Here is a 67,118-nt window from a genome sequence, read left to right as displayed (position 1 = left end):
GATGCTTTCTTCACATGAGTATCAAGTTCCTTTAGCAGCAGTGTTTTGGAGACGATCTGGCCATATGCCCTCGTCAGCCTCTTGCTAGGTTGTTCTCTGGGGCTCCAGCCAGTAAATCCCCACGGGCTTTAAGCTCTAAATAGGCTACTGCTCCCCCTCCTAAGGATCACGCTGAGCTGAAGCAGTTCCTGCTGCAAAAGTGGGAAACAGGATGCCAGCTGGCAAAGAGGGCTGAAAAGGGAGAAGAAAAGAGATAAAATGATTCTTAAATTGAGAAACTGCCTTAGCAACATCCTCATTTGCCGGGTGGGAATAGATCATGGTTGCTTGGTTGGTCTTTCAAATGGCTGTGCTCCTAAATTACAATTATGGCTTTTCCATTGAAGAGATGGAGTTAACAGAGATGTACTGTTGAGACACACTGCAAATTAAACAGATGGATTGTGAAGCCCAAGCTCTGTATCCAGTAATTCCTCCCACTAAGGGGAAAATCTTTCAAAAGCTTCCCCTGGTGCTCAACAGGATCTTGGTGGCTTCATTGCACCGTGACAGTAGAAAGGCTTTGGTCAGTAGCTAACACAAGTGGGATATTTACTCCAGGTGGCATCTGCCCAGAGCTGGCTTGGCAGCAGCGCCCTTCCCACCACTGCCATGGCAGGGAGGGTTTTGTGGTTTAACCAGGATGAGAGGAGAGGGTGATCCTCTCTCGGCCAGGTCAGGGCTGGATCTGCTGAGCAGGTGCTGAGGGCAATGCTGTGGTAAGGGTCTTGGCACCCTGATTTCAGCATTTTTTCTGGTCATCTGGATTAGTCCTTCTCTCTTGCTCTGCTGGCTGCTGGGTGTCTGTGCAGCATTTGGCCCCCTACCTGTGGGAGATGGACAGGAGTGCAGGAGCTGAGAGACTTTTGGCTGCCGAAAGCGTGTGTTGGGGTGGAGGGATACAAGCTAAGTCAGAGCTGGGAGAGAAATTTGGTGAAATAGAATATGAGAGAGAAAGAGGAAAACACAAGTGAGCTGAAAATGACAGGGGGGAAGAAAAAACCTGGAAACTGTTCAGCAGGGTCCTCAGAGATCTGAAGTATGAGGGACATTGGCAGAAAAAATGCATTGCAGTGCATATCCATTTAATTGCAGGTAGCTTTGCGGCGATGGCAGCAGTGGGAGAGGCAGTGTAGGTGTTTTTCCTACGCTGAGCGTGCATTCACATGTTATTTCAAGCGCCGCTACCTAAAACCATTCAACATTTTAAAGGTTGCCTAGTTAAGGAGTATAATAAAATAATCCAATTTTATTTCTGGAAACCAAGAAATGAAAATAACATTGGAAAATCAGCAAACTCAGCACTTTTTGTCACTTCTTCATGATTATTTTTATAACCTTGGACACTCTATTAGGAAAAAAAAAAAATCCACATTGTAGCTGAGGTCCTGTTGTATGGTTTCTAGCATCATGGTGGTTCTACATCACTTCACACCTCAAAAGCCTGGCACTAAGGGACTTACACTAGCTAAATAAAATTGTTCAATTACCACTTTTTAATATGGCATTTTAAAGTTTCAACAGTATGAACTATTGGCATGTTTTATTCCAGTAGGATGTGACACCTTGGGCTGAGCTGAACAACTCTGTTAAGCAGAGGGGGACTATGACACTGCAGTCTATGCGTGGAATGACAATTTTCACAATGTAACACAAGCCACTAGAGCAGTTAATTATTATCAATGAATTTACTCCACACACACACATACACACACACAAAAAAAAAAAAAAAAAAAAAAAAAAAGTTTGGTTATAGCTGTGCTGTAGAAAGAAATTTAATTTTGCTAGACTTGAATAATGTAGGTAACACTAAGAGACTAAAAGAGCTGTGGAAGGGAAAGGACTACCCAAAGGCAGCAATTTTTTCACCTTCCAAACAAGATTTAAGTGTTGTTGACAGGGAAAGTATAGGACATCTTCCCAGAGCAGGTCTGTGCCATAAAACATGCTTGGGAAGGGCAAAGACGGGCTTTTCTTTAGAAGCACTATGTTGAAGCACTTCTGCACTCCACAGCTACTTGCTCATGCTCTAATACCGGAGGTGCAGGTGACCTGGAGAGGGACTGTCTCAACAGAACAAGCGAAGGAGGGAGCACCAAGCGCTGATTTTGTCAGTAGTTCTCTCTGTTGCCTTTGGTGGTAGAGGAGAACAGCTACTCTACCAGGAGGATGTTCTCTGTCACAGTGCAGCTGTTCGTTCTGGCGTGTTCCTGAAATGAACTCCTCACCTGCTGCACAGCCTGCTGCCATGGGACCCGGTCCCATCACACACACTCAGCATCGTGGCTTTCAGAGCAAGAGCAAGCCGTGGAATAAGGTGTACGGCTTGCATGTTTTGAGTTCAACAGCCAGCAGAAAAGATAAAGTAACAATGACCTGGCATTCAACTCCCCTTTAGGCCGTGACCTCAGTTTGGCTGCAGGGCTCCTCAGAGGAGGTGCTAAGGAAGGTCTTTACATGTGTCCCTGGAGGTGCCTGGGGCTGTGGAATCCAACCAGGACCGAAATCTGCCATGGCACTGCTGAGACCTAGCGAGTGTAGCCCCATGGCAGAGCAGTGCAAATGAAAACCACATTGTACTCAGCAAGACTGAGTAAAACAAACACTTTCTGGTGACCTGTCAGGGTGCAGGGTGATCTGGCCTTACTGGAAAACCTTAATTTATCAACAGATATGTAGAAATGTGATAAAATATAATGAATAGAAATACCTCCCCATAGATTGTGTCATTTATGTGATACCTATTGTTTTGTTTGCTTTTGTTTTACAGTCCAGTTCAGATTTATATCCTGCAGTCTTGTAGAGAATCCACCAAACGGCTGTATTTCGAGTGCATTGCAGCCTAACTGGCTGAAGTTTTAGTTCAACCCCACCACTTTTTGCATGGAAGGAAGGTAGTGGGATAGGAGCCATCAGCCATTACTCAATCACTTCATGTAATATGTTGCAGACGAGAAGTGTGCCCTTTAATGAGTTACTTCTTAAGTAAAAACATACTTCAAGCATTTACTTCTGTCACAACAGTAACTCCTTTCCTTCCACTCGGGGTGGGGGATATCACAGCACCACAATCTATCCAAAAAGAAGCCAAGGTACATAACCTGTAACTCCGTTCTGAGTTTTGGAGCTAACAAAGGACAACTTAATCCGAACTTGTAGCACTCGTATTCTGTTGTGCACTGCAAGTACGAAGCAGGCCATGAAGACTAAACGAGTGGGAGTGGGGGTGGCAGGAAATGGAATTTGTTTCAAAGTGGAGCCTAATTAGTTTCTGAAATGGATTAGATGATGTGGTTGCCGGAGGTAACAAAAACTAGACACAATGACCCAGGAGATCTTTTCCCGTCCAATGCAAAGGAAGAGAGTATAGCTTAGTAATGTGAGTCAAAATCTATGAAACACAAGGGCATGGGCTTTGTCTTGCTGGATGCTTGTACATGGCTAGACCAAAAGGGTTGCGCAGTTGAATCTTGGGCCTCCACTTCCTGCCACTGTTCACACCAAAGCAAAGGGTATGGACCAGAATCTCCTTAGTATGCTCCTCGGGACAGCGTCTACAAGCTTGCAAACTCAGAAACTAACTTTTACAGAAAAAGTAGGAATGAAGAAAATAATTAGAAAACCTGGGATAAACCCCTTCATAGGTTTGCCTAAATAAGCATGTCTTGTATATGCAGCAAGAATAAAAAAGCACATTTTTCTGTATGATTTGTAATAGAGAAAGCTAGCTCAACATGCCTAATGGAAGCAGTGCAAGGGGATTGTTTTTATACCAAAGCAGTAAAAGCCCCTGAAGGCTGCAAGTACTGTGAAATGTGCTCATACATCCTCTCGTAGTGGTGGCAACATTAACTTATGAATGCTTAGGTCTGTGGAGTTTGCCACCTCCGTAGATCTGCTCATCCGATTGGACAAGTGAGTGCTTCCCTCAAGCCTTTTCACTACAAATAAGCTTTAAACAGCTTTCTAAGAGGGCTCTTCGCACTCAGCTCCTTTTGACTTACAGCTAGGGAGTGATCACACAGCTGAGAGCTGCTGGAAGACCCAAAGTGGCAGTGAGCTTTGGTGGAGCTGAACCACTGGGGTGATTTCTGTAGCTAGGAAAAGGAAAAGACGTGTGGGACAGCTGAAAGAGGTTTCTCATGACTGGTATTTCATCTTGATCTTCAGTATAAGCACAAGGGAAGATTCTGAAAATCACAATAAAACAGGTAAGAGGTCTCATCACCCAACAGCAGCTGTCTAGAGGACAGTATAAGAGAAGTCCATGAATAAAGCACGTTTTTTTTAATCCCTTCCCAGCATCCAGTAAGGTGTAGCCTTGCATCATCCCAGCACAAGGGTTTAACTCCATATTTAACAGCCCTTGATAAAGTCTTGCCTCAGAGCTTTACTGAACCCAGAATTTGGTGAACTGTTACTTTATTTAAAATGAGGTTTAAAAATTGAGGACTAGTCAGAAACTAGTCTTTGGAAAGACTAGTTTGGAAACTAGAAAAAAAAGACTTTGGAAACTAGAGACTTTGGAAAGCAGCCCTATCAATCCTTTCCATTCTTCTTTTCCCTTCTTCTTCACAATGGTATTTCTTTGGGGTGGGTGTATACAGCATTCATGGGGATAGCAATTTTGTCTATTTTGGCCTTTCAAAAGGCTTTGCACGCAAAAGATCTCAGCGTAGTTTAGGAAGCCAGCCAGAGGCATTGGCACCAGTAGGCTGTTAAGTATTTTCTTTTCAAAAACCACATATTCTGTTTGCTTGCTTTCTTAGAACAAAATGATTCATGATTAAAAGGGAAAAATCCTTCTGTGACTATGTCATTGATAGAATCCATCCACAGAGAATCCTGATTACACACACACAGCTCAAGCCAAGCCAAGCCTTTCTTTACTCCTGGTCAAATGACTTCTGAGAAGCTCCTGCCCTGCTGAAATTAAGAGTTAAAATTGATGCTCATGTGCTCACCTACATGTATGAAGTCCAGACAATTCTTCTGCTACAACAGCTAGGTCTCCAAGAGAATACCCGAATACCAAAGCCATGGTCAATCATGGTTCATCACCTACCAAAGCTCCAATGCACATGCCTCTATCCACTAGCTCAGCAATTCCAGCTATGCAAGAATATACAAAGGGATGTGAGGCCTCAAACTTCATACTTTAAATGTAAACTTCAGGATTGGCTGAGACTTGCTCACAGGCTGCTGTTCAACATAGGATAAAGTCCATGAGAATCTTTTTTCCTTTGGAGTATCCTGACATAGCCATAGGATACAACACAGAAGGTTAGACAGGATAGATGGTTGATGAATTAACACACAAAGATGAAGACATTTTCTTTGCAGCGTGCATGTATCATTTATCAAATAGCATATTCCCCAGAAACTTATACTTTTAAGAAACTAGGACAACAGGATTCCGGATGTTTCCTTTTGCCAGACTGTATTTCGCAGTTCAGGCAATAAACTCGACCACTCTGTAATTCCTTCAGCCAAAATATTCAGACCAGCATGCCAAAAATTGTACTTATAAACCCAGATTTAAGCAGTCGAATCAGAGTCTTGCTTCCTGTCCAAAGACTTGGTCTCTGATTAACGCAACAATAGATTAAGATGATGATGATATTTGAAATATATTCATATAATGACTGAGAAGCTTCTGCAAATAGCAAAAGATGTAAGAACGAACAAATCCCTTGTATATTATAAAGGTATTTATCCTTTATAAAAGCTGCTACAGAAGTTTAAGTTGCTTTACTTTAAAGCTCCTTAGGCGTGTGTAGCTAGCCATTATACAAGACTACTATCAAATAAATATTTAGCAATAATTTTGATGAAAAATTATGCTAGTCAAAATTATTTAATCTCCTCTCAGTTTACCTGTATACACAGACATACTAAACTGTCACTTGCTTTATGGGGAAATAATTCTACAAGGACAAATGTCCTTGACAATGTCACCACTGCGTTAAGTGCAAGTAGTTTTTCTTTTAATAGAAAACAAAGAGGTCATTGCTTCATCCATATGTCAAATTTATACTGTAACAGTTCTGAAAGTATTTTTTTATTTTCTTTTTAGGAATGCTTGCAGTAAAATGACCACTTACCATTTTTCTCCAATCTTCAAAAGCATCTTCAACCAAACACACACTCTTTGTCTGAGGATGAGGCTCTTCTTCATCTTCTTCTGAAGATGAGCAAATAGGGAAACTAGCTTCTGAAATTAAGACTAATTGCTTGTATAACAACTCACAGTTGTGGAAGCTGGGAAAAGCTCATGAGAAACAGCACCACTAACAAGTGAAGAATTAATTCCCCCTGTGCAGGACTGTAAAGCAGCTGGTGTAACTGAAAGCGATGGCAGGATATTCTGGACGAGGAAGAATTAAGTCTGCAGCATCTTAGCTGCATTCTATCCAAGAGACTGGCATAACATCGTAATTGGGGAACAAAAAAAAGGTATGTAGTCTGATGACTGAGGATTTCAGTGCAATACAAATGTGCAAGAGAGGAGAGCGTTCCAGAGATTCTGACTAAACGTGCATTTTTGAAATGCAGTTGCATTACTTCCATGATCACGTGCTTTTTTGAGATATTTCTTAGGACTGCAAAATGTCACAGGAGTCAAAATAAGACTTAGAACAAAAAATCTCCAAGTTCCACTGAACTACCAGCTAAATGGGACTTCTGGCCAAGTACCAGCAACAGCCAGTCTCTTGAAATTTGGGAACAGTAAAGAGATTATTTGGCAGCAACTCTGTCCACAAGAGTGGATTCCTCTCTCTCAAGCCTTACTGCATAGCTCTTAGGGAACATTTTATCCAGGTCTCTCTACTTTCAACTTCACAAACCAGCTAAAACCCCTTAGAAATAGTTACAAGAAACAAAGGCAAGGAAAGTTCTCGTATATTTTGTCTAGTGGGAAATGGGTTCAATGTTTGTCTTGTCTGAAGTCTCTACAGATACTTCAGGAGACCAGAATTTCTGCTTCTGTCAGCAGAACCAGTTGGTTATAGAAACATCCACAGCAAGAACTCGGTTGAAAGAACAGCCCAGTCCTACACCCCCCTTCTGTCTTCTGTACTGAACCATGCATGGGAGACATTCCAAAGAGAAACAGACCTATGCACATAATCTGGGACAGAGTTTTCCCCCAGTGGATGCAACAGCTCTCCCATTCATTTTGTACCATACCACGCGTGAAAGGCATTGCCTGATGTTCCTGTGAACGTCCTGTCAACACTCTCTACTTCTCACTGTGTTAAAGCCGCGCTTGCTCTAAGCGCAACCCTCTCTGAACAGCTAAAAGAAGGCTCTAGCATATGAAAACCAGAGTGTTGAAGTATGGAAGTTTGTTTAAAAAAAAAAAAAAAAACAAAATACAATTACAACATGTTATTAAGAAAATTTATTTGAAAATTTATTTGGTCAGCAAAGAAGCCCAAACACAATAGTATATTTCTGACAGAACCCGCCACAGAACAAGAGTGAAGACGAATGCAGGACTGTAATTCATAACACTATTCCCTCTCCTGTCACACACAAGTTTTTCAGATCAATGACATCAGGAACAAGCCTCAGAGATCAGGACTTTAAATTTTCAGATCTCTTTACATCTAAAGTGAAGGAGGTAGAACTGAACTGAAAATGCTGATTGGAAAAAACATACTAACTACTAGTGGAAACAAAGAGATTCCCAACTACACCTCAGACTTGCTTTGGTGTAGCTGGCTGCTGCAGAGGGCACAGCAACTACTGCTGTGTATTACAATTATGCATGCTATAGAGAGACACCAGAAACAACCGGCATGAATTAATTGCAGCTGTGACTTTCTCCGTGACAAAGAAGGCTCATGAATGTTTGTCAGAATTAAAACAGCATACTGTCCTTTTGCCCTGGTATGGCAGCACTGCTCAATACAAACCACAGCTCTCCAGCACAATATGATTCATAGCAGCAGTGCTTCAGAGAAAGTCCTTGAAAGTGTTCAGGGTGCCATTGTCTAAGGGATCTCTAAGGGATCGCCAGTACTAAGGTGTCTGTCCAGCCCCTCTTGCACAGATGGGCTGCGTGCCTCAGCCTGGCAGGTCAGCTTTAGTGGGGCAACCACAACTGCACAAAAGGAGAGAGCGACAGAACTGGAGCCCGACAGCCTGTGCAGATGGGTGAGTACACACACAGAGGTAAATTTGCCTACGTTTATGCCTTGTGCATGTAACACAGGTGGGCACAGGAGTGTTGAACCCAAAATAAACATAGCTCTTGGGGCTAACACGGCTTCCAGACCTCCGCTCAGAGTACACAGATGTACCCTCGGTCTATCAGGCTGTTACTACATCTTCTTTCAACCTTCAAGCCAATTAGATGCTTTTTATTAGAATGGCAAAAATCATTGTTGGCTTGGTCCCAAGAGTGCTTTGTTCTCCTAAGGATCTCTTATGCTAAACAGATCTCTAACAGGCTGGGCCACACCAGGTTTCTCCCCCACTTCCCCCCACCCTCTTCATTAGAACATTTTCCTATCTAATTTTGCTTTAGAGTTGAACTCCTGCCAGACAAGTATCAGTGTGTAAGAAAAACTTCCTGCTTTATTATAAGTCTTCAAAAAAGAATTGAAACGGCTGGGCTACAGTAATCTGATATGTTGTGTCTTGGCCAGTGGGCTCCTGGTTCTCAAAAAAAAAAAAAAAAAAAAAAAAAAAAAAGTAAAAATCAAGGAGTATCAGACACAACACTGTTGTGCTGTGTTAAGCTGGATCCCAACGCTACTACATTTAATAAGACTAGACAGTGGGACTACTCAGTTTTGTAAATAGAAAGAGATGACAATTTTTATAGTCTTTTTGTCATTGCTTTTAAGTTTTCCCAGTTCACTAAGTATAGGTATTGTTACATTTCTCACAGTATGGTAAAGGTAGGCTGGAATCAAATGAGTGAAACTGAGTTTAGATAGGTATATTACTAGCCCTTCCTTTTACTAATCAGCAACAGCATGTAGGTAGAATGGACTGTGACCATCACTGACAGTGTAAAACGAGCATAGGGCAGAAGAACATTGTGCCCTAGTCAGCCTCTACCCCAAAGCCCATCCAAAACCAAAATTTGCAGTTTATTCTTTCAGCAGCACAGCCAGAGGCACCCATCCCTACAGCTCAGTGCCAGGTCAGAGCACAGCCCAGGTACTCACAGCTTGAGGGGAATAATAGGCCAGTATTTGGGCTGTTTTTTGTCACAATTCCTATCAAAGATAAGTTGCATGGCAGTCTCCATCGCGAGGATTTTGGCAGCTTCAGCACCATACAGTTTCTCCATTTCTACCATTCGTCTCTCCCCGGGTCTTTCTGTAGGCGGCTCCACAGAACGCCTCGTGCTTCTGTGAAGGTCTTGATCAGCCTCCACGTACATTTCATGTTGCTCAGCTTCCAACTGCTGCTGTCTCCCTAGACAAATAAACCACGAGAGATGTACATTACTGAGTTATCAACCAATCACGTTTTATTTTAACGTTTAAAATATTACACATTCACAACTGTGGTGGGTCTAAACAGCCCAGACCCACCCCTTCCAGGGTGCAGCCAACTCCTTGAATGGAAGAAGAGCCTGGATTTGAACATAAAAAATGTAGAAAACCTCTCTGTTAGTAAAAAGTGAAAATCAGCATTACTTCACTTCCTTCCTAACATATACATGCCCTGAAAAGAAAAAAAAAAAACACACTATAAGAGTTGGTTTCCAAAAGAAATTACTTAGCAGCTGAGATAATGAAACAATGCACAGGACAACGCAACTTTAGCTGAACCACAGCCAACAGAAAATGTAATCAGTTACTACTCCTTGAAAATGAGCAAACCCATCTCTCATGCAAGTGTCAGCCATCGAGTGTATCCAATGAAACGCAGCTGTAAGCAGTGTGTTTAGATAAACTGCCCAACCTCAGCCATTTCTCACGACTTGCAAAGTTCAGAACTGACAGCCTTACTGCCATTGCCTTAAAGACAACGCAAAGCAACAGCCGAGACAGATCCCTGCACCACATATTTTAAAGAGGATTAAAACACTTCAGAGAGGTGAAACACTTGGACCACCGTGTGTTCAAAAATCCTCTCTGCTAAACCCCAGTCCAGGAGGAAGAACTTGCTTTTGCACACCCGAAGATACCTCCGCTTTGTGGGAGCTACTCTGATGGAGCAAATATTGCTGTAGGCAGTTACGACAGCAAAGGGTACACAAGGCTCCCCTCTTATGGGGAACACTTCTACAAGATGAAGATCACCTGGCGAGCACTGAACTCCTTCACCTACCAATAACAAACGATGGTTCTCTAAATTGCATAATGGAAACAGTACATTAGTAATGCGAGCACTCATTCATTTATTTTTCTTAGAAAAACAGCATCAACAAAAACCAAGAGAGTCACCTGGTCAGGATGCGTTAGTCACATGCAGGACGTGCTTCCCCGTGTTTGGTGCTGCCAGCTCTGCCTCTAAGAGCGAGATTTAGCTTCTACCAAACACATGACATCTGCAAACCCTAACCCAAGCTAAGCACCCTGACATATCTGTGTCAAACATCTGCAGTTCATTCTTACCCTGCAAAGCGCTGCATGGAGCAGCCAGCTGACTGCCTGTCAGCCTTACTAAATGAATTATCCCCTGTACCTCCTGCACAGAAAATAGGTACTTTCAACAGCATGATCAGAAACCTCAGTTCTGGCATCTGTTTGTCGCAGAGGAACTGGGAACGCTTTTGTCCTGCCACTTCAAACCCCAGCCACAGCTTTGTGTCGGTAGGGGAAGGGCAGGAGTGCTTGAGGGGCCGTGAGCAACCTACTCCTGAGGGATGTTTCCCTTTCAGTGATTTTGCTTTAAGGGCACACCCCCAAAGCGTGCTGCACTGCCAGAGCTCAGGAGGAAACATACATTAGAGGTCCACATGTGTTTTTGGAAGGGCCGGATTTATTTGGTGTCAGGCCATTTTAAGCAGAAGGTCTGAATTAAAAGTGCTAACGCTGCCTGCAGAGGGCCCAGCAGCAGGAGGACAGCTCAGGCTGCCCAGGTCACCTGCATCCCAAACTTACTGGGACACCAGGCTGCCCACAACCAGGTAACATGCTTAAGGGACAAACTCAGTGCAATTTATGTAACTTACACTCAATATTCTTTGACAAAACCCCAGAATCTACACTGGAAAAACGTCTCCTGTTGCAGGTTACATAGCAAAACTCCGTCAGGGCAATGAAACAAACCTGTATTTGTTGACTCTCTTGAGCCACAAAAATAATTCCTTCTCTACCTCTGCATCACCCATGGAAATGTGTTACTCATTGGTAGCTGCGTGCTAGAGCCAGCTGCTTCCCCGCCTGCCTGTGAGCGCTCTCTGATAGCTCACTGCACACAGTAACACTGAAGAAAAAATTAATTTCTCTGGAGATACGTAATGAATTTTTCTGTTTGGAAATTAAATGGGATTCTAGCAGAGGCTTTATGATGGATGAGTGGATTGCAGTTCAGCATGCATCCATCTCCGTTTGAAGCACGGAGCAGTTCGCTCCGGGTAGATAGCATGCTCGCTATCTACCTTTGGTGGGACAGGGGCTCGAAGTCAAACCACTCTAATTTCCAGCCAGCCTGAGCTCTTCCCTTTACCTCAATTTACTTGAACAACAGTACAACCTGTGCTACATGTGCAATTACCTTTTCATCAAAAAGATGACAAGTCCCTGACAATGGAAACAACAATAAAACAACCATAAGCTGTTTAAAGCTGTTAATAACCTGCAGCGGCAGCAGGCATTTCTTTGAAGCAAGCGCCAAACATTCACCTATGAATTAGGCAGCGGGGCTTTTATCAGAAAAATAGTTCTCAGCCCGCAGCAACGGAGTCCCCAGCTCATTTTCCAATCGGAGCTCCACACTCCACATTTGTCATTGTGCTGCCAAGCAATAAACGTGAAACAATTTTTACACAATGCTGAGTAGTTCCTCCTTCCACTTCACACAGACTAAAATAAACGTGCTTTCCTTTACAGCGTTCAGCTTCACCTACTGGCAAGCCTCCCCCAGCTGTGGAGCAGCACTTTGTGAACGTTCACAAGGCAGGCGAGGCGGCGCTGGCGGCGTTTGGTTACCGCACAAAGGATAAGCATCGCTGGCCAGCTCCTCTTGTCCCTGTGAGTCTCCTCTCTCTTGAAGCTGTTTTCAGAATTAACTTGTTCCTCCTCAGTCCCTTTCAGCTGGGAAGCCATCGCGACCTGGCCAGAACCAGGTGAGACCTCCTTCCCAAAGTTGCAGTAAGTCATCGTTTTCTTTGTCTTTCAGGACTGCCAAGACCTCTGCCCAACTCATGCCTTCTGGAAGAAGTTTTTTCTTCTGCTCACTTTTTCCTGCCTGCTCTGGATACCAACATTTAATTTCAGGTATATTAGGTGAAAAGAAAGGTGAATGAATAGACAACCACATCCATCCTCAGGGATTGACAAAAGCAGGATAAATGGTAACTAACTTCTTAGCTGTTCACTGCTTTTGTGGCTTCACGTGCACACAAGCATCATCTTGCATGCTTCCTGCAAAACCGTGACCTAAGCCCTTCAAGCTGTAAGCAATTTTCCCTATAGGCTCCTCAGAAACTCAGAGGTCTCGTTTCTCCTATTTTCCAAAAAGGAGAACGTCACATACTTTAAGTTTGAACTCCTTCGCTCTTCTTTGTTTGTCATATCCTTTGAGGAGCTTAAGAAGCAATCAAAATATTTCCTCTCTGGAATTCATCCTTTTCTTATTAAAAGAAAAAATAAAATAAATAAAAGAAACCTGTAAACCAAAACCAAGTAAATTCCCTTACTTGGAGACAAGTCTTTATAGAGGGCAGCCCTCTCCCCAGTTCTCTGGGGGCAATTCCCACAGCCCACCCTGCCCCACGTCAGGACAATTTTGGCATGAGACCCGGGTCTTGCCTGCCCCGAGCGTCACACAGCCTTGCTGACTTGCAGCTTCTTGCTTAGCTAGCACGTTATTCTTCAAGGAATTAGCTCACTTTCCCCGGCCTTGATCTGCTTTGTCTTTTCCATGATTTCAGACTGACCCATACTCCCTTCACATATTTGCCTGCTTATTTCACGCGATGGATGATTTTGTTACTGCTGTGCGCGCTTTCTGAGCTCTCTCATCTCGTCTTAAATGCTACCTGAGCTGATCTCGAGCAGCCCACGCCAAGAGTTAAACACGCCACCCGTTTCTACTGATTAAAGCCTCCCAGTTCCCTGTCTTTGAATGCCGCTTCCCACAGGCCTATCTGCTGTGTTAAATTCTGCCCACGCAGGCTTCTCAGAGCAAGATGCCGGCTTCTCCACCTCCCCCAAAAAGCCAACTACCTTTTCCATAAACTTACATGAGCTTGCCTGAAGTGATAACATCAGACCATTTTCTTACGCCTGTACTTACCATGCATACCATGGGGGAAAGCCCAAATCTTTACCTGAAGGAATCCCAACAAAACAAGGATTTAAATTTAAGGATTTGTGGAGAGGATATTCCAGGAGGTTAATTTCTACAGAGCTCTGCATTTCCAGAAAGCTGACGTTGCAGTCATTACTCTTTATCGAGTGCAAGGCTTCGCAGGACAGGAGTTGCCATCGGTGGGAGCCTGAGACGCGCAAATGATTGCAACTTACCCCTGAGCCTGTAAAGATAACATATTCTGGGCTCCTGAAAACAGCAGGGTCTTGATTGCTGGAGGGTTACTTTTTAAACACTGGAGCAGCTTACGGAAATTGTGAAAATGCACTGAAAGAAGAGAGCGATGATTTTATAGGAGAATGAACAGCATTGCTTTAGCTGTGGGCTGGCTTAGGGAAAACACTTATGTTTAAACTTCTCACCAAATTTAAAACTTCCTGCTTGCAAAAAGTGTAACAAAAGGATCACACGTGACACGAGGTAACTTCTCCCTTATCATTTTTAACAGGAGAAGCCTGATGTTCAAAGAAGTGGAGACAACTAGGCATTATCTTACAACAGCAGCCCTCTAACTGATGCAGTAAAATCAAGTAACTGGCTTGAAAATACTATTCTGGAATAAAGGTGACTTTTTGGGGGAGCAAGGCCTCCAGTGATAAGCTCTCAGTCACCAGAACGACAACTGCTGTGGAACAGAACCACCAAAAACGCTGAAGGCATTAAAAACCCAAGCATCTATGCTGACATTTTCCATCTGCTAGCTGAGGAGGGAACGAGTTAAAGAAATTGAGTATTTCACCACATATATCTACAAGCAATGCAATATTCTCCAGAAAAAAAAATAAAATGTTCTGTTACAGGCTTTGAAGTAAGAGCAGATGTGATTCCTTGGCAGGCTTGTGGCAGGCTGAAACCATGGCTCCATGGACATTTTTCTCTTCTCAGCAACAAAACTAGCTTGTGCAGCCTCTGCTCCCCTCCTCTCTTAGCTGCATGCTCCAGTTCCCAAGCCCCTCAAGGACGCCGGTACAACTGCCTAAGGGGGCATATAATGCAGCCTACAAAAAAGAGTTGTATTTAATCTCAGTACAGTTCAGTGTCTTGGCACCACACGCTGAACTGAAGTGGCAGCAGGAGTGAATGGGCTGGGAGGAAAAAAGACCTAACCTGGCTTGGGCACTGAGAAACGTTCACTGGAACTGAAAAGCTTACCGGGAAAAGCAGGAAGTAGGCTAAGGAAAGACGGTGTGCTCTCCTAGGAAGCTGCAGTGGCAACAGGCTGTCGGAGTGGACAGCAAGCAGATTTTGCAAATCTAAAGTACTCCGCTTGACACTGTCCCTTTTACAGTAACAGACTTTTTCTACACATTTTGAAGAGCAAAGATCTGTAGAAAGAGGGCAAAATAGTCAGCAAGTCACTAGATGTTTTCTTTGAAATCCAAATGAACAGAAAGCCAGCAATAAGTTACCACCAAGGTGTTCTACTTCCAGGTTTGCTGCTGAGTGCTGTGCATCGCTCTTGTTAATCATCCACACCATGCCTCGGTGTAATTCATCTGTAAAAGCAGCCTGATACTTTTCTATCTGATGGTTGAGAAGAATTATTTATCTCACAGCATTTGGAAATCTGCGGGGTAAGCAGCTGGCAGAAAGTTACACAGTTAACCAGAAATTAAGGAGACTGATTTCTGTTTCACAAATGGGATTAGAAACCCAGAGGGTTGTTCTGTGGTCTCCAAAACAAACCTCCAAGCTCCCAGACAGAAACAATACGGCCTTCACCTTCGTGTTTACCCTAGCAGTGGGCCACAGAGGTTACTGTCCAGCTAAATGACCAGTAACTTGTTTTATTTTCTCCTGTCACCTTTTGCAATGAGGCACTTAAGAGGGAACATTCTTATCCCAACCAGAAAATGAACTGCATCAGAGGCAGCGGGGCCGTACCCGTGTGCCACCCCACAGCATTAAAAAGCCAGGAAGCTGCTGCCCACCGCGCAGAAATGAGCACAGGATCAGGCACTGGCAGCTGCCTCTAGTGAGGATCAAGTACAGCAAGAAGATTAAACGCAGACCAGCTGACTCTGCACTCCCATCCCCCTGAGCAGCCCCAATCTGTCGCTGATGGCAACAACGCTGACGCCAGACAAAGACACCAGCGCGAGAGTAAACAGAAGGATTACTGAAGTCTATATATAACTGCATCCGCGCATACACGCGCATATAGGGCGCAGCCAGAGGAGATGGAACAAAGAAACGCTCAAAATTAAAAGTGGCTTTGTTAAAAGCCAACCAGAACAACGAGGAAACATGTTTCACTGCCAGCTTTTACATGTGCCCTGAATAGAAAGCGGGCACACGCACTGGGAAGAAAGTGTTCTGAGATGTACCGAGTGCTAGACGGCTACAGGACACCGCCAGTTTGGTGCTCGCATGGGAAAAAAAACTAAATCGTAGCCTGAGTCTTCTAAATCAAACTCATGCATTAGAGCTTTAAGTTTCCTTCTTGACTCCAGCCACAGACTACTTGGCTGAATTTAAGTTTGTTTTATGTTATGCTATGGCATAACAATAACATACGCGGGAATAATACGAGGGAAATCTTCGATGTTAACAAAAACATTTGAAACACAAAGATTTTTGAAGGCATCCTGTGATCATGTCACCAATTTTTTTTGAGAGAAAGCATCAGTGGGCTACGAACTGACCTTTCAGTTACCCAGCAGGTTCACAAGTTAGCGTTGCTGCAGCCATGCAGAATTAGCAATCACTGATCCAGATAAAATTAATCTCAGCAAGTAAACGCATTTTTTCCATGCTGTTAGGGGGGGAAAAAAAAAAAGACAAGACAAAAAGCCTACAGTGGGCTGCCTGACCAATCATTTTGTAAGAGACATCTGGAAAGAGGGTCAAACTAAAGGAATCTGCAAAGTGTATACATATATAAAACAAAACTTGTAAAAGAAAGGGCTGAGGGGTAACTTTGCAAACTCACTTTTCTTCTAACCTTCTGAGTTTCTTGCTGCTTCTATGCTAAAAAAGTAACAAATTAGGACTTTAAAGCCATTACAATAGTTTAAGAGCAATACCAAGATGCATAAAAAAAACAAAAACAGAAACTAAAGGCTTGGTTCTGCTTCTTATCCTGCCTTTCACCTAGCATGATTTCATCATTTGAGCACATTAAATTAGATTTACTTAAATATACAAGGTTAAATCGCTATGGATTGTATTAAAACTACAACAAAAACATTAGGAAAACATGCCAGAGAAAACCTGCAGCTGCGTGCCTTCTGCAGAAGGGGGATGTTTGACACTAGGAACAAATGGAGAGTCCCTTGCTGAAGCCCCCGCACTGCCTCCTTTCCAAAAGGCACCGTGGCTTTCAGGAGGTTCCCATTAACACTTGGCAAGTGGGAGCTCCGCGTCTCCCCCCTGTGACTTCAGTGGGCAAGCTGAATGTGAAAGAAGCATTGAAGTGACTTGACAAAGAGAAGATTTCACTGAGGAGAGCCGTGAGACTCTCATGGCTAAGGAGAGCCCATCGAGCCCAAGAGCCTGCCCTCAACAGAGGCCAGCAGCTGGTGCCAAGGGAGGAACACCAAACAGGGAGTGTAGTTAATGACAGATCACCAGATTTTACCTCCTGAGAAATGGGAAGACCAAGAAAAAGCAGATACTTCTCCCTGCACTCCACCAAAGCCAGACAGATGCCCTGCTGATGGCCACCTCAACACCTCTGCCACCAATGCATCACCTGTGATGCCACCTCATGATCCAGACTCTTCTGCAATTTCTCGGGCTCTTTCTCACCATACCAGTGGCCAAAAATCCCAAAGCAACAACAACTGATGAAGCTGAAGGCAAGTCTTCCACAGCCCTGCTACTCTCTCAGCACTCTCATCAGAAATTGCAGAGCTCCTAGAAATAATGCAGGTGTTCGGCAAGGTTTGTGCAGAACGAGACCACAACAGTTTTGGCTCTGTTTTAATTGAATAGCCATACTAAAGTCAAGGTCCAACATGCTCTCTGGAGACCTGCATTCCTCGGCGAAGTTTCCAATTTCTGTGCGAGTTGATTTTTTAGAGCAACAACCACCACTTCAGCAACTACAAGTGAAATTAAACCCAAGAGATTCTTATCCAGCTAAATGCGAACAATAGCAATCATCAGTACAGCACCCATGTTATTTATTTCAGTACAAATATCCAATTAAGATTTATTCTTCATTTTACACTGCTCCCATGATTTCAGCATAGAGCAGAGCAGTGTTTTGACAGCTTGAGACGTACGTCCTTGAAATTATCAGGGGAAAGCTCTGATACCTGGATAAACAGGTTTATGTACTTTGGAGGCAAGTAATTGTAACACCGATGAACAGCTGGATCAATCCATGCTGAGCACTTCACATGGCTGCAGCAAAACTCTTTCAGGGTGTGTTGACGTACAAACCTTCCATGTATAACAAGCCTAAATCTGAAAAATGGGCTCTGGACACGAATTCCTGGAGCAGAAGGCGATTCAGATTCCTTGGAACGGGCTTCACAGAAGACCACAGGGCAAGCTGTCAGAGCTGCTCAACCTGCCGCTGGGTAGAGCAACAAAGTCCCTTCCACATGGGGGCTTAGGGTACCTCGCCCTTCAGATATGAAATTTTTTCTTGAAGGCATGGTTGGAAAAGAAAGATTATTTTGGATACGATTCTAAATTCCATCCATTTTGAAAGCTTTCGTGGATCCAGTCCCAAATGACAGGCCTGAGGTCATGATGGAAGCCTGTAAAGGCCACCGAAGTCTGAGACTGGTAGCCTAACAGCCTCTGTCTGTCTCTCTCACTCGATTTTGAGCACACAAAGAGGTGAGTTTTGAAAAGAGCCAGGCAGAAGGAAGTCTCTGAACTCCCGGTTTCTGTCCATGCAGCACCCACAGTCCCCTCCTGATGATGAACAAGAATTTCATTTGGATGTTTCTGCTAAAACCGAGGAAAAGTGAGAGATGTTGAAAAAGCAACTGGTGCCTCTGAAGTTTTGGCATGAACACCACCACATTAACACTGGCAGGACTAAGTCATGACTAAGCAAATCTGCCCAAGAGGTTTGCTTTGTAGCGTAGAGACCGAAAATGTTGAGTGCTTGAGATGTACTGCTGCCATGCTCTGCTGTAGACTGAGCAGATTTTGTGGATAAAGAGCACAGAAAACACACACCATGGTTACATTCATTTCCACCTCGGTCCGTGACAGCGCTTTTCACATTCACTCCAGTGCTGTACACCCCGAAACTTTAAAAGCTCACGCTACAGCAGCAGCTCCCCAGGCAGACAGATAAAAGGCTGTGTTAGAAAATGTTGAATTCATAGCCTGCGCCATCGCTGCCCTCTTACAGGGCTGCGAGCATCGTGCTGAAGGTTCATTCATTTCAGATGCAATTCAGATTCATTAACACAGAACAGAGTCAGAGCTCTCGCCTAAGTAAAACCATTCAGAGATCCAGAAACGCTGCAGGTGGCACCTTGACAGGACCAGTTATCTGAGCATTTCAGGGGCAACAGAGAAGTGCACGAACTGTGGTGACAGACTGCCTGAGAGCGCCGATTAGCACAGAGCGCCTTTTATACCGCTTCTCCCTAGAGCTGTCGGCGTGGTCTCACCTGCTCTTTTCCACAGCAGCTGCAGCTCCTTTCACAGGCCTCCTGCAGGGCCAAAAAGACAAGGCCAAGGGAGCCAGGCAGCGCAGCTGTGGATGCTAAGGGGACAAGCTGGCAGGCAGAGCTGCCTGCAGAAGATTGCCAGCACCAGCTCCCAAACGAGGCAGCCTCCTACGAAAGCAACCACGTATGAGACAGCAAGCCACGGACCTGATTGCACTGTATCCTTCTGAGACCACCAACTATCAAGGGTTATCAACAGCAGAACCAGCACACGGATGGCAAGGGGCTGGGCAGCTGAGGGGAGCCACGGTCTCTGTCCTGCAGGCCTTCCTCCCCTACCCTCAAGACCCAATTCCAGCCACAAGGAATTTTACCAGCGCACTGACTTACTCAAAGAAGCAACAACGCCAAGTTACCGGACCCCTCCTCAATGACTCCTGAATAACTTACAGATAAAAGCTCTCTGGGAGAAAGGGAAATGCAAATCCTGTTCTTGTTCCGTAAAGATGATGTCAGAAGGATGCTTTTTGGTCACAGGGGTGACGTCTAACTTAAGTACTAAACAAAAGGCCTGGGACGAACAACTCTTCTCACATCTTACCATTTGTTCTTCTGCCACCTATGGCTTCCACTTACTTCCTCCTGAGGTACAACTCCCTCATAAAGATGAACAAACTGAACCTCTCAACAAGCCACCTGAGGTACGTACCATCTTTGCATATTAATGGAAACACGTTAGACAAATAAAGATAGAGATTTTAAAACACAGGTTTCCAAAGTTTAATACGTATTTTCATATTAAGACTACTGAAGCATTCATTTCTATCAAATGCAAGAGGAAAAGGAGATGGCTGACACCTCCACCTTCCTCTTAAAACGATGCTACCCTGCAACTACACTGAACCAGGTGAGCTGCTTCTCCCATGCTGTTATTTGTAAATCTGCTGCAGCCCCAGCAACCCACGGCCTGCTTGGCAGAACCAAGCCCTGTACAGCCACCTGCCGACAGGGCTGGAGAGCTCCAGCCCCAGCCCCACGTGGGGGGGCACAGACGTGGTCTGCAGCATCCAAGGTCCAAGGCACAAATGGAGAGCTTTCCACATTTCTCCTTCAACTGAGGGAAGAACATGCCTCAAAAGCATCTCACAAGCACCACGCCTGTTGCAGAGAGCACTCTTATTTCACAGTTTTCTTGGAAACCTCAGCAATGCAGATGATGAAGATAGGTGTAAAAGTTTGTGTGATGACCAAGCCAAGGAAGTGGAGCAGACATTTACGGGGTCACCATCCACGCTGCTTTGGCTGTCTCGGGTAGGGGAGAAGCAGGAAAAAAGATGTTGGTCAACAAGAGTAAAAACTAGAGTCCGATGGAGCAAAAGGCAGATGAAGAACGGGGAGAAGCATTTACCAAAAGCGAAAGCAAAAATGCACGGTGACAAACAACCTGCATGAAAGTCCATATTTTCCAAAGAAGTACAAAGGCTTTACACAAAACCACAAACTTAATGGTTCTGGTATTATTCAGACAAGTTGAAAAACACGGAAAATTCCATTACTCCCTCTTCACAGGAGAGGCAGTGGCAACTGTCATCTTTCAGAGGAAAAGAAACCCAAGGGGGAAAAAAAATAATATCTACCAATCGCAGATTTGAAACAAACATACTCATTCACCATTTCCTTTCAGTTTTTAAAAAAGGTTTTCCCCTGGCATGAAAATTTTAAGTTGAGACAACATTATTTTGGGAACAGCTGGAGGCAATACAAACAGAGGCTTTAATGGAAAAAAAAAGTCATCGCATTAACAATTGACAGACCATTATGCTGCAGTAATGAATTGACATGACAGTACTTTCCTTTGCTTTGCTTTGTCTTTAAATAAAGGGCACTGTCTTACTGCCTGTTGACTGCTACAGAATGGTTCCCAATGTACTTGTAATGCTGGATTTGGTCAATTAGAGCAGTCATCTTCTCTTGTATGTAAAAAGGGAACAAAGGAAAACTGCATAAAGACAAACTATGCTTCAAAGGCTAAATTTGGAAGCGCAATAAATAAAGTACATGCAATTAGACAACTTACTGAATTGGTTGGCTTGTGAACCTTCCTTTCTTGGTTTTTGTCCTTTTAGGTCTTGCAAATATGAAAAGACAACTTACTGTATTCAGTCCTTTGTATCTTTAATATCTTTAATGCTTGGACAATTAAGTACACTGTCTAGGTCTGACAGGCGCTGTAACTCAGTGAAATGACTTCATGATTTTCAGCAGCCTTAGTGAAGACCTAAATGCTACCAAAAACATCCCCCAGAAGCACGGAGTACTAGGATTATCAGTTAGATGAAGAACCAGAACAGACTACCCTGACAACACAACCCCCTAAAAAGTAGATACACCAGGTGATGGTGATGGCATATGAAGGTAAACAACTAAAGTGGAAAGAAATTAAAACTGCCTGGAAGGAGCTTTAACCAAACATACAGCACATCTAGAATACAGGATAAATTTGGAGAGCATTAAAAAGTCTGAGCTCATACAGCCTCAGCAAAACTCTGATCACAATAAATTTGGGGCTTTCCAGGAACACATAACTTGATTGCACCACATTATATAAAAGCCATGAAGATTTGATATGATTTTCAAGGCAAAAAAAAAAAAAAAAAGAGGTTGTTTGTGAATAACCATACCCATAAGTTGTTAAATCATGCAGCAAGACTCAAGAGTCTGCCAGTTTCGAAGGCTCTACTGTGCAAGTCAGCCAGCCAATGACTGCAAATGCCCACTTGTGAAAACAACAAAAAAACCTGCTAAATATGCACACTCCTAAATTATCCAAGTTTGCAGTAGGTCCTGAAAAATGAAATAAACCTGAAGTTCTCCTTCTTGGCTAGTCTGACGTGATGGCTTTCTTCTCTTTGAAACTTTTCTTTTTGCCATTAGTGTTAAGGCTTGGATTTCACCATTCAGACAAATATAACTCCCCGCCTACGCCTCAGGCCTTCTTAAGTCTTCTAAACAAAGTTTGCAAGATACTGTCCTCTGATGTCTGTGACCACTCTGTTACCTCCAGCAGACTCTAGAAGTGAGCAGGCACTGGAAGTGAGCATCTGACATCAGCTAGGATTCATTTTAACCCATTCGATTACTCTTCTACACACTGCTGAGATATGGACCGTGTGTGAGAACCAGCTGCATCTAACTTGGTACATCAAAGCTCTCGTCACACATAAGAGAAAATTTCCTAATTTTGCAGGGCTTGCAAAACATCAGACCAGTGGCAGTCATCCTTCACAAAGCCAAATCAATCTTCCACCCTTTGTACCAGTATCCTCTTCCTTATGTGCCCAAACTCCCTTTCTGTTTGTCCCATTGCTCTTGTTTTCATGTCTCACACTTCAGTGAGCTGCCCATATGCATATATTGAACTCACTCACGGCACTCATTTCACAAGAAGAGCAAGCCAGGTGTCTGCTCCCAAATGTATGTAAAGGTGCAGGGGTCAAAGGCTATGAACTCCACCTGGAGCCCCTTATTTACATTGGGGAAAGAGAACTTGAGACACGGCCTTCCCCTAATGCTCCCTAACAGCTGCCTTACACTCCACCTGATCAGCAGGGTCACTCCTGGTATTCTCCTTTGACGTGCCCAGTAAAACTCTCACCTCCTTACTGATGGCTCTCCAGGAGATGGACACCTGCATTTCAGGTATTACTGAGCTTCATAGTACTCAAGTTTCCCTGCAGATCTGCTCCTAAAGTGTTGGGACTGCCCAAGACATACAGATCGGGAATAAAATGAAAAGCTATCAGAGGGGAATTAAGTAACTGTGGGTTTCTCTCGTGTATTTGCATTATCTCAATTGTCTTGAGCATCAATACAGAACTATAATGGTTCTTCAGCACAGTACAAAAGATAGAACATGATAGTGTCATTATGGATTGCAGCTTAATGAATCCCTAAATTTGATTTTGTTCAGAGAAGGCATCCAAGAAAATGAGAAACGCTACCTCATAGAGTGATGGAGTGATGCTGCCTTGAACAGTCTCTGTACCAGCTCATTTCCATACCATGAGGGAAATGATGATTTCCCCCTCTGCCTGCTGCTTACATTATTTGAGAAACTTCAACAGAATTAAAAATGCATTTTATTTTCATTTTTCCTTCTCCCCCACCATTCAAGAAAAAATTAGTTCTGAACAAGCTCATGCTGTACTTTTAATTACTCATGAAATTAGCATTTGGATAGCACCAGTCACCCAAGAGTTCCGTAGCACTTCTGTATTTCCATTAAATGCAGTACTTGTTTACTTTTTCAGGCTTTGAAGAATTAGACAGTCATTGTCCTCACTTTATCATACCATAAAGAAACTTCAAATTATAAAGAAACTGAGGCATGCAGCAGGTAAAGGCCAGATCCCGCTCAACTTTGGACAAAGATCTGGAATAGTGTCACTGAAGAGAATGAAGGCACACTTACTCAGAACTAGGCTACTATAAGGAACAGAGCAGAAACCTCATTATCCCAAAAGGCTCCACGTGTCTCTGGCAGATGAACAAAAGCAAAATCTGTACTCAGAGTCACAAATCACAAACCTCTTCCTGATTCACTCACTCATCATAAAGGACCAAATCATATTTTTAGCAGGAGCAGCAAGTGAGGGGTCAGGAAGGGATTAAATAGCTCTGCCAAGGTCATACAGGATATTTGGGACAAAGAGCATGTGAGCCCAGATTTCCCAATTTCCAGGACACCTCTTCAATCACTCACATACCTTCAAACACCGTTACCATAATAATAAAATAAATTCAAAGAAATTGCACTGCATCTCTAGCATTAGTTGAGCATCTTCAGTTATCCCGTGCCTCACGAACGGAACATTGCAGCAGTGGCACGGGGTTCTCTGTTGTAAAGCACGATGCGAAAGGTTTGGCATGTCACACACTGCCACTGAGCTCCTGAGCTCACATTCCTCTGCTGAATGGAGAAATGGTGCATCACACTGATAGCAAGCAGGAAGCGAAAGCTGAGGTGTCTCAGCTCACTGGATACTCTCTGATCAAAGACCTTAGATTAACACGTTTTTCCCCTCTCCCACCCAATCATTGCCTTTCTTACTCATATTTTTAGAACTTTTATTTCTTTTGCTGCACAAAGAAAGGTCTATTAAACATTCATTTGGGCTATTTTCTATTTCAACATAGTACTTTTTTAAAACAGATCATAAATTTGATCTGTGGCCTGCTACATTTATTATGCAGTAAGCTACCAATAAATATATTCCTTTATATTTTTAAAGGGATTTCACAGGTAGGGAAAGAAAAAAAAAAAAAAAAAAAAAAAGATGATCAATACCTCTGAGGATCATGACCTGAGAAATATATTAAGTCTTTGGCTTATATTCCTTGCTTAACAACTTGGCTCCAGATCAAGATGAAAATAGACACTTGTGGTATAGTACAGAATGAAGAGTACCTTAGGGATGCAGGGGGAGAAGAGAAAAGTCTTGAAATTTTACTGTTGAGTTAGCCAAAAAAAGAACAAACAAAATGGCTGCTCCATATTATAAACTAGATTGAGGTTCACCCTAGGGCTTAGTGATGTAATGAAGCACTTCCTCTGGGTTCCCCTCTCAGACGCACAGCACATTAACTAGATTTAACCTTAAAAATTCTGGAGGTTTTCCTTCGGAACTGAAGACGAGTATTGTCTTCTAGACAAACATATTATGACTGCAAAGAGGAGAATTATGTTCTCTTTTACAGATAAAACTGTCAAATATTTTCTTAGACTTATTTCTAATGAATAGCACTTAGCTGCACCATCAGTCTTGCCTGTTTTATTCTGTTTGGCTTGTTCACTTGCGGTGCCTGTTTCCATGCATTGTTACAAACCCCAGGAACTCTGAAACCACACAGCACTCAACATTATGGCCACCAAACACCAGAGAAGACACACAACAAGCACAGACTTACGCAGCTCTTCCCGATGTCTCTCTGTCTGGGCAAAAAACTGGCGAAGCTCCTCCGTGATCTCCATGTTACTCAGGTCATACTCTATCTCCCCTTCAGACTCAGAGTCCTCCTCCATTTCAGAGTCCCTGTCAGCATCCTCCATTTCTGGGTGGGCATCTGCGTACTGCTGAGCTCTGCCATGGTGCTGAGCTCTGCTATGAGGCTTATCGCTGGAAAAATAGTCGTGGGTACGTGGGGAGTCGTTCCCATCCCAATCTGAGTAGCGGCTGCTTGGAGAAGCTGGAGAAGGAGGCCATGGTAGGTAGTAGAAGGACTCCATGGCTTTCCTGTAGGCTTTCTGATGCCTACGCATCCAGCGCATGGCTAAGTCGTAGTGCTTCCAGTACCTGGCGTACACTTGCTGGTAATACCATGGCTCCTTTTCCTCCTGCATCCACACAGGAAGGGAGACACACAGACATAAAAAAGGAAAACAGCAATGGAGAGAAGAGAAACTGCAAAAGCAAGCCTTAAGCTTGCATTTTAATCATCAGTCATTTTTTTAATACAAAAAAAAAAAACAAAACACATATATATAGCTAATAGAAAAGGAGAAGTATTACCACAGTACTAGTGCAATACACTTTCTTATTTTTATAAGAGATTTTTTTTTAAATCATCACATCTACCAATGAAAAATCAGCAACAGAGAAGCTGTACCATGCAGGAGGTTCCCCCCTCCCAAAGTGTTTGTACCGCTGTGGTGGAAGCGGGTTCTTTTTAGGGAAAATGCTGTGTAGGTATATTCCACATCTCCTTTCACCCTTCCCTGAGTTGTAAGAACCGAATCATTCCAAGGTGTATGTATTACAACCTACACCTGATTCCCAAATCCGCAGACAGAAAACACAAGAGATTAAAATTCCTCCATATTAAACAAAGGCATTCATTTTATCCAGTAACATATTTCCTCCATCTGCCTGCCAAAATAAGTTTCTCAGAAAAGGTCAGATGGCAATTCAGCCAAGTTCATATATCCATCGTGGCCTTGATCAAAAACAAGACTGCATTTAGCCAACTGCCAGCTGCCAGTAAATCTCCCTTTTGTATTCATCAGCAACCAACATATGAAAAGGGGTAACAAAGTACCACTGATAAAGTGCCTGGAAAAAAATAGTTCTATAGAGTGAAACATATTGCAACACACCTTCTCCTGTCTTCCAGCTAATCTGAGTTTTCCTGAAAAAACATGGTTTTACTCTGTTCATATTTCATCAGCAGCTAAAAAGCCCCACAGTCCTTCTAGCCTTAAGCTCCCTTCATACAGGCCATTTCACCCCCCTCGTCATCCTACTGTCAAAATGAGGAGATAACAGAGGCTATTAAAAGAAGACTATATAATAACCCAGCATCTAGAACAAGTAAAACAAACTACATTCTCCCCCACCCCCAACTGAATTTCCACAGAAAATCTTTTTTTCTTTGCAAAACTGAATGCCTGTTAAATCAGGAGAATTTTAATTAAACCATGTCTTGGCAAATGCTCAACCTATGGCAAGATTAGCAGAGGTTTTCAGAAATGAATGTGACATTTACAGCCCTTTATTAATGGTTTTTTTTTTTTTTTTTTTTTTTTTAAAAAAAAAAGACATACAAGAAAGAAAATTTTCTTTAAATCTCTTTTCTTGATCTGCACTGACACAATTCCACAGCCTTAAAAGAATTACCTTCTGGGAAAAAAACATCCCCAACAAAACAGAAACAAACAAACAAACAAAACCCCAAAGAACTACTTTGCATTTAATGCTAACAATACAAAGCAAGGTTAATTTCATTTATTTACACTTGTTTTCATTTTCTGGTTCTCAGGCGATAATGTAAATGCTAGTCAACTTGGAGAAATAATTATTAGTACAAGAAAAACCCCACCAAAATGACCAATAACCTGCTATGTTTCCCTTCTTTCTTCCCTCTCCTTCAAAATCAAGCTCATTACTCCACTAGAGGTCCATCAATGCTACCTTTTTAGGTCATTGGTAAGTGCTTTCATGAACAAAAGATCCCCTGCTAAGAGAGTCCATAAAGAAAAAAAAAATAAACTTGCATTCCTTAGTAACTTCTTGTCAAAAATTGCACCCTATTTGTGAAGGGATAGAGGGTCCAGCTATCTGATTGAAAAGCCCAGACAAATGATCTTCTTGGAAAGCAACAATTCATGGACGTGAAACTTCATAGCTCTGATTCTCCTCTTGGTCTAACATTGCTCTGCTGCAAGCCTTCATTTCAGAAGATTTATTCCTAAAACGAGTGGGTGCAACAGAAGCATCTGCCTTCCATATGGAATTTCTTCACTCTTAATCATCCAATGACCTAAAAGCTAGATATACAATTTAAAAAAATATGTATTTATCATTCTTATTTTGCTTAAGAATGTCACACTGACTCCTCATCCTTCAGCAGCCAGATGAGAACATTCTGTTGTCCAGTCTGACAGATTCACAGGTTACTTTCGGAACATTTTATTTTGTACACTACTTTAAAAAAAAAACAAAACCAGTTTTTAAACATTGTAGATCTGTCAAGCTGCATATTCTATATAATTCCAAAGATGACAATATATTCTTTTAAAGCTCAAAAATTATCTCCAGTTCTTAAATGTTTCTAAAAAGGCCCTTGGTGACTTTACTGAGAGCTCTGGAATCCAGCTGGCTGACTAGCTCCAGTTGTTAATTTAGGGGAAAGGAAGACAAAAAGCCAGTTCATGTAGACAGAACTGTGATGTTGATGCCTGTCCAAATACTTTTTGTGGCTTTTTTTTTTGTTGAAAGTGACCCTTAAAAAAAACCCTTTTACATTTGAATTTTAAAAATCCATCTGTTAAAAAAGAAACTACAGAAATGTTTTACCGTGGGGTGGAAAAGGGAAAGGAACACTTCAAAGTCCAACTTAGGTCTATGTCTGTGCTTTTTCAGCTGCAGAATAAATGGAAATAAGAGATTTCCTCAAGCAAACAAAAGCTATAAATCTAAGGCAAATGATCAGAGTCTTCTGTTATTTTCCTGTTACGTCTCTGGAGTCTTTCTTACAAGGAGTAGACAAATCGCTCGCTGTTGTAATCTGAATTCTATTTCAAAGCAATTTAGGTACTTTCATATCTAATTTTTACATGTCTGTATTGACAGTTCAATAGAAGTGTTTATATGCATTTTATATATAAAACACGACTAAGCTACCATACAGACACCCATAGACTGCTTACCATCTCTCGTGGAGTTTGTTCTGGTGCTCAAAGTGAACTAGAAAATAAAATAGCAGTTTTTTAATTCACAGAAGCATGCAAGGTCACAAGTACTGAATATATTTTTGTTAAACTTGAGTCTGGCCTATAGCTATTAAATATCTCTTCTCTGTTGTGGCTAGCCAAAGTCTCTTATTCATAGTTTTTTATTAGCCAGTTAAAAAAAACAACAACATTCCTTAGAAAGCCCAACCCAGAATAGGGGAGCCTTCTACCACAACACAGCCTAAATGCTGGGACTGAATGCTTTTATTTTTTTATTAAACCTTTATTTTCTAAATTAAATGCAAAACAAACAAACAAGCAAACAAAAGCTTAAATGAAACACAGCGTTCTTGCTTTTTAGCAGCATTTGCACGGGGACATCTGTAGAAATAGCAGTTACCACAAAACGCTTAAACCCATCTTAACTCTACTTAAGTACTACATTTTCTGGTAACTTATGGTGCACTTATAACTGCATATAATCCTTTCTTTCACTTTCTTTTTCTTCAGACACCTGATGATGCCTCACAGAAAGGAAACAAACCAAGTCAGGTTGCAATCACATTTTCAAATGTGAGGAAAAAGTGAAAGGAATAGGGCCAATTGGCAGAAGAAAGAAAAGCGAGGGTAAGGGGAGGATGGGAAAGATCAAGGGCATGACCAAGATTTCTGTAACCAGTCGGCAGGATTTGTAATAATCATCATTTTCAATGTGATTTGCCAGCATGAATCACTGAGAAATATTCCAAATTACCTCGCTACCTGAGAATTGTTTTATTACATTAGCTGCTTCATCCACATTTCTCCCAGTACTGTTACCCACAACTCGAAATTGATGTTATGTGAGTGCCTGTGAAAGGTAATGGACCCAGCAGACTAAACCATCACTGCCACTCCTAAGACATGGTCAAGACAGTGCTTACTTACAACTGTTGCAGATTTATACCTGCATAAAACTAGAATTTTTCAAAATGCATGTGAATACAGGACATAGACCACTTGTGCTGTCTCACATTTAATGCTCCTGTTGAAACAGCAACTTTTTGCTTCTTAAGACAAGTTATACTGAATGAAAGGAAAATGAGGATGAGCTACATTGAAAAAAAAATTTAAATCATGAAGCTACCACAAAGACAAATTATTGTCCTTTGCACAGTACACACCAAGCTCAAACCCATAAACCCACGGTTACACCGACAAGAAACCCTACATACATGAGCAGTCTCATTGCGATCAATGGAACGACTGATACAAGAAAAGGATTGAGGCATTAGGCAACCAAGATGTGTAAATTAATTGTATTCCCTCCTGCCTGCTTGGAAGAGGAAGAATAGGACTCAGAGCTGAGATCGCTGTAAAACACTGCAGTGACTTGTAACTCAAAACCTGCACCTACATATAAGCTTTGTGGGCTGTCCCTCTTTGTTCATCTCAAACACCTCATTTCCCATGCTACCTAACTCTCTTCAAAACTTTTAGCTCCACTCTCATGACTTACATGTGTACCTTCTGTCCCTTTTCCATACACATCTGGACATTGTCAAGGTCACCATAAATGTCTTTTCCTCACGCTTAACATCTGAAACCCGTGATAGCCAATTCTTCCATTTTCTACTTCAGAAAAAATAGGTATGCATTCATGATCACTCTATTTCCTCCTATATTGCAAAAAGATTCTTTGAACTAGCTTCAGAATAAATAAAAATCAGGTTCAGAGGTTAACGTAAATACACTTTTTAAAGCAGTAAGTGGTGAAGTGTGATACATTACTTTTAATACATATCTTGTACATACACTCTCTGAAGGGGAAGGTGGAAAGAGGGAAAAACCTTGGTGAAATTATTTGACTCTGTTAGTTTACCAAATACGAAAAGCCTGCTTTGCCAAACACAGAAACTTTACTTTTTTTCATAAATTATTTATGAAGCATGACTAGAAATATAAAACAGTGTAACAGTGCTGCAAGCTGCAACTCTAAATTAAAGAATGAGTTTGTTTCCAGCTGAATTAGTCTTTGAAAACAAACTACATAAGATATGAAATATGACAAGCAGAAACTAAATGTGATAGCTCTACTTCTGTAATTCATACGTTTAAAAATAAAATATGAAAGCAACTACACATATGAAACGTGTCAGCAAATGTATAGTTTAAAATGATGAAGATATCTGTTTGTCTATACTGATTATTAATGATGAAAAAGTTTTTTGATAAGTTTTATTACTTCCTTTTCTCAGTTTTGGAATATTTCCCCGCTGATAATTAAATACAGATATATTGTCTTTAATCAAAACATGCCCGTCCTCTTCAGGGAAGTATGCATTAATGGAAGTAAATATATCTGATCAAAGCAATATCAGCATTAAATTTGATTGGAGTTAACAGAAGTTGTGAGAGTCGTATTGTGAGACTTGGTAATACAACACATACGATGGGAGCAAAGCCATCTTCTGGTGTGTTGGATATAGTGCTGCCACATGGCTGCCATATTGCTAGCTACAGGTACAGCTCAAAAAGACCTATGAATGCGGGATTGAAGAGGTTTTGACTTTACGCAGAACACCAATGAGCAGAAAATTAATTAAACTGTTCCATGGTATTGAAATAAGAATATAAGATATTATTAAAGAAAGGTGAGCTTTTGATAAACACAACATGAAGACTTCAAAAAAATATATATGAAGCTTTCCTCAAAAAGAAAACTTTGTTTACATCAGAAGCGCCCAAAACAACAGACACACAGCAGATCACATCTCGTGCCCCCTGCTGCTCGTGTCTCTGTTCCTTCAGACTGTGAGAAATGCCTTCTTCAATCAGACCAGAGATCTCCCTAACTCAGTAGCTAGTTTCTGGCAACAGGTAGTAAGAGATACTCAGAAGAACAGAGAATGCGCACAGGAAGTACTTTTCCAGCTACATTTATCCATTTAGCTTGATTTCTGAAAGTAGTGGTTCAGATACTTTTTAAGCTTCCAAATGGTTTTGGTATTTAAAGCCAAGATGTCACTTCTCTGAACTCAGGTTTCCATGACATCCCGTGGCTGTAATTTTCATAATTTAATGTGTTAAACATCAATCTGTGCATCAAACTCACCGACTTCAAACTCTTGGAAAATATTCCATGAGTTCAGTAAGAAAAGCAAGCCATCTAGCAATACCAGTAGTGTGCATCTTTCCACAAACACCTAATTCATTTTTTATTTCTAATGGTTACTCCTAGTACAGAATTACCACCAGGAAGGGAACTGTCTGAACAGTGTTTTGGTGCTGTGCTTCAGATTAATACTGTGCATCGCTGGTGTATGATGTTAACTTCAATACCAAAGTGCCCTAGTTACAGTCATAAAAACGTAAGCCTGTGATTGGTAAGACAGTTGGCTGTACAAATATTTCCCTCGAAACCAGTAAAAATTCCCAACAGCTTCCACTGAATTCTTGTTTGTGAATGGCCGTAAACACAAGATCGGTCTGGCACTCAGGATTCAATCATAGCTCAGGCAGGAAAGGCAGCTGAGCTGTGAAGACCTACCTATCACTAGGATGCCTTCACACCAATATCCTTACACCAGCAGTGATATTTCCTGCAAACAGAAGGGAAACAAACTACACGTAAGGCAAAATTATGTTCACTGCAAGGGCTATTGCTGTTTAAACACTACACCTGTAATTGAGGCATGCTGATCAAACTTTAGGGTATATATAATGACACTTTTTACCCAAGAGAGTAATCCTATGCTGTTTCCTAAAAGATGGTAAATATTCTTAGAGACCCAAGACACAAACCCTGAAGCTGTTTGGGCAGAGTAAGAGGTCAAGTGAAGCGCTAAAGGCCGTGCAAAAGCCACTAGTGCCAGTTGGCTTTTGTTTCACATGACTTTGCCAGCTTAGTGGGTGAAACCTTATAGCTTTTAATCGCAAACCCCATGTCCTGCTCTCACACACGAGGGGCCCAAGCTCACTCTTTCAGCGTTACCCCCTCCCCAAAGCCCGGCCGAGAGCAGCCTCGACCCTGCCACACGAGGGGGCCGGGGGGCTGCCAGGGCGCGGCGCCCACCCCGCCGGCCTTAGGCCGACATTTTGCGGAGGCAAGGAGGGGAAAAGCCCCAACCCCGCACGGCCATCCGGGTGCAATAAACACCCTTCGCCCGCCCCCCACGAGGCACCAAGCTCTGAAAGCAAACCTAATTCCCTCCCGACCTGCTCGCTCCCCCCCTAACGCCACCGCTCTCCCCCAGCCCGTCCCTCCTGCGGCAGCCCCGGCGCGGGGGCGAGGCTTCGGCCGCAGCCTGCGCAGCAGCACCGCCATCCCCGCACCCACCCGGGCACCCCGGGGGTCCGGCGGCGAGGGGAGCCCAAGGGAGCCGCCTCCGGTGTCTCCTCGCTCCCTTCTGGGGCGATGGAAGCCAAGGGCGGCGCGGCGCGGCCAGCAGAGCTTCCTCCGGAGGCTTCCGCTCGGCCCCTCGCCGGGGCCGCGGCGCCATCTTGTGGGGCCGCCGAGAGACGGCGGCCATGGCCCCCCGGCAGGCTCGCTGCGGGATGGGGTCGTCCCAGTGCAGCCTCCTGCCCTCGTCCTTTTAAAAAATGTGGCTTTTTACATTAACAGATAGTGATAGGACATGGTGGAACGGTTTTTAACTAAAAGAGGGAGATTTAGATTAAATATTCAGAAGAAATTCTTCACTCAGAGGGTGGTGAGGCACTGGCACAGGCTGCCCAGAGAAGCTGTGGGTGCCCCATCCCTGGAGGTGCTCAAGGCCAGGCTGGATGGGGCTTTGGGCAACCTGGGCTGGTGGGAAGTGTCCCTGCCCATGGCAGGGGGCTTGGAACAGGATGATCTTTAAGGTCCCTTCCAACCCTAACCATTCTGTGATGCTGTGATTTTCATAGGATGGCATGTCAGCAGCCTGCTCACAGCCTGTTGTGTCAGGGGGTGCATGTTTTCGCACATGGCAAACTGATGGGTGAAAGTTGCAGACTGCAGAACATTGAGGTTAACTTGGAGAGTCAACTAGGTAAAAAAAGATATTGGGGAAGTCATATATGGGATATCTATTCGTCATAAAGGTACACTTCCAGCTTAGGAATTCCCTTAGCGAATTACTGGATGCTCAGTGGGTGCAGTAAAAATCACAGGATCACACAAGCACAGGATGGCTGAGGCTGGTAGAAACCTCTGCAGGCCACCTGGTCCAACCCCCTGCTCAAGCAGGGACATCCAGAACAGGATGCCCAGGTGGCTTTTGACAATCTTCAAGGAGGGAGACCCTGCAGCCTCTTTAGGTGACCCCATGCCAGCGCTCAGTCACTCTCACAATAAATAAGTACTTCCTGATGATCATATGGAGCCTCTCGTGTTCCAGTTTGAACCTGTTGCCTCTTGTCCTGGCACTGGGCAATATTGAAAAAAGAGTCTGCCTCCTTCTCCTTTGCACCCTCCCTTCAGGTATTTATAGACCTTGATAAGCTCCCCCCTGAGTCTCCTCCAAGCTGAGCAATCTGAGGCCTTCTTAGCATTTCCTCATAGAATGCCTTGGGTTGGAAGGGACCTTAAGGCTCATCTAACTTCAACACCCTTCCATTGACAGGGATGCCACCCACTAGATCAGGCTGGCCAAGGCCCCATCCAGCCTGGCCTTGAACACCTCCAGGGATAGCGCATCCCTGCTTCTCTGTGCAATCTGCTCCAGTGCCTCACTGCCCTTACACTGAAGAAAGGAGGTACCAGGAGAAGAGGTACTACAGGTACCTTGACCATCTTGGTGGTCCTCACTTGGAATCCTTCCAGTAGGCCCAAGTCTTTCTTGTAATGGAGAGCTCAGAAGTGGAGCTCAGAAGTTCCAGGTGCCACCTCATCAACACTGAGGAGAGGGGAAGGATCACCTCTCTTGACCTACTGGTGATCTTTTGCCTAATAGAGCCCATAATACCATTAGCCTACTTAGTGTCAAGGGCACATTGTTGGCTCATGTTCAACTTTGTGTCTACCAGGACTCTCGACAAACTAGACTTTGCACCACTGCCACTGGCCATCTTGTTACATACCAGCTGTACTTGACTCTGCCATCTTGTTACATACATTTAAGCAAAAGCATGTATTACTGCTGAATTTTTGTATGTTGTGTGGAAGAAAGGCATCATCAGGGCAAATTTCACGAAGATATGGCATCTGTGCTGTTTTTATTCAGGTTGTCAAGCTCAACCAGAGACTTCAAGTAACATATTACGAATGCTGCTGTGTACATTTAAAAAAAAAAGTGATTGTATTGCTTCTTTTAGTTTTGTAATATTTCAGTTTAGAAGTCCATTTATTTATTTATTTATTTATTTATTTATGTTGGGGGGGAGATAGTATTACTTGTTACAAGACATATTTTCTCTTAATTTCACCACTTCTTACTTACTCCATCTACCTACCTTACTTAAGTATCTTTACAACTGCACAGTTATTCTGTGTGGAAGCACTTTAAAAGTTATCTGTCTTATGGGACCTACATGGATATCATATTAAATAAACCTCTAATTACATACGTTTTGTGAGCAGTGGGAGATCTGCCTGCTGAAGACTGATTTCTTTCTTCTTGCTTCACCTCATTGTCAATGGATCGCTTCTGAGTCTGTCACTTCACAAAATATCTGCTGTTTTAAGAGCTGTTTACTTTGGAAGCCTGTGTATATTTTTCATTGATTTAAAGTTTGCCTTTTATCAGAGAAGGAAGCCTTTAGCAGAAAGGTTTGCTTAAAAAGGCAACCCCCTTACACAGTCCCTCACACAACACAACAGAATTGAAGATCTTGTGTTAATTCTTCATTCTTGGTTCTTAAATCTTTTTATTTTACACCCATGAAACATGAAAGATGTAAACTTTCATGTAAACTGGGTCTAGAATGAAGTGCACACCCCTGCAGTTTCTTTCCCAAAGCTAGCACAGGTGAAGAAAGGGTGGCTTCTGTTGACTCCAGCATGACCTCTTCCCTCCCAGGTCTGGGACCAGAGACATTACAGGGTAGGTTTGCTCATACTTAACAGTTTTATCAGTGGTGTTGCACAACACAGCAGGACCCTCTTGAGCTTTCTTCCATGGCTATGTTCCTTTCAGTTTTCAGTGTCGCCCCAATGGTTGAGCATTAGCTGGGAACTGGACTGAAAATTAGGATTGCCTGACAGGAAAATGAAATGCCAGAGTAGAACAGCTATGAGAGCAGGGCAATTACCTCATAAGGAGCAGCATTTGCAATTTGCATGTTTAAGCATCTTAGAGAACATTTGCCAGATACTCCGATTCATTAACTGACCAATTAATTAATTAATTCTTTTAGAAAAAAAGGGGTACAGCGACTTGGGATTTGTTAAAAATGTAAATAGCTTAAATCTGCAACATACTTAACCACTTATAAAAGACTATAAGAGTACTGTAGTCATCAAATCTGAAAGGGTGGTAGTCTCCAGCACAGGGGGGCGATGATAAGAAGTTGGAAGCTAGGTGCTGACCTCTTTTTCTTGCACAACTGTTCAAGGAGTATACATCTGTAACACCCAAATATGTGGTTGGGTTAAACTGCTGCAAATCCATATGCGGACCATTACTTTGCAAAAACTGTTGCTTTAGTGTTGCTCTACTAAGTTAGGGGTAACCCAAAATAAGTCACCCCTAAAGCTCTTGACTAATCATTAACCAGTTAAAGCACTTACATTATTGTCTGTTTGTCCTTTGATAAGACAAAATCATATTTAACATTGCTTTATTTGCAGCAGATTTTCAACTATAATGCAAATTCTATTTCTGGATTAAAACAAAACTTACTTGGGTCTAGCTCTTGTGTAATCTCAATATGAAATTCTTAACATTTCTAGGAAAATTTGATGCCCCTTTCTGGTGTGTGTCTGTGTGAAGGAAACTACATGTGAGATTTCTTTTACTTAGCTCAAACTTTCTGAGAAGGGAAAGGAACAGGCTATATAGGCAGGACAGGGGAGAGAGGCAGAAGCATCATTGAGACAGTCTAACTGCCAAATAAAATAAAAATATTTTCACATCTATATTCATATAATATGAATTAAAATTTGGCAGCACCTCTGAAGACTTTCCCCACTGGATTATGGGCTACTATTCCCTTTGCTGTCTTTCTACATGTACAGCATGACAGTGATGTCTACACCTGAGCTGGTCACTCTTGAGATCCCATTATGGACATTGGTAGAACACTCTAATGCTTTTTGGGTACTGTTTATATCTGATGTCTGTTGGATATCTACTTTGGGAATGAAACACACCCCAGAAATCTTTATTTCTTCCAGTGACTTTCAAGGAAACCTGAAGCAATTCTCATGGGGTACTGTTATCACAGCTGTGTATGTTTAGCCACATAAAAACCATTGAGAAAGCATTTAAAAATGCAAAAAGTTATTAACTCTGTGTATAAAACATAACCCCCCACCTAAGCCAATAGATGGCAGCATTGTAAAATAGTAATGCGCAAACCTCTGCTTCAAACAGCAGTGCTGGGGTCTGAACTGGTTGCTCAGGAGAAGCAAAAATTCTGCCAAATAGGCCTGACAAGTAGCTCTGTCTCGCTAAAATATTCTGTCTTCTCTTAGCTCTCAGATGGCACGAAGTCCCTCTTTTTCTTGAAGGCTAACAAAGGGACCTTGTGCCATCTAGATTTTCAGAGCCTGAAAAATGAAAAAAAAAACACCCTAAGGGTTGAGCGCTCAATTAATTTCTATTTCCAGAGGCTTAACAGTGGAACATTTGGCATAGCAGCTTATGATGATTTAGATAAGGATTTTATGTGTTAATTTTATGCAGTATACACACACAATAAAACATTATAATGATACATTGTCTTCTTGTCTTTTAATTTTATCCTGTTGGTCTTTAGTCACTGAACCTATTTTATATCTTTGTTAATTTTGCCATTATTATACAAGAGCAGCATCTAAAGTTTTTAATTAGGAAGTACAAGGACAACGTGCTGTTTCTGTTATATAGAAAAAAAAAAGAAATGGGAATTATTTCACATTTGTTATCACTTATTTTTCACCCAGAAAACTCTCAAATAATGTCAGACATGCTTCAGCACAGGAGGTTCGGGCTGAACATGAGGGGGCATTTCTTTACTGTGAGGGTGACAGGGCACAGGGACAGGTTGCCCAGAGAGGTTGTGGAGTCTCCTTCTCTGGAGATATTCAAAACCTGCCTGGATGTCATCCTGCACGATGTGCTCTGGGTGATCCTGCTCAGCAGGGTGGTCGGGCTAGGTGATCTTCAGAGGGCCCTTCCAACCTTGGCCATTCTGTGATTCTGTGTAAATGCCTGCAGTCAGCAGGCAACACGTGAAGAGGCCACAGTAAGGATGGAGACAGTGAAACCATCAGAAGATGTGGGCCAGGTTTTGGTTCATTTATCTAAGGAGAGACTCAGTGCCTTGACCAGAGCAGGGCAGAGTTGTATAGCCAAAAGGCTGCGACCACAGTGGTGAGAGAAGGCACCAAGTCTGTTTTATGCTGTAAACTGAAAGGGGGAAGATTTAGATTGGATATAAGGAACAAATTCTTCCCTCAGAGGGTGGTGAGGCCCTGTCCCAGGCTGCCCAGAGAAGCTGTGGCTGCCCCATCCCTGGAGGTGCTCAAGGCCAGGCTGGATGGGGCTTTGGGCAGCCTGGTCCAGTGGGAGGTGTCGCTGCCCAGGGCAGCAGGGGTGGAACCTGATGGGCTTTAAGGTCCCTTCCAGCCCAAACCATTCTGTGATTTCATGGTACTGCGTTCTGTGCAGGCAGAGTGGCTCCCACCCCACCAGCAGTTCTCCTGGCTGACAAAGTGTGTATTTGATACAAACTACTAATGCCTGAATGTGGCCCTGAGAAGGAGTGTTGAGTCAAACTGCATGTAGGACAAGCCAGCACTATACCTGGCTTCATGATTACCCTTCACCTTCTACTTTTATAACATTACTAAGCCCCAAATGATTCCCAAATGCATATGGAACACTCACATAAGAATACTGAAGTAAACCCCATAATTATCAGCATGTAGCCCACAAAACTCATGATGTCAAGTTAATGTCCCAACCTAATACTTTATCTACTCAGTAATATGTGGTATAATACTTTCTAAATGATTTTTGACCAATGATGTTTAAACAACATTCATCATTTTAATAGTATTTTTTCCCCTCTTTTGACAAACATTGCGTATGAGGGATACAGATGACTTCCCAAAACAAACTTTTTTTTGTGTGTGTGTATGTGTGTGCGCTTTTATTTGTATACCGAATTCCTTCATCGATCTCTGAAATATCATGAATTGCCTAAGAGGTATGGATATAAAAATTCCACCTGATAGACATTTTGTATAGAAAGAGTGCAAATCCTGTGACTTGGGATCAGGTTTGTTCACTATTTTGTTTGTGTTAATTTCTGCATAAGCTTAAAAATCATCTTTCAAATAGAAGGTCAACTTTGATTGACTACAGGTTAAACCATGTCCCACTTAACCATGTCCCTAAGCACCACGTTCAGCCTTTCCTTAAACACTCCCAGGGACAGTGATGCCACCACCTCCCTGGGCAACCCATTCCAGTGCCTGACTGCTCTTTCTGAGAAGAAATGTCTCCTCATTTCCAACCTGAGCCTCAGTTAAAATCACTCAGTTACATACTTGTCAGTCCTTTTAACTGCTTCATTTATTAGCATTGCCCTCCATCATTTTTTTAATTTATTTTTTTTAATATTTCTCTTATTTTTTGTACCTACCTGTTATGCCCACAACTCTTAAAGCTGTCTCTTTGTAAGCCGTAGCTCTCTTTCAATTGTTACTGCAGATGCCTCACTGATGCTGTTTCTATGACCTTTTGAATTTCCACAAATGCAAATGTCTGTGCCCAGTGCAGTAGGTGAAAATAATCATATCCATAGCCACACCTGCATCCTGAGACAGACCACAGCTTGCTGACCGATCTTTCTGCTAAAAGAGGGCTTAGAGGAAGCAAAAGGCTTTCTCTGTGTTGTCTCTGTCATCTGTTATAAAAGCTTTAGTTGCAGTTGCTTTGAACTGAGACGAGAAGTGCACTGAAGAGCCATGCAGAATATAGATTAGGTGTGTGCTGATGGTGACCTGTCCCAAATAGGGGGAGGCTGCCTGATCCTGCAAGTGTATTGCTTAATCTCCACATAGCTGAGAGTGATGAGTTGCCTATTGCACTGCTCAGAGAGCTGCAGAAAGTTCTGGATACAAAGGCAGGAGATGGCAATGGCTCGATCCTGGGTCAGAGCTGAGCTTGGTGCACAGGTGGATTGACCCAGCCACCCTGAGAAGTCAGTCTCAGCTGCTTCTTTCAGCAGCCAAGGATTTAGATGACCACCAGCTGTGGAGCCAGTACAAACTTACTGAGCGGCATGGCTCTGATGGCAGAAACACATCTGAACTGTTCACAAGTCTCTTCTGGTCCAGGAACTACGCATGGCTTTTTAGTTCTTTAGGGTCAAATTAAGTCTGTGAAACTTAAAACTGACTCAGGACTAGATTAACACTGAGAAGAATTAAAAAAAAAGGTAGTAGAAAAGTACATAAGTGCATGACTTCAAGATGCTTAATTCACAAGACAGGATCCGAAGCTGAAAGCCATGTCTGAGGTTTTCTGTTCAACCCAGGGGGAGAGCTGGGTGCTCCAGAAGAGTTATCTGAAAAATATTTGTGCTGGGACCTGGGTTCGTTCTACCAACTTTATGCTTCCAGATGAAGAGCCCATGCTCCCTTTATGCTCAGGGAAGAGCACAGATCTCTGAGCTAAGATCTCTGGAATGGCTGCTCCCATTGACCTTAGAGTTCAGAAATAAGCTTAGGTATTTCTGCTGGGTATTCAAGGGTAGGCAAGAAGGTGGGGAAACCACGATGTGAAGACATCTTTACCTGCAGCTATTCTCTCAGAAAATGATGTCTCACTCTTTTTTTTAGGTGGCAATGAGAAGTCATGATGAATGTGCGCCCTCTGATTATAGAAGGGCCCGCTGAGCACATCACTTTCTTAGAAAATGAAAGATGTGTGTTTAATTCCTTTCAAAACCTCCAAGGCTTAATAGTCACCCCCAGGAGAACAAACAAACCGTTTACCTCTTGCTGACCATGAAAGCCTGACCCCAGTTTATAGACCAACATCAGCATTTCATTTTTCATTCCAGTGCTTGTATGATTCCACAGACGTTACTTGGCGAGTCTTTTGGTTAGCTTTGCCAGTGGTATTGCAATGCTCCAGACACAAATATTTTGGCCAACTTAAATTTATAAAAAAAGAAAAAAAAAAAAAGAAAGAAAAAAAAAAAAACAACAGACAAGCAAACTGACTGGAAATTTAGGGAAACAAATAACGTGTTTGTTTCAGTAGGAGTGAGTAATTATGAGAAAAGTGTTAGGGGGGTTCATAAACTTTGAATATTTTGAGCATCAACAGCTTGTTTATTTTGTCTGATCATCAGTTGGACCCAGTTTCTCTGTGTAATTACCTCCATCATGTTAGTTCAGTAAGAATGCTCTTGTTGATTGAAGTTTTCATGGAAATATTTGTTAATGTTCTCAGTGTAGCTTGTTCCCTATGGGGGCATAAGAAGGGAAGCAACTTTCCTCAATAAAATTTGCGAGAAGACTGAGGGAGGTGTCATGTAGGCCTCTCCTCCAATTTATTCTCAGTTCTCACCCATAAGATCTGACTGTTGGTGATATATAGGAAGCTGATTTCTGCTTTTGGGCTGGAGCAATGTAATTTTAATCTTGGAAATATCAGACAGAATTATGTGCTTATACATCGTATGTTAAATATGAAGCAAGATCTCTGTTATTGAGAATGGTAGGATCCACTGTTTATGGGGATTTGCTTATATATAGAAAAAAACAAGACACATTGGACATATGAGGTTTGTTCTACATCAAATATATTATTTTTTCCAGCAGCCCTGTCTGGTTCTGGATCTTGCTGAGCAGGTATGGCTGTGTTGGGTTATGCACATGGTACAAAACCTCTGGAACTTCCTCCCACACGCCGGTCCAGAAATCCCAGAAAAGTGGACATATTCTGGAGATTTTCTCCATGGAAAATTCCCGAGTCAGAAAAATGTGCTTCTTCAGGAGAACCCAGCTGCATGCAAACCCAGATAAATGGCTTACATGCAGCATGTAGTTACTGCTGGTTTGGGAGACACGAATCTCTCTCTACAGGGCATCTCATTCTGAAGGCTTCACTTCATTTTCTCTTCTCAGTTCTGCCTGGGTTCAAACTTAATATGAGTTGACTGATAACTTTAGGGTATGGCAAACATTGATAGAGACTAGTTTTGGAAATTCAAGATGTTTTTGGAAAATTTAAATAAAATACGGAAGTAAATTTAAATTAATCAATCTTTGTACAGGAACTGGCTTTTTAACATTGCAGGCAAACATTTTTTCTTTTGATTGTTCCACGAGTGTTGCTTCTGGGTCACGTTACAGCTAGGTTACATTTGACTGAGATACTCTGGCTGGAAGTCCCAGACAAATTCTGAGAATCCTGAAGGGTGCAAAGATCTTAACTGTGAAGCAAGGGTTTTAAAGAAGCTGGGTACATGTCCCGCTGCTGGGTTGGCTCCTTTTGATCCTGCATGCTTTTAAGCTTTCTGCCACCTGAATAATTTTGCTATTGTTTCCTTGCTGTCTTTGATAAACTTCATAAGCAGAGACTGGACCTCTTTCTCAGAAAGGAACTTCTGGGTACTTCTGGTACAAATTCTGTGCATCTATCATTCTGGTACAACCCTGGGAACCCCCTACATGCCAATTGCTTATTCCTTCTCAGAGCTCTGATTGTGAGGGGATGGTGGCTTTATAAGAAATATGTGAAAGATGAAGCAAGCAGATGCAGTCTTGGTAAGCATTTCAAAAAAAATGATGACTGTTCCCAGTACCTTGCACAAGAAATCAGAACCAGAGCGAATTCACATCTACCTCTACTCCAGTTTTCTCCTTGCTCTGGAACTGTCCTTGGGCCCCTTCCTCCTGCAGCAATGATATGTCCTCTCCCAGCAATGTCTCTATCCTGGCATGCTATACTGGTCCTATCCTTGCTGCCTTATCTCCTGGACTCACCTGTGCTCTCTCCTTAGACCAAAGTACTTCATGTCAATTAAACCTTTTACCAGTCTTCACATGCCATCCAAGGTCCGACTAGATGATCCCCCACTCAGTTACTTCTCTTGTGAAGTTTAGGTTTAGGAAAGAAGCTGGCCAGTGTCATAACGAGCTCTTCGTCCCTTGAGATTTCCATGTGGTGGATGACAAGAATTTAATGACTAGAAGAGTTCAGCCTGTCTGTGGAGTTCATCTTGACTGCATCTTTCCTGGGGTAGCCTGGAGATAGCAAGAGAGCCTAAAGTGAGCTGGACTAATTGCTCTGGGATATCACAGCCTGTTCCCTGCTGTTCTCTTTCCTAAAGACTCAGCTGTTTTTTTTTTTTTTTTTTTTTTTTTTTTTTTTCTATCACAGGGCTACAGTTGAAATGTATTTATTCCAGCTGACATGCTCAGGGTCTTCTTGCTGTGGTTGGCAATGTACGTGTTAAGTCACTTAGGAGGCCTGGTATGCAGGCACAGTCCCACCACATGGCCAGAGGTGATATGCACAGAGTGACCCCAGGAGAGGGGGGACCTTGCTGTGCTCCTGAGACACTGCATGTGTGATTTTATGAGTGAGAAAGATAGTGATGAATAGTCTCTGTTACAGGTTATGTGACACATGCTGGCAGAAAGATGGCATCGCTGCATAGTTGCTAGCCCTGAATCGCCATCGTTGGGAATATTAGTCCAACAATAAAGTAAAATAAAATAAAATCAGAAGATAACACAAACAACAGATAGAGTAGACAAACTCTGTATATGAAGTGAAATTGCAGTCTTCACAAACACAAATTCATAGTATCAATCTGTTTTTAAACTGTGCACAGAGAGACTCCACAAAGCATTTTATAACAATTTGCAGCCAGTCAGACTGAGTTCCTAGGCACAAGCTTTGAAACTCCTGCTTCCTTTTTAAGAGAATGAGCATTTAATTTATTACTGATGTCATCCTTTGCACAATTTTTAGCAGAGAGGTCAGAGAAGGACTAACTACCTGACCATATCAGTCATACTGGAACAAACTGGACCAGTGTTCAGTAATTGCCCTGTAAAGACAGTAAAAGGCATATAAGTGCATGTAGCGCCTTTGCAAATACGTGATGATAAATTGAGGTGGCATTCATTCCCAAATCATTAATTATGAATTGTTCATCCGTTCTCTGTTAATTTAAATGTTCTTTGTGGTTTTTATCTTCCCAGTTTGGTATCCTATGATTTACAGCTGAAGCATCTCTCTGTTCAAGGAGAGATTGCGATTTCCAGGGAGACTTCTATAGAATGAATAATGAAGCACTTTTTATTAAATGACTGAGAAAAGCAAAATCTCACTACCAGTATTTCCTGGAGGGTTTATCTTACAGGGAGGTGCACATAGCGTTGACTCAGTGTAGCATGAAATCTTCAGGAGTAGAGATGATAATCTGCCTCTACAAAATGAGAGAAATTCTGGTGTGATAAATAATGCTCACTTCCAAAAGCAAATTCAATGTTTACTTGTTGAATATCCCAGGCATGTGCATACACACAATATTGCCAGACAAACCAGAGATTACTTCACTTTTGTTATTTTGTATTATACTTACTGTATGTTTTACCCAGAAACACAGGACAAGCTGTGATATTCACTAGACATGCACCAGATATACAAATCAAAAATTTGCTAGCATAGAAATGAATATGAATACAATCCTATTGTGGGAAAGGAGATGGAGATTGTTGTTTGTGTTGCAAGTAGCTGGAAGGTATTCAAATGCTGTTGTAATGGATGCAATACTACTTAAGTGGATAGATTCAGAGGTGGTTCCAGAGATTTATTCTTGACAAAATAATTCCATTCTTACACATCACCATTCTGTGGCACACTTAACCAAAGGAAAAACAAAACAAAACAAAAAGCTCATATAATGCCATTGTTATTTTGGAGGTTTATGAGGTCACCATAAAACTCCTTAGTCAAGATCTTTTTTGTCCTTTTTGGAATACTATTCCTAGGAAGCAACAATTAATTTATGAGAGTACACACACTGAAAATCCTTCTCAGAGTCCTTCTGGCTGGCTAAGCTTGTACAGATTTACCAAGGCTTATTATATTGCTATTGGTTTAATGGTGTTAGGTTTTCAGAGGAGATTTTCATGAACTATTGCAACCCCCTTGCTAGCTTTTAATCCTTTCTTCACAATGGCTATGACCTGTCATTACTGTGAACAATAAGGAAGCTGTCCTCAGCTAAGACTGTGGTAGTTTCTGTAGCATCTTTGTCTCCACTGCATTTGTCTCTGGCTAAGATAGTCACTTTGCAGACAGTTAGTCTGAATTTAGACCATTTCCTGCAGTAGAAACACTTTCACTGACTTCAGAAAGTATACATTCAAGCTAACAAAGAGAATCAGGTAGGAGGCAGCAAGAGGAGAGGCATGTTTATTTGTAAGTGTAAGCATTAGAGGAGAAAGCAGTGGTATGACAGCGATGTTTGTAGGCCAGCAGTAGGAGATGGCTATGCTCGGTGCATGTGGCACCAAGACCTCAACTATGTGCCATGGTCTGAGTTATTTGAGTATGGGGATAATCCTCATACCAGTTCATTTTACCACATGCAGTTGCTGGCTTGGACAGAAATAATTTTTGATGCATCACTCTGGTGCCAGCCCTGTGGGGTGCTAATAGAACATTGTCTGCTCTACATACCGTCATTAACTTCGTATCAAACAGTTTCAGGAGTTGTGTATCCTCAGGGTACCTCTAGTCGCTTTGCTGCTGAGAGGAAAGACTGCTGTTTGATGCAGTTTCATGCCGTAATCAGGGGCAGGTACAACTGCAGTGAAGGTGGGGCTTGTGACTGTCATAGGTTGAACTCCATGAACCAGGCAGCACAGTGATAATGTGTAGGGCACGTTCATGCCTCCAGGCACAGCCCCCCTGACATTCAGTCCAGCCTGGGGGTGGGCCACCTCGCCTTTTTCCAAGCAGGCTTTGCTGCTTTTAGAGGGACCCCCACCGTTGTTTCTGGAAGTGCTGGGATGTGAAGGTAGTGTAAGGAAACTCGTGTCTCGTCATTGTGTGAGATTGCTCCCAGTGAGACAGCTCTTCTGCTGGAGCATCTCTTGCAGCTGGGAGCTGGCGTCCCCTGGGGGGAGTTTCAAAGGCACAAAGCTTCTGGGGTGCTGCCCTGACTGCCCTGTAGGCACGTTCTTTATTCCTTCCCAGTCTTTACTGGGGCATACCTTTCTAGATGAAAAAGTGCTGTACAGTGCACATAACATCTTCACAGAATCACTTAAACCCCAGACAATAGGATTCGGGAATTCAGAGAAAGTAAACTATCAAAGTAGTCATGGTGAAGGAGCAAAACCAGGAGAAATAGCAAATATGCAAGCCCCAGAAAAATGCTGGTAAGAACAGAAAAACTGCAGGCAAAGCTTTGTATTATAAAGATCTAAGAGCTGAATTCCTTCCCCTTTCATTCCTCCCCTCTCATTTGTCTTATTACCATTCTTATTGCTCAAGAATTTACAGAAATCTGTAATTGGATATTTTTCATTTTGAAGTAAAGCTCTGTGCCTTTTCTTGGCATCAAAATGCTATTCAAAATTCATTGTGTTAGATTGTCTGGGCATTGCTTGTAGGTTGTTACATTTTTCAAACTTTCAAGACACGTAGCTTTCAAATTTTTTAGTTTAGATTAATTTTGGCTCATTTTATCTTCCTAGAATAGATTTAACTGAGATCTCAATGTCTTCATTATCTTGTAATGGTTATAGAAGTCTTTCCATAGCACATTTGTACAAGTTATAGTCTTTGACACATTTATGAGGGTTGTCAACTAATGAGATGCAGATTTCACATGTGTACAACTGGGGCACATTCCTCAACTTTCATTAAAGAAGAAAATCAGGAGGAGCACGATACTATTTGGGCTTTACTGGTGCGCAGTCAGAATTTTCGGTCTTCATATTTTCCCTCTCCACCACTTGAGGAAATTTGATGACACTATTTGGGAGGTAATAATATAAAGTATTTTAAGTCATAAAACATTTAAAAATCATGGTGAATGCAGCTTTTATTTAGAAAGAAAATAAAACAATCTTTTCAAAAATAGTTATTGCACTGCCATAGATCAGCATGAAGCTGTGTGGGATAACACTGTATGCTCAGTCAAAAGACCCAGCCTACCCATTTTGGAAATGCTGGGGTGGGATGATGTGCAGAATGTCTATTCATTGTGTAAAAAGCATTGGTAAGATGTGTTCTTTGCCTCTTCTTCTTGAAATTTCTCTCTTTCAAATGCTGGGGTAACCCCTCTTTGGTAGCCATGTGGAGAACGTCATCTTTACTTTGAGCTAGCACACTGTGTGGCTTGGGGTGGGAATTGGGCAGCGTCAGGGCTGTGGGGTGGGATGGGGAATGCTCCATGTTGTAGTGAGCCCCTGGCTACCACTTTGACTTTTGCAGCACAACACATATGTAGACATATGTAGACTTATATACACGTATATAGTACTTTCATCGCTGGGCACTAACCACAAAAGTAACTCTGTGCCCTGATTCCTTACCTCTTCAGCCCAGGCTCTGAAAGGTTCAAGGGAGGTGGTAGCAGACACTCCAGCAGCACAAGGGCAAGGCAGGGGCTGGGCCAGGAGGACCAGGGGTGCAGTGCAGCTGGGGGGTGGCGCTGGCAGCGGTGCCCAGTTCTGCTGGGCATGGCTGGAGGCACCAGAACTGGTGGGGATGACCCACTCAGCCAGACCTGGGAAGGAGTAGTTTTGCTTATGGCCGGGGTAGATGGGCAGAGAGCGCTGGCTAACAGGTAGGAAGATGTTGTGGTTTGGTGAGGTGAGGTGCCAGGAAGCCCCGAGGGAGGTCAAGGTTGTTACATTCAGGAGGGCTGGGACAGACCCTGCAACTTGGAGGGGCAGGGGTGCCAGGCTGAGTGAAAGTAATCATGTTTATAAAGGTCGTGGGAACAGGAGGGTAGACAAGCTATTACAAGAATAGATGCATGTGACTCTGATTTAAAACGTTACACAACTTTGAAAGTATAGTTGCCAGCTACTTAATGCCATTGCTATGGTTATGGAAATAATAGCTTTCTAGTTTTCATCAAATATTTTCTTGTTACACATTTTGACAAAATCTAAACTTATGCAGTGGTTTCATCTCTTTAAACGGATTATCTCGCAACTGTACCCTTTGTACTTTTCCAATTGTGACAAAAATGTCCAGTCCTTTTTGCAGCTCCTGCATGCTTTATGTAGGCTATTATAGGCAGAAGCCAAAACATCTGACAACTCATAATGACAAGAGAAGATTTTCAGCTATGATGGTAATTCACACAAATTATTGTATGACCCTGAAGTAGGAATGGTCGTAAAATATGCCGGCTGTTCACAGAGCTTTCACATGAACAACAGTTTCCATTACCATGTTCCACAACACGATAAATGAGCTGAACTGGAACTACAAGGAATCAGAGGACAGCTGGAGAAAATCCTTTCTTTTCCAAAGCCTAATAACATTTAACTTTCTATTCAAGCTCTTGAAAGCAGTGGGATGTATAGGTAACATTCCAGTACCCTTCACCTGAGCCTTTTTTAAGAAGTACACCAGTGTGCCTTCCTATGTCGAATTCAGAAACTCTCACAAACAGACAGAAAGAAAGAAAGAAACAAAAAACCACCGCCAACAAAAACAAGGTGATTCTGCACCTAACTGGTTGGTGGGAAAGTTTCATAAAATGTCTCTGGGAGCAGCTTTCAGTCTGGGTAATGGGAAAAATACGTTTATGCAATCATCCTTTGATTCCCTCTGTATTATGCCTTCCAGTTTCTAAAGAGTTTGTCTGCAGCAGGGATATTACTGAGGCAGGATCGATAAAGTCTGTCTGTTTCAAAACAAACACTGGGAATTTCTCCCATAGAACTATTTTTTTCAGTAATGACATTCAGACTGAAATGGTGTGATTCCTTTTTGTGGATAAAAAAACATAGCAATTGGAATTTTGTAGATGATTATGTTTGCTAGCAAGGAATTTTTATTTTTATTTTTATTTTATTTTATTTCAGTCTTTCAGTCAGGTATAATTAGGCATTGCAGCAAACACTTGCAAGATAATTTGCTCTAGAGCAGTAAGATGAAGCAGAAATCCCCCTATTGGAATATCGTGCAACACAACCTGTTTTACTGGTGTTACCCATAATTTTGGCAACAGCTCATTTAAAAGTGTACGCTGGAAGCTGAGCGACATTAGGTATCAACTGGCCATGTTAAATCTCATCCTGTTGGCCTCTGCCCATCGACCCATCCTGTCCAGGTCCCTCTGCAGGGCCTTCCTACCCTTCCAGATCCACACTTCCCCCCAGCTTGTTGTCATCTACAAACATACTGATGGTGCACTCAATTCTCTTGTCCAAGTCATCAGTAAAGATATTAAAGAGGATGGGCCCCAACACCAACCCCTGGGGAACACCACTGGAGACTGCTCTCCAGATGGATTTAACTCCAAATAATGTGTGATTATGTAAAGAAAATTCTCCATTTTCTCCAGGTAAGCGCATCACAGCTTCTGAAAAGCTACAGTTTTCCACCCAAGGAAGCAATTTCCTTTGTAAATATTTGATTTACTTTGGCAAACATTTAAATGGCAATCCCTCTACATCTACAGCATCTATAAAAAGCACAGCAACTCAGGGCTTGTTTTTCTCCAATGTCCCCTCCTGGACCTATCCCACTTTTTTTTCTCTGTTCTTGCCTTGCTTCTTAGTAATTACTTCTGGCTCCTCAGAAAATCAGGCTTATTCCACAGATGTTTCTCTCTGCTCATTAAAGAGGGAGGAGACGACATGGTCCAGCACAATATACTGCATCCTACTGAGCAAGCTGTCTTGAGCACAAACTGTCCTCTGCATGGGTACACTTGAGAACAGAGATGCTGATGCAAAGAACATGACTGAGTGCTGACATGAAAGTGGGAACATTGGAAAGAGGCAAGATCAGGCTCTGGGAGGGAATAAAGCTAATGTCCACAAGTCATTAAGTCCCAACTCTTTTGAATTATGCATTGCCATGAGAAGGGTGTGGAATACTGAGGAACTGACTTTCCTCTTACCAATACCCATGAATATGTGAATATCAGAGTCAGGCCTTTATTATTTCAACATGTTAGATAAAGTGTTTTGCTCTGGACTTTTTTTTTATTATTATTATTATTTTTATTTGTTTATTTATTTATTTATTGCTATCTTTTGGGTTGATAATTACAGGAATATGAAGATGATGAGAAAATTTGCCAGAAGCATTTTTCTCCCTCTCTTTTTTCTTTCTCTCCTTCTCTTTAGTTAACACCTTTCTGCAAGCACAGACTATTATATTACATGGCGAATTTTAAAGAGCCAAGGAAAGGCTTATTTAGCATTGGAAATATCAATATAACAGTATTTATGTGGCAGGGTAACATATACCTGTTCAATAAACACTCAGCTAAGGGTCCTGGCTGCATGTGCCAGAGGGATGAAGGTGGAGACACTAAAAATTCAAAAATCAAAAAAGATCCTCTGAAGGCCATAAAGCCTATTTTTGGAAGCTGAGGATAATTTTCTCCCCAGCTCCCCACAACAGCTTTGAGAACGGCATTAACCTCAATAAAGTATTTCTCTAAAAATGCAATTTGAGAGAGAATGTGAGGATCTGTGTTTACCCACTGTGCATTTATTTTAATAGTGTTTCACTTCTCCCATGAGTACTGAAGTAAGTGATTCTTCCTGGTGTTGGATTTGATTTTGTCTACAAGGAGGAGTTTAAATTGGTCTTAATCATATTCTGACTGGAGGACTTCATATGGAGTCCAAAGCACTTTGTGTTCTAAAGAGCTGATCTGAAATCCAAGTCAGACAAATGAAATAAAAAATAACTGTACAAATAATCTCTCTCAGATTTTTCTTTTTAAAAGAAAATATATATATATATTTGTTTATATATATATATATTTATTTTGTTTCTTGTAATAGCTCTGACCACACTCCCAGAACTCCACGATTTGGGCACAGAAGAAATGAGGCCAGTATCTTACTCTCTTGACTGTTGGCATGGGACACAACTTCATCCCCTTCTGCCCTCTCCCTTCAGCAGCAGGAATGGGGCCAGGTACAGCAGCTATGATTTGACCACCAGAGGTAGGACTTTCTGGTTATATCTGTACCAGGGAACTGGACATGCCTGGGTGGGCTGCTTGCTGCTGTTACTGAGCACCATGGGGCACCCTGCATCCACACTGCTGAACAGTCCTCTCTAATAACTTGATGCTTGAGAGCCAGACTCATTTTTAAACCACAACCAGAAATTTTGGGGAGTCTTAGCTGTAGTGGTCCAGAACTATAACAGGTAACACTGCAACAATTGCACATTGTGAAGAACAGAGCCTGACAGTGTTGAGTCTAAGTCTGAGTCTCTGGGTTTCAGCCCATTAAATGCACCATCAGTTATATATTGGATTTATTTGGTCATGCATTTCTGCTAAACTCTGGAGTTTCTTGCCCCATTTCTTTTCTCACGTGCGTGGCTCTTTCTCTTGTACACCCTAATCCTAGTTCACCAGTTCTCTTCTATTTTGACAACTTTCTTAAAGATTGTCATCAGAAAATAATCATTCTTCTACATCCCTTAAAGCATCATCATGACGTGCTGATAGAGCTGAGCCTTGATTCACCAACAGTGTCTTAGTTCCCAGTTTATGAGAATGCTGCAAAACTCATTTTATCATTTTTCTCCTCTGGTAAAGGGGAGGCTGAAACAGGTAGAGATGTCTTTTGTTTAGGCTATCATTTGTTAGTGCTGATTAGACCCATCCAGAATGCAGGACGGGTTCCCTCTTAGAACTTCAAATAAATAATGGCACTCAGTGGCCCATCATTGTTAAACACTCTTCATCATGGGTCATGAACTCCATACCAGCCTCATTACAGCTGTGAAAATTCCATCAGTGCTTATGTTTCTGTGTAATGATTTAATTGAATTTTCTTATTGCTGGATCTTGTCATTATGCCAGTGATTTTCATGCTGGCTCCCTAAACTCACAGAGTTTTTTTCTCAAGTCTAAATAATCTAAAATTGGTTTTATCAGTGTGTAGTCTGCTGGCCATGCATAAGGCCTGAATGAGCAAGCTCATAATTGGAGGACCGAGGAATTTTCTTAGTTTTGTCTTTTTTTTCAGCTCTTTGACTTAATTTTTCAGCTCTGCTTTTTTTTCATTGTTTCATTTAAACAGAACACACAATAGGCTTTCCAACCTGTAACATAAGCCTTAGGAAACTCCCCACGTGTAAATGGAAGGAGCTTAGACTCATTAGTATGTACCAGGTAAAGCTGGATTTAATTTTGCTAAAAAAAAAAAAAAAAAAAAAAAGCATGTGACAAGAAGGTGGGCGATACAGAATTGTTACGCTCTAATCTAACATTGTTCTGGGTAGGCACAAACCTATTCAAGACACAATAACTATTCTACATTAACACGGGATTGTGGCTGAGAATTTAAATGCTGCAAAGCTGGAGGAATTCCCACAACAATCACATTTCAGGCTTCTGTGGTACTGAAGATTAATTTTAGACCGAGCAATGTTTTTGCATGATAAACCCATTAAAAAATTTGATGAGGAAAGGCAGCCATAAGGTGGATGAATTGCACGCCTTGGTGGTAACTTCTGAACAAGCGGAGATCATAGGCACAGGATACTGACACTGAGGTATGTATGTCTTGGCACAAAATATGCATCGAGTGCCTATGAAAGGCTGACGTATGCCTAAACTGGGCATGGCTGAGGATGCAAATAAATGAGGCTAAAAACTATATCCAGAATATGTCCCACGTTATTTTATAGCTTGGAGTATCAGCCCATGCATTTCAACTGACTCTGCATAATGACCAGTTTTTCATCTTACCCCAGCTCTGCTGTTGTATACTGCTTCACACACCAGTGGTGCCATATAAATGGTGCAGGAATAAATGTGAAATGCTAATCATCTTACAGTTGTGACTTAATGTTCAAAGGTAATTTCCTCTTTTTACAAGCTCCATAATTTGAATTTTGTGACTTTATTACTGTAAGTCGTAGCCTTCTCCCTACAGTAAACTTGCTAGTTTTTTTTTTAGGGTAAAAAAATCATCACTTGCCTTAAAAAAATATATTAAATGCTAGAAGATTTCACACAATTCTGCCTGTCTTTTTACCATTTTAGCTCTTATTGACTTCAAGAACTGGTAGAAACCTTTCTTTCTTCCTTATTTATTTATTTATTATTAGAATACCGAAAATAACTCCCACACATCCCAGTTTGAATGCGAATAAGAATAGCTTAAATTTCATGAGAACAGCATGTATATTAATGTCAGTTCATCCAAGACAAATTAAAAAAATGTTGTAAATTTTTATTTTTGAAATACTTTAGTGAGTAACAATTAACTGCAAAGTAGTGGAAAATTCAGAAGATGTTTTTGTGATAGATCATATAGTGCCATAAGATTGTTCAGTTAAGTCATTTATGTTAAAATTCCTTTCCATCTATCTGTCAATGTTTTCTCCATAGCAAGATGGTGAGTGAATGCCTGTAAAGTGCCTTCAGCATAGGGATAATAACAGTATCTCTTGTCTGTCTCTCTTTCTATTTTGTCCTGTCTGACTGCAAGGCTGGATGGAGCTGGCATGTGTATCAGGGTGCAAGTGAGGAACATTCACAACAGGTGGGAATCTCCCTGTTGCATGAGCAAGCACTCTCTGCACAGCTTCACTTTCTGATAAATTATCTCTGCAGTGTCTAAGTATTTTGAAACACTTATTTACGGGATTCTTTGTAGAAGAGCTGGAGAGCTGAGACTCATTCCTGGCTCCCCCACCATCCGGACAGATTTCTTCTGAAAATCCTGCTCTGGCTTTCCCACACTCAGTTTGTGGCTTTCCTGGTGTGGAAGTCTTGGGGCCACCAGGAGGAGACATGGTCTGAGGTAGCGAGGCCAGTCCTCTGCATGCTCAAATCAGCAGGACGGTGCTTGGTAGGATATATATATATATATTTAATTTAAATTTGCATTTATTTATTTATTTATTTTCAGCAGGCACTAGAACAGGGAATTATAGCCTGATGTGTTCAGGGCAACTTGTTCTTCTAAACAGATGAGATGTGGTGCCATATTGTGGGCCAGCAAAAGTTTTCTTCATGACATCTATTTATTGTTCTTGATAAAGTGGGGTTTATTTATGTTGCCTATGAGATACAAGTCCACAAATGATTTTGGCCAGATCTGTAGGATATCTGTACTAAACAACCAGGAATTCATGACATTTGGTTATTTGGATTTAACTTCCTTGTTGATAATGTTGGCACCAAGCACGTAGCATCCTGGGAACAAGGTAAGAATAAAATAAAATACCCCACCAACCACATTTTTAATACTGCCTCGGATGTTCTGATGTTTTTGCTAATATTGAAAAACAAAACAAAAAAAACCAAAACAACCCACCAACTTCACAGGGGAAGAAAGTGCTATGTCTCTGGAAATAAGAAACATGAAGGCAAGTTCTAGAAATGATGCAATGGAAAGACTCTTGGGGTGAATTTAAGAGAACTGACATTGCTCAGAGGATGTAAAGTCACATCTTGCATGCTGTTAACCTTGAAGAAAAGGGTTGTGGGTCTCATAGTCTTCTCTTTCTGTCACACTGATGACAACCTGAAAAATATTTGTGACTTCATCAGATGGGAAAAATACTGCTAAATCTTTCTGAATAGTGTTAGGTGGCAAGCACAAGCTCAGAGTATCCAATGATTCTAGTTGAATTGCTCTAAATCTGTATTTGTCTATCCTAACAGAGTAAAATTCACACTGATAGTTTTATAGGCTATTATCCAGCGGACCAGCTTAGCTTTATGTGACTTACTGTAAGTATGCATAGACTTTATGTGTACATTTTATAGTTCTTTAATGTACAATGCCTGCATGTTGTACTGATTTGGAATAGCAGCACTGGGAATACAAGTCACGAATTGAAACAATTTGGAGACCAAGGAGACAGGATTGGAGATGCTGCAGGAGTTATGTTTATTCTACATTTGTACTACATATATTCACACTTGAAAATGGAAGCAGAGGAAGTAGAGGTTCAGTTTAGCTGATTGCCTTAAATCGTTCCACCTTTTGATGAAATTTTCCTTGAAACACTATCTTTTATTGAACACTATTATTGAATTTGTTCATCCCATTCTGGGGATAAAGGGATTCTTGCAAAGAGTAAAGCCGAGAAGCCTGAAAAAATATCGAATTATATTTTTTTTTTTTCTGAATGAACAAGATCTCAGTTTATATATACTTCTAATATATAATATATAACATTATTTATAATATAATACTATTTATGATCCTATTAATATAACACTAACAATAATATAATACTATTTATAATAAATGAAGTAATTTATAATACAAAAAGTTATTCACATATTTATATATATACATATAAAAGACTATATAAAGTGGATTAATATTTATATTTTATGTTGTGTATATATATTCTTCATTATGTTATATATAAATTATATATAATAAATATATAAAAATATACCAATTATATGTATATAATACATAAGCAACATACATATATATACCATATTTTTTATATATATATATATATATATATGGAAAACAACTTTTTACATGAGCAGATAGTGATAGGACAAGGGGGAATTATTTTAGATTAAAAAAGGGTATATTTAGATTTGATATTATGAAGAAACTCTTCACTCAGAGGGTGGTGAGGCACTGGAACAGTTTGTCCAGAGAAGCTGTGGATGCCCCTTCCCTGGAGGCGTTCATGTTGGATGGAGCTTTGAGTAACCCGGTCTAGTGGGAAGTGTCCCTGCCCATGGCAGTGGGTTGGAACCAGGTGGTCTTTAAGGTCCTTTCCAGCCCAAGCCATTCTATAATATGAACCTGTGATTCTGTGGCACTAAAGGACAAGGTTTATTGTTGGGACTTGGTAGATCAGTCTGGTGATTGGCTTTGGTGATCCTGAAGGTCTTTTCCAACCTGGAAGATTCTATGATTCTTCATGAAACAAAGTTTCATTGTGTTGCTAGAATTGCATCAGCTTCTAGTTTGCAGCTGAAGGCTGGAATATAGGCTACTTTGCTGAACGCTACTTGATGACCTCCAAGAAGGCAGCAAATAGCATGTCCCTGGGAAAAGAGAATGATGGACTTAGCTCCCTGTTGACCCTGGGTGACGGCTTCTGTACCAGATTTCCATGGCAAGATTTCAGTAGTGTGTGGGGTGCTGCAGGGGTGTCCTCTGTGAGCAGCGCCCAGCAGCTGCCCCAGGTCAGAGCAAAGCCAGCTCCAGAAGGCTCCAAAAGGAACCTGCTGCTGGCCAGAGCTGAGCCAGGGAGTGACACTAGGTGGGCCTCTGGGAGAGCAGAGTTAAGGAAGGGGAAAAAAAAAAGACTACCATGTGACAGTAGCTGGGAAAGAGGGATGAGAACATGTGAGAGAAGCAGCCCTGCAGCCCTGAAGGTCAGTGCAGCAGGAGGGCAGGAGGTGCTCCAGGCAGACAGCAGCAGTTCCCCTGTGGGCTGTGGAGAGGCCCCTGGTGGAGCAGGCTGTCCCCCTGCAGCCCATGGGTCCCACATGGAGCAGATCTCCACGCTGCAGCCCCCCCATGGGTGGGGGAGCCCCCGTGGAGCAGGTGGATGTGGCCTGGAGGAGGCTGTGGCCCATGGAGAGCCCCTGCAGGAGCAGGCCCCGGGCTGGAGCTGCAGCCCGTGGAGAGGAGCCCACGCAGGAGGTCTGGGGGGAGCTGCCGCCCACCCGTGGGGGACCCGTGCTGGAGCAGTTTGCTCCTGGGGGATGGATGGACCCCGTGGTACGGAGCCGTGTGGGAGCTGTAATACACAATAAATGTTTGTTCATTGTCTTTTGTATTATAAAAACAAGGAGTTCTGTTTGAGGAACGGGAGTTGTGAAAACTCCCTGCTGAAATAAGGAGCTGTATAATGCTTGGCTAGATACTGTGAAAATTCTTTTGCTTAATGTAACAAAAAAGAGAACCCCCTCCCCTTCTCTCCTTCTGCATCTCAGTTGCCTCTTTTGTTCAAAGACCCTGCTGCAAAGCTCATGTAACCATCTCCTGATAAGTTGCTAAACTAGTGTATCAACATCCTGGCTTCCTGTCTCATGCTGGGCCAACATGACCAAATAAAAAAAGAATTTGAACCACAACGCTGAGGAAGACTACGGCCTTCATCTTCACGACCACCAGAGGGACAGAGACAACCCCCTAGCAACAGTGCGTGCAGTCGCAGAATATACCAGGATGTGCTGCGTAATTCCGGAATTACCAAGATATAAAAAGGGACCTTGGCGGGGGTGAGGTGCGCGCCGTTGGCGGAGCCGAGACTCCCCGGCTGCCCAGCGCTGTTTTGCTTGCTGTCGCTTACTCAATAAATTCCTTTCTATTATTAATGCAATGCTCTCTGAAAATTAATTCAGGAGGCAACTTATAACAGGAGCAGTGCTTGGAGAGCTGCTGCCTGTGGGCAGCCCCTGCAGGATCAGTTCGGGAGGGAGCTCGTGTAGAGCAGGGGGCAGAGAGTGACCATGAAGGAGTGGAGGAGACGAAGCGTCAGGGACTGACCACAACCCCCATTCCCTGTTCCCCTGAGCCACTTGAGGGGGAGAAATTGGTAGAAGGTGGATGGGGGAAAGGTGTTTGTAGTTTGTTTTCAGTTCTCACTGCTCTAGTCTGTTATCAATAGACAATCAATTATATTAATATCCCTATGCTGAGTCTGTTTTGCCCATTATGATACCTGCTGAATGCTCTCCCTGTCTTTATCTCAGCCCATGAGCTTTTTTGATCTTACTTTCTCCCCCTTTTCTTTTGAGGAGGGCCAGTGATGGAGTGGCATGGTGGTGCTAAACTACCTACCTATGGCCCACAGGTGACAGTTTGCCATTCCAAAATCACATAGATACAAACATTGAACAGAAAACTCTCAGAGAAGTGCTTGCTGGGAGCCCATCTTCTCCTCTCCCATGAGTTGTTGTCAATTTGTGATGCTCCAGCACTCCCAAGGAAACCTTCAGGATTATTTCTTCATCTTTCAGGGTCTTCCAGGCAGCAGGAGGAAGCTGGCATCTTGCTTAGTGCTTTGAATTATTCCTCAGGGTCTTTCATGCAGTTCTGGCTCTTTCCAGAGGCTAAGTAGCCCTAAGCTGAGTACTCTGAATTATTTTATTATTGATGCCTGCTGTGGTCAGGCATCTAGTTTTGAGATGTTCAGCACTTGCGTTAGGCAACTAAACTAGGTGGTCTGAATAGATGCCATTGTGCAAGGGGACTGCAGGGAGAACAAGTGCCAAATTTAAGACTATATTCTACACACAGAAAGCTTACTGCTGCTGTCTAGCTCAGCCAGCCAATTCAGAGCCAATCCCTTGAGCCAGAAGTGAACCAGCTCTACTTATTTCTAATTCTGCATCCAAGCACAGAAGGCAAGTAATTTGTTTTGGACTTGGACTTGCAGACAGGAAAACCAATGTACTTCATCTGGATGTTTATCTTGTATATTTGTCATTTTATTTATGGAAAGTTGTGGAGTCTGAACAACCAGTTAGCGTACTGCTTGCAAAGCTTGCTTTAAATTTTGTATGAATTCTATCTGAGTACCGAAGTATGGATTTCAGCATATTCCTTTTTCTGTTTGCATTACTTTGATTTATTCTGTCAGAAGTTTGCCTCTCCTGTAGATTTGTACATTTAGAAGTGGTTTTGGTTGCTTTTGGTGTTAACCTTTTGTTTTCTTTTTAGTGTACATATGATCGTCAATGCATGTTATAAACTGGCTCCTTCAAAAATAAACTGTTTTTTTTTTTTTTTTCTAATTATTTTATTTTATTTTATTTATTTTTATTTATTTTTTTTTCTGTCCACATGTCCTTTTGGAAAGAGGGCATGGGCAAGGAGGGAAAGTAAAGTGGAGCATATGAAGATATCATAGAATCCATAGGAAAGGCCACATACTTCATAAAAAACATGGTGTTAGTTGGCTTTCCTCTACTTTCTTTATCTCACTGTTGTAAAGCATCTTTTATGAAATGTGGGGAGTGATGTAATCCGATCTCGAGATTGAATCCAGTTCTATGCATTAGCAAGCAGTATGGAGGTGACAGCTCCAAGCTTTGTTGTTTATTCGCCCCCCTGCCTTTCAGTAGGAGCACTGTAGTCCACTCTCTCTTATTCAGAACTGTTCAAGCTTTCCAGGACCAGAGACTTTGTTTTGCTTCCTAAAACAACAGCACTTTATTCTTGTGCAAATGGTGTAGCCGGGATTATCTGCCCTTTCTTTTCACAGGTCAGATGAGTCAATGTATTTTTTGTTGTTGTTCTTGGAGAGAGCAGCAGTGGCTTGAGGGTGAGTTAGAGCATGAACTCCAGATGGAAACATACCCATGTGTTTACAAAGGTGAGCCAGCTGGAGAACTCTCCAAAAACCGCAGGTGAGGATACAGTCCCAGTGGTTTCTAGACATGTTAGTTTTCATTTAAATACAAAACAACAAAAATTGCAAGAATCATACTGGTGGAAGCCTTTTTTTTTTTTTTTTTTTTTTCTGCTGGTGCAGATGATTCTCCATTTACACAGTCACAGTATCACTGGAATGTGCTGTTAGAAGGCATATGCTATCCAGGAGTCAGGTCTCTAGCTTGGTGTGAGTGTTTGGTGAATGGGACTGATATCTGAATTCAGAAGCCTAAATGGAGAGCTAGTGCTTAGGGAGAAAAATATAAAAAATGATGGTCTCCAGTGTAATCAAGAAATTATTTCCAAATGGAAGAACAGTCTAATGCTTTTTAAAGGGATTTCTGTAAAAATCAAACTTTAACAACTTTCTTGCTTAAGTTTCTAGACACTTGAAACTCTTTTAAAAGCAATTTAGATGTGAACTATTGCAGAAGAATTTGGGGTGAAATATGGCCTCTGGTGAAATCAATAGCTGGACTTTGTATTGTTTTTAGTGCTTTCTATGCAATAATTTGAAACTTGAGGGGAGAGAAGTATTGCCATGTACTTACTCAGTTGTTCAGCTGCCTTTCTAATTTGCTGTTGTGGGAACACAAAATTCCTCATCCAGTGTGTCACTCAATGTATAGCAAGTAACTTGAAATGTATTGAAAAAGCAATTACCTCTCCAGCACAGAAAAAAAGGCATGTAGATGCCATGGCCTTTTTTTTTTCTGGGAAGGCTGCTTAATGACAAAGGACATGTAGATAAAAAAAAAAGTAATAAATCTGCTTTACAGCCTTCTTGCATACTGGACTTTTCACATTTCAGGATTCCTACTCCTGAGGAGCTTTAGCATGCGTGGGTGTTTGTGTGTGGGTGTTCGTGAGAATAGAAGGAACACGGTGTCCTTTGCTTTAATAGTTTATTTTATGTTATTGCTTTGTGTTTTGCAGTCCCTCCAGCCAATCTGCATTTATGAACTGAAGACAATAGGAGCCAAGGGCCTAATATTAGAGTAAATTAGGTACTGAATTTCTGCTCGAGTGATTTAGTTTCGAATTTAGCCTTTATTCTAACTAGTTAATATACAGAGATATCATATTGGGAGTTAGGAGTCCTGCCTCTTTCCTCAGCAACAAGAAGATGGTAGTCAAGGAGTGAGGAAGAACGCTTCCTTTTTAAATCATATATGCTTCAGGCTTGGAAGTGTTTCCCAGACCTTTATATGGCCTGCCTCGGACATTCAGTGGTCCGGTTGCTATGGCTACTGGGATTTTTAATTGTGACTGGAGCAGGAACAGAATGATTTCAGTCCACAGAGAGGAAAAGTGAGTTGCTGCACTATTTGGATTCACATGGTGTACAAAACTGTGTATGTTAAGTCTCCAAAAAATGCTCTTCTTTGATATTTTTATTTTTTACCATTGCTAAAAGCAGACTGGGCTAGTAAAGGGAAAATGCATAGTTTGCCTTTTCCTGTTTCACAGCTTATGAGGCACTTTGTGTTGGAGATATGATCGGATTTGGCTGCTGTTCCTTTTTCAGCAAATGCAGTAACATGTTTATGGTCCTGAATTTATTCAGATTCCTATGAATATAGCCTTTTTTAAAGGAGAATTGTGCTCTGGTGCCACAGAGAGAGATCAGACTAATACTCTGAATTACTTTATATACAGTAAATATCATAAAATTAATTGTTCCAAAATTCACTACTCTTGATTTTTAGTGACATTATTGGATTTCAGATACTCACAATAAATTTTCATGGATATTTAACAAAAATTCTTACAGCTTTTTACCTTCTCACCCTCACTCATTCTTACTGCTGAGGTCATGATGACAACGTTGACAGGAGGTTTGTAGGCGATGTGCAGGAACTTCAGGAACTTGTTGCTCTTGGCATGATCAGTGAGCTTGGTTAAAAAGAAAATGCAGTCCCATGTACCTGCAGAGGCTGCCAGGCAGAGCACTCTGAAGAACACAGCCCCAGGCTGAAAGCTAGCAGCCTTCTTGCCTCACTTGAGCACCGGTTGCCTGCCTAGGAGATTTCTGGGAGCTGTTGCAGAAATTGTTCTGGAATTCCAGAGAACATGTTGAGCACCACAGGTATTTGGGGATTTCCTTCTTTCCAGTTGACTTACCGTGGCAAAACTTTCTGTTGTGTTTATCTTCCTGTTCTTAAGCCATGCTGTTTTCTGTTAGCCTCTGTGAAAAACAAAAACAAAACACACAAACAAACAAAAAAGTAAAACAAACAAACAAACAAACAAAAACCATTGTATGTGAGACTGGCAACCCGATGGAGTTTTGTCATGGCACCATTAGTCACCATCCCTGGAGGTCTTTAAGGAATGTGTTGATGTAGAAATTGATAGCATGGTTTGGTGGTGGACTTGTCAGTAGTAGGTTAAAGGCTGGACTAGATGCTATTAGAGATCTTTTCCAACCTGAATGATTCTATGATTCTGTGATTATAACCCCGGTTACTTTGATCAGACATGGAAGGCTTCAATAAAATATAATGGCATGGGCAGCTGATGCTGAAACTGCTGCGTTTTGTACTAAACATCAGTATCTCACTGTCAGCTCATGTTCGACTATTTACTTTCATTTTCCATGCAATACCTCCTGTCGTCTAAGTTTATTCTTCTGAAGTAAGGACTACCTTCTTTCATTAGTATGTGTGAAGGTTTTCTCTGTTCCTGTGCCACAGGCTGTTTAAATTGCCATGAGATTACAAATCTGTCATCACACTTGAAAATGAATGCCATATATTTTACTAAAACTGGGGTGACGAATTACCTGACCAGAATTAAGTTGACTGTAGCTGAGAAAGTCTGAGGCTTTGTGGTGGATTATTTACCCTTGGGTGAATATGAACCAAAAATGCTATCTCAGGTGCAAAGAAGGTGAACTACACGCTGAGCCCCTTCAAGAGGAGTGTGGCCAACAGATCAAGGGAAGCAATATCCCCCTCCACTTGGCGTTGGTAAGGCTGCCACTAGGCCTGTTTCAGACCTCTCTAGTTCAAGATGAATATAGACAAATTGAAGAAAGTCCAGTGAAGAGCCACCAAGAGAGTAGTGAGCTGGACCACATACTCCATGAAGTGAGGTGGAAGGGGTACCTAATAGGGACCTGCACCTACTTGAAGGGAAGTTATAAGGGTGGTGGAGCCAAATTATTTTTGGTGGTATACAGTGCTATAAGAAGAGGCAAGAGCCACAAAGTGTGGCTGGGATATTGAAACCGGACATCAGAAAAAGTGGTTTCACCAATAGGGCAGTGAACAGGGCACAGAACAGGTGCCTAGGAAGGTTTTGCAATATCAGTCCTGGGATGCTTTCAAGAAAAGGCTGAACTAAGATGTGGATGACCTGAAAGAGTGTTGATGAAAAGTCCTGCTTGTAGAGGGAGGTGCGTGGGATGACGTCCAGGTCCCTTTGACTTAGCACTTTTGCAATTATCTGACTTTGTGTCTATATTTACATTATACTTCTGCCAAGGTGTCTAATCCTGAAAACTCAGCATACTGTTAAGACCTGGAACCTGGCATCCACAGTGTACGATAAGGTCAGACTGTCTGCAAGTTTAATCTGTCCTCGCGCAGGTGACTTTTGGGCCTTTGTAGGGAGGACTCCAGGCTTTCTCTTTTGCCTGACATTGGCCTCTGAAAAGGTAGAAGGAGGCTGTACGGTGTGCTCAGGTAGCAGAGAAGTCCAGTGCCATCTGAAAGCACAGGGCATCTCCAGGAATCCTTTTCAAGGGAATGGATGGCCCACTTGCAAGGTTATGGAGAACATTAACTAGAATTACCAGATACACAAAACCTTTTCAGTATGAGAGGTTTACATAGAGAAGGATATGCAGCCTGGAAAAGAAATGACTAATGTGGGGACAGAGGAGAGACATGTATGAAATCTGAGTGTCATGGACAAGTTGAACAAGGATTAATTGACTGTTTGCTATCTTACAACACGAGGATGGAGAACATGAAAGAACACTAATGAAAAACAGTCTTAAAATAAACAAACTCTGATCGTTTTTCACAGCACATGTTTATCAGGTGTTGAGATTTAACCCAGCAGGGAGCTAAACACCACACAGCTGTTCGCTCACTCCCTTCACCCCTGGGATAGACGTGGGAAAGAATCAGAAAAAAGGTAAAAGTCATGAGCTGAGATAAAGACAGTTTAATAGGCCAGCAAGGGAAAGGATAACAACAACAACAACAATAATAATGATACAAAAAGCAAGTGCTGCACAATGCAATTGCTCAACACCTGCTGACCGATGCCCAGCTACTCCCCAAGCAGTGGCCCCTCACTGGCCAGCTCCTCCCAGTTTTATTCTTCCACTTGACACCACGAGGTACTTGGGCCAGCTGTCCTGGCTGTTTCCCCCCCAGCTCATGGTGCACCCCCAGCCTCCTCGCTGGCAGGGCAGCACAAGAAGCTGAAAAGACCTTGGCTCTGTGTAAGTGCTACTCAGCAAGAACTAAAATATTTGATGTTATTAACATCATTTTAACGACAAAACCATAGCAGCATACCAGCTACTTGGAAGAAAAATTAAGTCTATCCGAATCAAACCAGGACATGAAGACATCCATGCACCTGTAACTGTGGTACTTTAACACCAGTAGCACCACCACACCACTCTCTCACTGGCCTTCCTCCAAAGCACAAGGGGTTAAAATATGACGAAAAAGGTCATGGGCTGAGATAAGGACAGGGAGAGCACTCATCAGTTACCTCACAGGCAAAACAGACTCAGCATAGGGAGATTAAAGTAATTTATTGCCTGTTGATAACAAGCTAGAGCAGTGAGAAACTAAAAACAAACAAAAAACAGCTCCATGGGCTGCAGCGTGGAGATCTGCTCCATGTGGGACCCATGGGCTGCAGGGGGACAGCCTGCTCCACCAGTGGCCTCTCCACAGGCTGCAGGGGAACTGCTGCTGCCTGCCTGGAGCACCTCCTGCCCTCCTGCTGCACTCACCTGGGGGCTGCAGGGCTACTTCTCTCACATGTTCTCACTCTACTCTCCCAGCTGCTGTTACACAGCAGTTTTTTTCACCCTTCCTTAACTCTGCTCTCCCAGAGGCCCACACAGTGTTGCTCCCTGTCTCAGCTCTGGCCAGCAGCAGGTCCCTTTTGGAGCTGGCTGGAGTTGGCTCTGCTCTGACCTGGGGCAGCTGCTGGGCTCTGCTCACAGAGGCCACCCCTGCAGCCCTCCTGCTACCAAACCCTTGCCACATAAACCCAGTACATTAACCAAAGCTGCCTACATGCTGCCTGTCTCAGCCAGTGTGATGCACTCATCCAGGGGACACAGCTGAAGGACAGAGGTCTGTAATGGGAAGATTGGGTCAAACTTTCCAAATATCACCAGTGGTGACCAGGAGCTTGGAAAGCCAATCTTAAGTGGAGAGTTGAGAAACTGTTGAAGCCCATGACATGTGTCTCATCCATGGAGGCTTCACAGCAGAGTGATTTGAGGCAAATGAGGAATGACAGTTGAATTCCTCAGAACTGCCTGTTTTTCTTCCAGATATAAACACAGGGACAGACAAAAACTACTTAGTTTTTGATTCTAACACTGGAAGCTAGTCTATGCATGGCTGACTTGCATGGCTTTCTTTGAATTTTTTATGTGATTTAAATGTTTGTGTTTTAGTTCATTACAAATCTTAAGACATGACCATTCTTAAAGAAAAAGTATTTCCCCCCCTGTTTGTTTGCTTTTCCAGTGACCTACAAAAAGTACTTGCTGCTTTTCAAGACATTTTGTTTAAAAATTAATGATTGGAATAGTCCAGTAGTGAAAATATTCTATAAAATAGAAGATAATTTAAAAAAAATGCAGACCAAAGACACTTAGACTAGTACTCAGGAACAAACAAGCCACCTGTTTTGAGAACCAAGTACTTTAAATCACAGTACACAGTGCACCCCCCCCCCCCCCCCGAAATGTAAGCCTGCTCATTGTTTCTGCTCCTGTACACATAGGTCCCAGCAGCTCCCCACATTGCAAGCTTTGCCTCTGACTCCTGAGTATGGACACTCCTGGCTGCTGTGGAAAAGGACCACCACCAACTCCAGTCCCTCCTCCTGCATCCCAGCTGGTTACAAAAGCAGCTTCCATCCCTCCCTGCACCTGGGAGCAAGCAAAAGGGGGCTTGTTTTCTTGCACAGCCCCACAGGGGAGGGAAGCAGTGATGCTGAAAAGCAGCAGCTTTGCTACCAGCACGAGCCCTGGCTCACTCTGCATCAAACGGGTTTCCTCTGGCCCCTGGTGAAGCGCTGCATATGCTTGGGCATGCTCCCGGCACCCCTGCTTGAAGAGGAGAGTGGTCCAAGGCCATCTGTGCTGTCTCGGTGCTGTTAAGGGATCAGCAGCTGGCTGTGTCAGCTGTGTCAGCTCTAATAAATGAAGCAGTGCCAGGGCATCTCACTGGACTTGATTATTTATTTGGTTAAATTTTTGAAATGCCCCCCGGCTTGCTTTTGGCGAAAAAGTGCTCTCCCAAATGATTCCCATGAACAGCTCAGAAGTTAGCTTAGGCCAGGGACTGCTCCCAAACGTAGTGTAGCTGCAGCCACCCTATTTTACTGGGTATGAGATTTTAATAGTGTGAATACAAGCTGTTCCATGACACTTGGCCCTAGAGTCATGGAGCAGCCTCGGGCATGCTTCATCCAGCAGTATTGGCATGACTTTTGGGTCCAGACCTCCTTTCTGCCAACAGAGTGGCTTGAGGTTAAAAAATCCAGTCCTGAAAAAGAAATCCAACTCATATAAACAATTGCATTTTTGTCTGCAGTTCTGTTTGTTCCTGAAATATCTGGCTTATTCACTTTGTTTGAACACTTTTTTTTTTTTTTTTCTCCAGCTGTTCATGCTATTATGCTTTTAGTAAGAGTCACATAGAAACATTAGATTTTGCTCTATTTTTTTTTTTTTTTTTTGGGAGGGGGGGGTAGGGGACCTGTTCATGTATGGAAATGAAAATGCTAAAGCTGTAAAAATTTTTTAAACATTTTCACCCAGTTTGGTAGAAAATCCATAAAAAATAGCTCTCTCAAAGCCTGTTCCAAACATAGTATTTATCCATACACTTATCTTGTACATATATGCACATCATATAACATTCAAGAACTTATTTTCCTTTAAAGATTAAAAACATCTTATGATCTAAATACTCCAGTGGGTATCATAACATTCTTACAAATTGTGCAAATTGTCACAGATCTAAGTTTTTCTTGGATTTCGTCCTGTTTTTTTTTTTTTTTTTTTTTTTTTTTTTTTTTTTTTTTCTTTCTGATTAAGATTTCTGTGCAATGCAGTTTTCATTTTTTTCTTCTTTATTAATATTAAATCTAATTTATTCTATGTGGAAGCAACCCAAATGTCCAAGCTTTGCTTTTTGGGCTACTGTTTTAAGTGTAACATTAGCTGTGAAAACAGAAGACCTGCTGTTTCTTGGACAAACTTAATATCTTCCTGTATTCTGATCTGTATCAGAGACTGCAGAGTAAGAGAAAGCTGCTCTGCTTGTGTGCTTACTCCCAGCTGGAGTCACAAAAGCATGCATTTTAGGGCTTTAAACATTTTGATAAGAATTTCATCCTTTTTTTAGGCTTATACTTACAAAACATTCAACAGTGGGAGGGAGTGCATCTTCTCAAACCACAGCAGAACATTAAGTAGGTATTCCTATCTAACCTTATTCTGCCCTGACCCAAGAGAAATGCTTCATATCAAAAACACCAGTGGAACCCTTAAATGACAAACATAAGCTCAGCTCCAGTTTGCTACATTCCCACAGAAGAAATATGGGTCCAAATAACAATCATGGATGGAAGAGGTCACTTTGTTATTTCCTTGTATTTTTCCTGGATTCATTTGAGAAGGGAAAGGTTTTTGAACCCATACTCCTTCTCTTTGAGTTCATCAGGAGATAACAGTAAGGGCTTCTGACCTCCTTTGTCAGGAAGAATAACGAAGCCATATACCTTACTTTTGTTGTAACACTGATGTTTGAAACCTTCAGAAACTATTGTGGGATTGGAC

General features: G+C 42.1%; 1 protein-coding gene across 2 annotated transcripts; it reads right to left on the bottom strand.

Moving 5' to 3' along the window:
• Window positions 1-8,756: 8,756 nt before the first annotated feature.
• GEMIN8 (gem nuclear organelle associated protein 8) lies at window positions 8,757-32,768 on the bottom strand. 2 transcript variants are annotated; one of them, XM_032208105.1, is made up of 5 exons: window positions 32,681-32,768; window positions 31,892-31,943; window positions 28,339-28,375; window positions 25,101-25,527; window positions 8,757-9,477 (listed from the first exon to the last, which is right to left on the bottom strand). In XM_032208105.1, exons 3-5 carry the CDS (start codon window positions 28,339-28,341, stop codon window positions 9,221-9,223), a joined length of 687 nt encoding a protein of 228 aa, XP_032063996.1. In that variant the 5' UTR covers window positions 28,342-28,375; window positions 31,892-31,943; window positions 32,681-32,768; the 3' UTR covers window positions 8,757-9,220. The 2 variants fall into 2 exon arrangements, with proteins under 2 accessions (XP_032063996.1, XP_032063997.1); XM_032208106.1 differs by lacking the exon at window positions 31,892-31,943.
• Between the last annotated feature and the right edge of the window lie 34,350 nt (window positions 32,769-67,118).

The sequence above is a fragment of the Aythya fuligula genome, chromosome 1, assembly GCF_009819795.1.
Source record: "Aythya fuligula isolate bAytFul2 chromosome 1, bAytFul2.pri, whole genome shotgun sequence".
Taxonomy (NCBI): domain Eukaryota; kingdom Metazoa; phylum Chordata; class Aves; order Anseriformes; family Anatidae; genus Aythya; species Aythya fuligula.
This window is presented reverse-complemented; position numbering and strand designations above follow the sequence as displayed.

Bases quoted from the DNA above. Each gene is read 5' to 3' on its own strand.
- GEMIN8 (XM_032208105.1), bottom strand. The intron at 9,478-25,100 runs GTAAGTCTGTGC...TTATTTGTCTAG, and splicing joins GAGACATCGGGAAGAGCTGC to GGAGACAGCAGCAGTTGGAA.